The sequence below is a fragment of the Malania oleifera genome, chromosome 3 (assembly GCF_029873635.1).
Source record: "Malania oleifera isolate guangnan ecotype guangnan chromosome 3, ASM2987363v1, whole genome shotgun sequence".
In the NCBI taxonomy this organism is placed as follows: Eukaryota; Viridiplantae; Streptophyta; class Magnoliopsida; order Santalales; family Ximeniaceae; genus Malania; species Malania oleifera.
The window spans coordinates 16,895,013-16,967,101 of NC_080419.1; the positions used below are offsets into that span (position 1 = coordinate 16,895,013).

Sequence of the window (72,089 nt, forward strand, 5' to 3'; positions counted from 1 at the left end):
TTACAACCCATGGTGTACAAAACATCACTGTATACATATTTGTACTTACAGGCACTTACTTTTGACAAAACTAACTTGAACCCGCCCCAGAGTTCTTTAACCTTGGTTTCTTGTATTTCTTGAAATGTTAAGAATATTGGGGCGATACACCTCTCAGTAAGAAGGAATAGATTATCATCAGTGTGTGGCAACATGAATTCTAATGTATCATAAACATATCCTGTAAATAATTTACTTTAATTGGTAAATCATGTAAATATGTACTCATACATATGTAAGTCTGGTAAATACATACTTTTCAACATAAGCATACTTTATCATAATAAGTTTCTCTGTATATGTAAATCATCTGATATATCTGTATAATACTAAAATTTTCCCCTAGATAAATAGTTAGTTGATATCATGTATTGCTCTCACATGATTGGGTTGTGTAGCCCATAGGCGGGTTTTAGTTATGGCTGACCTACCACATTAAGTCAAACATAACGTGTCTGTAAGTACGATTGGCCACCCCAACCTAGTTTAGACTGCCAGAAGGGATATCCTACACTTCAATGGCCTAATCGACTACCATTCACCAACACTCTATCTAAGAAGTGTGGTGGCACTCATCTAACATAATAGCTACGGTACCATGCTCTGAATCTAAACTAATCCATCAGGGTTTTGCTACCATATAATACAATTCATATAATATAGCTGTAACATAAATCTCATTTTTATAATTATGCATAAAACTATCATATCATATTTCTGTATAAACTCATCATTTCACAACTGATTACGACATTAAACGCCCCGAACCCAAGAGTGGGGCCCGAGGTGTTATGTGTTCCATTCACAGATCTCTGATACCACAAATATCATTCAAGTAGCGAAAAAATAATTAAACATCTTCAAATAAAATACTAGAGTTATATACTATCACCAATATAAGCATACCATTACACTTAAAGGGATCATGGGTGACTCGCCATTATGCTAAGGTGCGGGGCGCCGAGGGGGGGGTGTTATGAGTGACTCTTCATTATGCTTAAGGGGGTTATGGATACTTGAAGGCAGAAATGCTATTGAATGTTGGTCTTACAACTATCCGCCCATATGGGTATACCTGTCAATTTTGGATGTACCAATTTTGGGTGTATCAAATTCAAATTTAATAGCAGTTGAAAATAATTTACAAATTTAAATAATGAAAAAATTATTTCATTTATTAGTGAATATAAAAAATATTAATTCAATTATTAATGGGAAGTGTTTATAAGCATATAAACTCATTGAAATATAATAAAAATATAATAATATTTTTAGAGTGCTTTTGTTTACCAAGTAAGAATGTAAATATATATTTCTCAGAAATCATAATTAGTTAAATAGTTGAAATTTCGATATGATTTCAAGATTAAGATTGATTTAATTATTTGATTTCTAAAGATCCAAAAAAAAAATTTTAGCTTAAGATTGTTTTTGTCCATTTTTTTAAAAAAAAAAAATTTAAGTTTAAATTGTAAATTCTAAAATTTCAAATTGGTGGATATAGTTTAAATAGAATTCCTTATGAAACTTAGGTTGATTTAAGAACTATCTAGTTTTAAAAGTTTTATAAAATTTTTTTTGAGACTTAGATAAAAAAGTTTTACTCAATAATTATAATTTATGATCCAAAATGACTTTAATACGCACAATTATTTTAATTGAAAATTGATTATATTCAATTTTGTTAATTTGAATTGAAATTTATTTAGTTATATGTAGATCTAGTTTAAATTCAAGTTTGAATTAAGTTTTTCAGTTGTAAATAACATAAATTTTAAAAATAAAAATAGTGAAAAAGTAAAATCAAGTTGCAGCTAGCAAGCAAGTTGCGGGCTTCCTCATTGCAGGCTAACAAATTCCCATCCATCGCAACAAAAAGTTGAATCGCACTACAAAATGACCACCCATCAATCATCATTACCACCTCTTTTCCTTACAGTGTCATCTAGAATTTGTTTTAAAATAAACCTCTAACTTGAAAAAAAAAAAAAAAAAAAGAGGAGGGGGTGTATTCTTTTGAAAAGCCATAGTTAATTCATGCACATGTAGAAACCCAAAAAATTGAATTAATAAGAAAATAAAAGAAAAGAAGGTTTTTGGTTTGACGTAGACCAAACTGTCAACAATTTAGTGGGAGACCAGAAAAATCGTCGACGGTTTTGTATTTACTGCGGGCCGGTTATAGGTAAAACGAAAAAAAAAGACGGGTTAAAAACCCTAACCATCGACGGTTTTTTTTGGCAGTGTTGAATTAAAGGGGCCTGCGAGCTTCATTTTATTAAATAAAACAAAATCTCTCTCTCTCTCTCTCTCTCTCTCTCTCTCTCTCTCACACACACACACACACACACACAGAACCCTATGAAGTTGTAATAACCCGGATAATTGTTGGAATTAAATAATAAAAGAAAAGAGAGGAACAGGAAAATTTTTAAAGGGAATTTACAAGGGCTCGTTGACGAACATAGGGCGCTCGTCGATGAGAATCCTTCTTGGGTTCGTCGACGGGGACATTCATCTTGTCGACGAGAAGTTACCGAGAGGGTGTTTTCAAGTTTTGAATTTCATCGACGAGGAGTAGGCATTCGTCAACGAGACTACAACTTGGACTCGTCGATGAAGTGACGTGGCTCGTCGACAAGGCCACGTGGACAACATTTTATATATAGCCCTAAAACGAATTTTTGACGGGAAATTCATTTTATAATTCTTCTCTCTCTCTCTCTCTCTCTCTAAAATGGTTTCTCTAACTTCTCTCTAAGATTTCGGTTCCGTCTCTCCTCGATTCAACGATCAGAAGCTACCACGATGATCCTGGAGAGATTCTCTACAACCTAAATGGAGCGGAGATACGATTTGAGCAATTTGGAAACCATCCTAAAATTTGAATAAGTGAATTTTTAGGTATTTTCAGTATTACCAGTATTATTTGGGGCTAGATTAAGTATACTATGAGAATATACTGGTGTTTTGTGGAATAAATTTGGGGTGTTATATTTTCAGGAATAGGGTGTTTTGGGCCCTTATAGTCATGGGTTAAAGACCCCAGCAAGTATCTGTTTGGGAGCCCAAGTAATTATAGTTCAAGAAATTATGAATAGGCAATCTTAGGAAATATGAGTGTATTGATTTACTGGAGAATTGTATATGTAAATGCAGGTTTTTGGGGTTGGTACACCGAGGGTGCAAGAGTTGAGTGGAGGCCAGCCTCCCAGTCAGATAGGTAAGGGAAATATGCTATGTTAGGAATTTTAGAATGTTACTAGAAAATTATGTATATATTAGTATTATTATTCAGTTTTCCACAATATTATTATTATATCAGGAGATGCAAATTTTAGAGCATGGGATTTAATTACTCAATTGTGTGGCATGAGTTTATTACAGTTTAGTATAGTATTTATACATTTTTACAAATATCATGTTTTACAGTTTATTAGCAGAAAATATTGATATGCAGTTTTCAGAAAATATGATTTATAGTATTATTCAGAATGTCGTGATTTTAGAACCATAACACTTAGCTATTCAGTTATTCAGTCAGAAATTCAGATTATGCAGATCAGTTTAAAGATGTTATGGTTATTTCAAAATCATGGTAAAAATAGTAAGATAATTATATATATCAGAACTAAATAGTATCAGACCCTAAGGAAATATTCAGTCAGATTCAGACAGCAGAGCACGATACCATTGCTATTTCAGATCAGAGTGCAACCACATATCTCAGATAGTGTGTGGATTCCGTCTACCGTGCCAGGAGAGATTGCAATCTCTCTAGAGAGCTGGGTTGAGGTGGCCAGTTTGACGAGGTAAAGTAGTATTGTACTCGGAGAGACTGCAGTGGGCCAGATTGTTGATTGGTAGAGTTTCAGATTGACTTACCTAGTAGGCCAACCATAGTTAAGTCCCGCCTACGAGCCGTACAACCCTGTCATGAGGGGTTAAATCATGACATTCAATTCCCAGGGTATTATCACAATTGTTTCTATATATACAAATTTACAGTGCAGCAGCAGTTTTATTATAATACTAGAATTATGTGCAACTAGAAAACTAAGATATACAGTTCTATTTTAAATTATAATAAATGTAATTTGTGCGGTATACTAGACTAACAGTTTCACAATTTCAGTATTGTATCAGTATATTAATTGCGTAACTCATGGGTCACACACTAGTGATAGCATATTTCCTCTTACCGAGCATTGTCTCATCCCAGTGACTTAACATTTTTCAGGTGATCCAATTAGGTGAGCAGATCAGGCTTGCGGGTAGAGAAGTTCTTGCGTTGCCCTTTTTTGAAGGGTGGGTGTTTCCTAGGTGTTGGTTGTTTGGGGTAGATCCCAAGGTTTTTAATTGATGCCACTGGGTATTTTGTGATGTATATTTTGGAACCTTTTAGATTTATGGTATTGTAAATACAGTCTACAATTTTATGTTTACTGCTGCTTAAAAATGTAATGTTAAATAGAGTTTCCTCAGTGCTCCCTTGGGGTCTGAGATGTTTTTTAGCAGATAATACAGGGAGATTTGTTATATATGTTTAAGTGGAAAAAAATGGCATGAAAAATTAGGTCGTTATAGAAGCTCTCTCCTTTCTCTCTACGATTTCACTCCGATTATAGCCCGAATTGACAATTAGAAGCTACCACGGGATCCTATGAGCGATCCTTAACGGTTTAATCGGAGCAGATTTTCAATTTGGGGTTTCGAGACACCACTCCAAAGTTGAGGTAAGGATGTTAAATGTCAGTATTTAATTGACTTAATGGAATGTTTGGGCCTGGAGATAATTAAATGATAATAATTCTAGGGTTGATGTTGTTTGAACTGGGGAAATAATTTTTAGGGTTTTGAGCTTCAAATGCTGCGGGCGTGGAATTAGGGATTGTAGAAAACACCCTCTCAATAGGCCAGGTAAGGGGAATAAATTATAACAGTAGTTTTTGGGAAATTAAAGGATTGATTAAAGTATGTGAAATGCGAATATGGTATATAGTTTTGGAAATTATGAGATGAATATTTTCTTGTGAATAATATTATATTATAAGTAATGGTTTAAAATGTTGTGGCATGAGAAATATGAAATGATTGTTTAATACTGGGAATGTGATTGAAATTGAAATATGTGAATTGTACTGAGAAATGAGACTACAATATGATTATATTGAAATATTTTATACAGATATGAAGAAATGGAAACCCAGTAATATTTGCATATATATAAGTATGATGTACGAGGTTTATATACATAATTGATGAAATGTAAAACAAAATATGTTTTTACTGGGAATGATGAAATATGATATACAAATATGCTTTTACAGTGATATGATAAAATATGAGATACATATGTGTTTTTATTGAAAGGATGAAATATGTGATATAGAGATATGTTGGTACAAAAATGTTTTATACAGAAATATTGGTTTGAATTTTATACTGATATGAGATGAAATGTGTACTCAAATGATGAAAATGATATAGAAAATGATGAGATTATTACTGATGTGATGAAATGTACCAACATACTGAAATGTGAATATTGAAATGTAAATACTGAAATGTGGAAATGAGAACCTTGATGGACTATAGTTGGATAGAGAGCACGGTACCGTTGCTAGCGAGGTGTTAGTGCAACCACACAGTCTCATGGAGAGTGTGGCATGGCAATCGATTGAGCCAGTGAGAAGGGTAATTTTGCCACCCAACGTCTGGACTAGGAGTGGGCAGGCCAATCGTACTACAAACAGATTCTTTGTTTTGATCTAATCGAGTAGGCCAATCGTGGTTAGGTCCAACCTTCGGGCTGGACAACTCGGTCATGGGGGTGAATATATGATGATGTGAATATCCTCAGGGCAGCCATGAGTTACAGACAAAATGTGTATTTGATACTGGTGGACACTTATGAGCTAAATTGTGAAATGAATATGAGAAATAAAAGAGTGTGAATTTAATTGCATAAATAATTAGGGTGAAGTAAAAGTCTCCGCCCGAGGGCTTACTGAGTAAGGTGAGTACCCTAATAAGTATTAGTTATAACCGCACCTGAATTAATCGGGCAAGGATACAAATGATATCAGAGTAGCGGGGCGTTACATGTATGGGCGTGTAATCTCCCTTATCCTCAGGAACTTTCGCTGATAAATATTGGTTGCATATGTATGAGTATGAGAAATGGTATCAAAGCATATGAAATTATGTTTTATATCTATATGATTATGAGTACATATCTGTATATTTTCTCAAATGATATAATCACTTAAATGAGTATATTATGATATAACTAAACTCACACTGCCACACACTATGAATAATTTATTCCATCTTTATGAGAGGTGTCTCACCCAAATATTTAAATATTTCAAGAAACCGTGATAGACCAGTAGATAAAGCTTCGAGATAAAAGGGATCTAGTACCCTGATAGTTAGGGTAAGTGTTTTGTATTATGGGTGTATGATTCCCTAGAGTATGTTGTAGATTTTTGGGGATGTGTATGGATGTATAGAACTCTGATTATTTGTATTCTAGATGGTTTGTAAATATTGTCTTCCGCTGTTAGGCATGTTTGTATGAGATTGACTGTTTACCCGGTACCCATTTCGGGTCGAGTTATGTTGGAATGGTATCAGAGTTTGTGACGTGGCAGATGTTTGATTATTAATGTTTATTTAAAAAAAAATGTTATGAAAATCAAAGCATCACAACACAAGTCCACTCTAGTAAAATTGTAACGCTAAACAAGTTAGACACAAATTAAACAAAAAATCACCAAATCATTAAAAATATAGAGAGAAATTCAAGAGGGGGAAATTTATGAAAGAGTAGTCACATATAGGGATGAGATATTGCAGAAAGCAAAAATCATCCACCACACACTCTCTAAAATCATATAAAAAAAAAGAGGTGCATAATTAGTGCAAAAAAATTAGATATACCTCCATTTGTTAGAATATTTTGATTAAGCAATTTAGGTGATTTTGAGCCAAACTGTTTTGTGTTGATTGACCTCAAATCCACACTAATGCGAACTCAAGAATTGATGAAAAATGGAAATATTGAAGCATCATAGTTGAATCTGAATCACTTCAATGGAGGAGAATTAGGAGGGAAAGTGATTTAAGAAACGCAAAATTATGCCTTTAAATTAGTTGGCAAATAAACTATTGTTAATTTAAATAAAATACATCAAATAATTAAATAAGTCAATAGTGTTATAGGAATAAATCAATCAATCAATCAAAATTTAAACTTAAAATTTAAAAATTTTAAAAAATTTTGAATATTAGATAAAACATTTGGAGGTTTGTGAGGATAGAGCGACATATGTTAACATATAGTATAGATAGATATAATTATTATTTCAAATATTATAATAATTTGTTATTATTAAAAATATCATAATAATTTGCATTGATCCTATACTATAGATGATAACGTGTACATCCATTTGAGCAAAATAATGAAGATAATTTAGAGAATGTTCACATACATAATTAAAAATAATAATAATCATGGTTAAGTATGTGCTGAATTCTATGTTTCACCAAATTATAGGATTAAAATAAAATAATTATGTCCATCTAGGCAAAACAAAATGGATAGATACACACACTAAGCATGGTTTATATTGTAACAACCCCAAAAATATTCCATAATATACATAAAATAATATCATCATATGATACTTATGATACCATCATGCAACATCCATAGACCCAGTGGGGTCCGTGATAATATCATCCCATAATTAATTTAAACAAACGAACAATAGAAGCAAAATGCTCTTTTAACATCATACACACCAGAGTACTAGTCCTCAACCTTTGTATCAATATCTTCCAAACTATACTACAACCCAGAATGACCAAAAGAAACTAAATATAACAAAATAGGGTCCTACCAACACTCACTCTCAACTAGCTTGTCTCGGTCCCGCCCCGGAGCTCCTAGACTCGATTTCCTATAGGCCCTAAAAATTTGATATATTTACTGGGGTGAGACACTTCTCATTAAGGCGGAATAAATTATTATCAATGTGTGGTTAACATGGGTTTTAGTAAAATAAGACACATTCTTTAATTTACTTTAGCTGACAAATATAACAGTTGTATGATATAACTCACACTTATACAGTTGGAAATATACATTTTCTTCACAATATAATAAGCTCAATAAATAAATTCATTTATATGAATTCACATATATGTGTAGAAGAAACCCCTTTCCGGACAAACAACATCATCATGTATAAACTCCCATGATCGGGTTGTGCGGTCCGAAGACTAGACTTAGCCATGCCTGGCTTACCACCAGGCTAAGTTAGAGAATCTCGTTTGTTAGTCTGATTTGCCTACCCAGTCTGGTCTGGACTCCAGAGGGGCACAACAACTCTTCGTAGCCAAATCGACTATCTGAAAGCCTACATGTCTCACTATCGCATGACTGCACTAACTCATTCACTAGCAATGGTACCGTACTCTCATCACATCTGATCCTAAGGGTTCTTAAACCATATAATGCAATTTAAGCTATAAAAATTGTAATATAATCTCATTTTTGTAATTCAGTATAAAACCTATCATATCAAAACCCGACATTCAACTATTATATCAAACCCGACATTCAATTGTCATATCAAATCCGATATTCAGCCTCATATCAAACCTGTCATTCAGCCGTCATATCACATTTCACAATTTCCACCATATTTTCAGTATTTCCATCAATCAGTACAAATCACATTTTCACTGTATAATACCATATATAAAAATACTCATATTCAATTGTACAGTAAAATATAAATAAATCTCATACCACGCGATTTTAATTGATAAATCATAATATACTAAAATTCCTGAAAAAATATATTTTCGTTGAAAACTAGGTCTGACCATCTCCATAATTTTTATTCAACTCAAAATACCAGTTTAATAAGAAAAAAGAGACAATCAACCCTACTCACTTTGGTTTTCCCCAAATATATATGTATGATAACCAAAACCCATTGTTTCCATATGCCCGAATAATTCAGAAAATCATAGATAGTATTTATGTATCCATATTCTCAATTCAATCGGTTCAATTTAGAAAACAAACTAACATAATTTATTCCCCTTACCCATTCTTGAAAATATGCCTAAAACGCTTGGAGGACGAAACCCCAACTTTCTTAAACTTGCCGCGGGAAGTGAGTCGGTAAGCCAAGCTCAGAGAAAGACAATCGGAGAGCAAGAGTGGATCCTGGCTTAGGAGAGAAAAAGACACACGCGAGGGAAGGAGGAAGAGAGAGAGAGAGAGAGATGAGAGCTATACAATTTTTTTTTTTTTTTTTGTGTTATCTCAGTACTTAAGGTTGCTTATTTCTAAATCCTCCTTGCTTTTACCATTTACTTGTAACTTTACTAGGTCTTGAGACATCTCATTTATTTTATTCATGAGTTCATTAATGTAAGAGTCCTTTTCTTTTTCAGCTGATTTTGAAGTTTCTAGTTGAGTTTTAAGTATTTTATTTTGTTCTTTCAAGGCTAGATTTCTTTTAGATACTCTTATGAACCTATTATGCAAAGAAAATAACGTAGCTTGCATTTCTCTATATGAGGGCATATTATCACACGAATCACTACATGACTCTTCACTAGTTTCTTTAGATGAGCTAGTATAGGAGTTTACCTTATCATCTTTTGCCATGAAGCAGATGTTCGCTATTTCTTGATCCCTTGATTCATCCTCTGATTCACTTGAGCTTGAGTCATCCCATGTAGCTTTCATAGCCTCCTTTTTCTTCTTCTTAGCGTCCTTTTTAAGCTATGGACAATCAAGTTTAATATGTCCAACTTTCTTATAATTATTATAAGTAGGGGGTTCATTCTTTGTTTCCTTTTTAGTTGTCTCCCCGTTGTTAGGTTTTGAACCTATAAAATTTCGAGTGAATTTCTTGTTCTTTTTGAAAAACTTTCCAAGTCTTCTTGTGATGAAAGCTATATCATCATCATCTAATTCGTTTTCTTCTTCTTCACTAGAGCTATCTTTAGCAGCTTTGAGGGCTATTGATTTCTTATATTTATTTCTCAGAATTTCTTTCATTTATTACCATCTCATAAGTGAGGAGCCATCTTATCAATTCATCTAGGGAAGTACTTTTCAAGTTTCTTTCTTCTATTATTGCAATTGCCTTAGTTTCCAAATTTGTGGAAGTCCTCTAAGGATTTTCTGAATCATTTCATAAGTTGACTAATTCTTTCCTAAAGCATTGAGGGAATTATTATATGGGTGAACCTAGTGCACATACAAGTAATGGTCTCATCAGGATTCATCCTAAAAGCTTCATACTCGCTAGTGAGCATATTGATTCTATTATCTCTTACATCAATAGTACCTTCATAGGTTACTTCAAGTTTCTCCCAGATTTCTTTAGCTGATTTACATGTCATTATCCTATTGAATTCATTTACGTCAAGAGCACAATATAATGCATTCATAGCACTTGAATTTTCTCGTAACATCTTCTAGTTATTGTCGGTCATCTCTTTTTTCTTCTTTAGGTATTTCTTTACCATCCACGATTTTAGTGGGGATAAGGTCACCATGTGTGACAACTTTCCATGCTTTCCAATCCATAATTTGTAAAAAAAATTTCGTTGTTTGTTTTCAAAAGGTGTAGTTTACACCGCAGAATATAGGTGGTCTAGATGAGGATTGACTCTCAGTAAATGGAGATAATCCTAGGTGTGCCATAGGGATCTTTATGTAGCTTCTAGTTTAAGATTTACTACAACCTAATGTTCTGATACTAATTGAGAAGTAAGGTGTACTCCCAAGAGGGAGGTGAATTGGGTTTCTAAAAATTTCTTTATAAATCCTTTTGTTAAGTCTTTCCCAACTCTTTTATATTCAGCAATCACACAAGTATAATTGATTTGCAAAGACCAACTCTCAATTCAATCAATAAGGTAAACTTGATTTCATAATATGAAACTAAATATAAATCTCAACAAGCTTCCAAAATTCAGACTTTGATATCAAACAAGTTACTTGAGTTTAAGTATGTTTAATGAACTTTTGATATTTATCAACGTATTTCCTTTAATTAAGATTTCCGCAATTAGCGTACTTTCTTTAATCAAGGGTTCCGCAAATCCCAATGATTATTTAATTTCCAGCAATTAAGTAAACATCCACGCAATTTATATATGTAGAAATTTAAAGAGATTTAGGGAAGAGGAAGACATCGAGATTTTACAAAGTTCGGCTATACCCACCTACGTCATTGTCTTAAGCAAACCACCCAAGGATTTCACTATACCACTCCCTTAATTGGGTGGAGCAAACCGTTTACACACTCCTTCAAGTAGGATAGGGCTCTCCTCTCTAAGTGATACCCCACACTCGGTAGTCCAACGATTCAACAATCCTAAACCATAAAAAACAACAAGAGAAACAAGAACAATTCTTGTGTGCAAAGAGACTCTCTGCAACAGTAGATTAGTACAAGTGAATATCACAATATACTTCAATCAAAATCAATATAGAAAGATGAAGCTCAAGAATTTATCATCGGGGTTCTTTCTTTTATTGGATTAAGAAACTCAGTAGAAAAGCAAAGAATCGTAGGCTTTGATCAGCAGATTTTCAGTAGAAAACTTTAGCAAAAGTGCTTTAGCAAGATGGCCTTTGAACGGTAGAAAGTATAATGCTTGAATGCTGATTGTAAGTATTGGTGTCTTTAATCCTTTGATATAACATGTATTTATAGATGGAAAAATTTTAATTTTTGTATTCCCCTAGTTACTTGGAGTGTTTCCCAAGTTTTCATAAAATTTGGAGTTCAAGCAATCTATTTTGGAAACTTTTCTTCGCTGTTTAAATTTGAATTTTACAAAGGTCAGTCGACTGGGCTATCGGGGTTAGTCGCCTAATCTTTCAAAAACCAGCGAACTTTCAAAGTCAGAATGGGGTCAGTCGCCTGGACTCATAGAGTTAGTCAACTGGGTCTATTCTGTTTCCAAATTTATTTCAGCATATAGAGGTTAGTCGCCTGATCGTGTAACAATATATGCTTTTGCAATTTTGTTTGCAAAAAACTTTTGTTTACTTTTATTCTTGTCATATTACTTTGAGACTTTTGAAAATATTTTTTTGGGGTTTCAAAATGTGGTCTCTAAGTCAATAATAAATCCTAAGAGCTTCATTCATTCATATTGAAATGTTTGAAGTACTTTTATGAGACTTCTTAAATACTATGACTCTTCTAATCAGTAAGTCTTCATGTATAACTTCTATTCTTAAGTCAATAATAAAACCTAAGAGCTTCATTCATTCATATTGAAATGTTTGAAGTACTTTTATAAGACTTCTTAAATATTATGACTCTTCTAATCAGTAAGTCTTCATGTATAACTTCCATTCTTCATATTGAGCTTGACTTTTAGCTTTGTCTTTAGCTTCATGAAATCTTGTCACATTAAGTTCGAGCTTTTCACAAACTTTGTCAAGCACTTTGATGTTGATCACTTGAGTCACTTGATCTTGCTACTTGAGTTACCTAAAACATCATCACTTAACCAAACATGTTAAGTTTTCTTGATTTGTTATCATCAAAATAAGATTCGTAAGCCTTGTTAGGCCAACAAAACCTGAGTCGTCTCAATTACTTGCCTAGTGTTGGGTCTCCTTGAATAGTTGCGGGTACCTTTGACGTATTTCCTCCTCTAGTTCCCATAAAGTTTCCTTCACTGTGTGATTACGCCAAAGAACTTTCACTAACGAAATCTTTTTAGTACGTAGTTCTTGTTCCTTCCGATCTAGTATCTCTACTGACATTTCATTATAGGATAAGGTATCTCTGACTTCCAAGAATTCATAACTTATAACGTGCGAAGGATCTGGAACGTATTTCCTCAACATAGACACATGAAAGATATCATGGATCCTATACAAAGCAAGCTAGGGGTAATGTTATCCTTTAAGCGACCGGATCAACCTTCTCTAGTATCTTGAATGACCCGATATACCTAGGTTTTAGCGTACCCTTCTTTCCAAATCTCATAAGTCCATTCATTGGACAAATCCTTAGAAATATCTTATCTCCTATTCCAAAATCTAGCTCTCATCGGCGAGTATCAGTATAACTCTTTTGCCGATTCTGAGCTATCTTAATTCTATCCCTGATGAGTTTGATCTTCTCGGAATTCTACTGTATGATTTCTGGCCCCAAAACCTGCCGTTCATCAACCTTGTCCCAATACAGCGAAGATCGACACCTTTGACCATACAATGCTTCATATGGTGCCATATCGATATTAGCCTGATAGTTGTTATTATAGGTGAACTCCACCAGTGACAAAAACTGAATCTAGTTACCTCCGAAATCCAGTACACACGCCCGCAGCATATCCTCTAACACCTGAATCGTTCTCTCTAATTGCCCATCAGTCTGCTAGTGAAATGCTATACTGAAAGTCAGTTGAGATCCCTAGGCTTTATGTAAGCTTTTCGAAAATTGGGAGGTGAACCATGGATCTCAATTTGAAACAATGGACACAAGCACGCCGTGAAGTCTAACTATCTCCTGCACATAAAGTTTTTCCAACCTATTCATGGAGTAACTGACTTTGATAAGAAGAATATGCGCAGTCTTTGTCAGACGATCCATAATTACCCAAATGACGTTTTGTCCATGCAATGCTGATGGTAACCTCGTTACAAAGTCCATGGAGATGTGCTCCCACTTCCACTCGGGAATGTGAAGTGGTTGCAATGGTCCGGCTGGTCTATAATGCTCTGTTTTCACTTGCTGACATATCAAACATTGTTCCATAACTCGAGCAATCTTCCTCTTCATGTTCTTCCACCAGAAGGATTCTCGCATATCCTTATACATCTTAGTACTCCCTGGATGTACGATATAAAGAGAGCAATGAGCCTCCTCCAGAATTTTCCTTTTAATCTCTGCATTGTTAGGTACACATAGTCTGAAGTGAATTCTTAGAATTCCTTCATTCGAAATATTAAAATCTGTTTGTAGCCCACTCCGTACTTTCTCCACAATTTTCACCAACTATGCATCTTTCATCTGAGCAGCCTTCATCCTTTCTTGGAAGGTCAGTTGGATTACCAGACTAGCAATGAACATCTAGTGATTTCCCTTCATTAATTCCACACCAAACCTTTCCAGATCCATCCTGATTTTCTATTGAGCTACCAGTGTTGAGACTGATGCATTCACTGCCTTCCGACTCAAAGCATCAGCTACCACGTTAACTTTCCCTAGGTGATAACTGATGGTGCAGTTATAGTCTTTTATGAGTTTTAACCATCTCCTCTGTCTCATATTCAGCTCATTCTGTTTGAAAATGTACTTACGGCTTTTATGATCTGTAAAAAACTCACATTTCACTATACAAATAGTGCCTTTAGATTTTCAATGCAAAAACCATCGCTACTAACTCCAAGTCGTGCGTAGGATAATTCTTCTCATACCCCTTGAGCTGCCGAGAGGCATATGCAATAACCTTTCCCCGTTGCATCAGCACACACCTGAGCCCTTTATGAGACGCATCACTATAGATTACAAAACTCCCTTCCCCTGAAGGGTTTGTCAGTACTAGTGCAGTGATAAGTTGCTGCATTAACTTTTGAAAGCTTTGTTCATATTTGTATATCCATTCACATCTTACATTCTTCCTGGTCAACCGTGTCAAAGGGTCTGATAACTTGGAGAAACTTTCTACAAATCGGCAGTAGTATCCTACCAATCCCAAGAAACTCCTGACCTCGTGGACATTTTTCGGTCTTGCCTAGTCCACTACATCCTCTATCTTACTCGGATCCACAAAAATACCACCCTTAGATATCACGTGCCCTAGGAATACAACCTATTCCAGCCAAAACTCACACTTCTTGGATTTGGCATACAACCTCCTTTCCTTCAACACCTGAAGCACTATCCTTAAATGATCCTCGTGCTATTCGAGACTCTTTGAATAAACCAATATGTCGTCAATAAACACCACCACGAATTGATCCAGATACTGATGGAAAATCCTATTCATCAGGTCCATGAATGCAGCAGATGCATTCATTAGTTTAAATGGCATAACCAAAAATTTTTAATGGCTATACCTGGTTTAGAAAGCGGTCTTCGGTATGTCGTCTGATTTAACTTTCACCTGATGATACCTGAATCGGAGATCGATTTTTGAGAAAATCTGCTTTCCTCGAAGCTGGTCAAATAGATCATCGATATGGGGTAGTGGGTACTTGTTCTTGATCGTCACTTTATTTATCTCCTAGTAGTCGATACATATCCTCATCGACCTATCTTTCTTTTTAACAAAAAATATGGGCGCTCCCCATGGAGATACATTGGGCCTAATGAACCCCTTGTCCAACAACTCTTGCAGCTATTCCTTTAATTCTTTCAACTCCACTGGAGCCATTTTGTATAGCCTTAGAGATTGTCACCGTCCTCGAAGATAGGTCAATAGCAAACTCCAACTCACGCTCAGGAAGTAACCCTAGCAAATCCTCTGGAAACATGTTAGGAAAATCCCTTACTATCGAGATATCTTCCAGCTTTAGATCTTTCATTGATGCATCTTTCTCACAAACCAGGTAACCCTGACATCCTTCCAAGAGTAATCTCTTAGCCTGCATGGCTGATAGAATCGGTGGCGAGGCGTGCATGCACAACCCCACAAATCTGTACTTTTGTTCCCCTGGAGGTTTGAACACCACCTCCTTCTTGTAGCAGTCAATGCTGGCATAACTGGAAGCTAGCCAATCCATTCCCAAAATCACCTCAAAACCATGTATGTCGAGAATTACCAAATTAGTAGGCAATGTCCTTCCTTGAAAACTAATCGAATAATTTTTATGTACCCTCCTACACACCACGACAGCTCCTATCGGTGTAGTCACTGATAAATCGATGTCCAGTGGCTGAGCTTCTATCCCACATAATTTAATGAACGCTCGAGCAACGAATGAATGCGTCGCCCCTGAATCAAACAACATAACAACTTTATGTGACAAAATTGAAATGAAACCTATCACCACATCATCAGTGTCCTCCGCATCTCCTGGCGTAAGTGACTACACTCGTGCCTGGGCGGTGTTCTTTTGGTAGTCACCTCAGGGTGCCTGATTGTATCCCTAGAACTAATTAGGTGTGGGCGCATCACTAGGAGGCACACGACAGTCTCGTGCCATGTGGCCAGGTCTACCACAACGGAAACAACCAACTGCTCTACCCCGGTTGTAATGCCCTGGACCCGCCACGTGGGGCCCGGAGTGTTATGAGACCAAACACGCGTCTCTGATACCATTCACGCAGCGAAATTAATTAAATAACCTCAAACAAAATACTAGAGTTCTATATTTACATCTACAAACCCATAAAATACAATCTCATTCTTCATATTACCAAACCAGAATAAAATATATTAAACGTAAAACTGAATACATATTCGTTCTATTATCCAACTCACAAAACTAACCCCGCTCTGGAGCTATCTAAGTTCGATCACCTGGAAGACTTGAAAAGATTGATAAATCGACGGGGTGAGATACCTCTCAATAAGGAAGAAATAATTTACAACAATGTGTGGCTGAAGTGTTTAATATATAATGAAGATATACACACAGTTGTATTCCACTATCCATAGCATCCAAGTAAACACATTCATAAACACACCATCGTCAACTTCTCTGTCACCTAATCACTTACGCACATACATAATTATTTTTACTAGTAATTCTCGAGAATAGGGAAGTCTATCCGCCCATACAAGTAGATTCCTTCTACTCTAGTGCTAACACCAGAGCACTCACCTTTCTCAGTAAGCCCTCGAGTTATGTATCTAGGTAAAGTCTCCGAAAATAGGGGAGGTCACCCGCCCATACAAGTTGTAACAACCCAAACCCTTAAACCCGGTTCGGTGACTTAATCCTGAAAATCCTAAAAATCCATAAATAAATATATACATATGCAGCGGAAAACATAACTATGATCCTCAATCATAAAAATAAATACCAGAGTTTACTAATTCTATCCATATTCCATAATAGCCGTTCATCACCTGTATTCGCATATATACACATATCTCCAAAAATATTTAGTATTCACAACACCAGTATATTCCACAACCATCCATAAAATCTAGAAAACGTAAAACATAAATATAACTTATATACATCCCAAATATCATCAAAATGTTTATACCCCTTTCTCTATCTAAAACCCAAAAATACTATCAACCTCGAGCTTCTCTAAGCTCGTTTACATGGCAGTCCTGAAAAGATAAATTTGTAATCGGGTGAGACACATATCAGTAAGGGAAAGAAACAATATATACTAAAATAACGTGTGATCAACATGAGAATCATAAATAATATTTTAATATCATTTACAAAACCATTAACATAATTCTGAAATCATTTTCTGAACCTAATCAAACACATGCAAAATATTTACCCACAAGACTACCTAAGGATAAAGGTGATTATCTGCCCATACAAGTAGCACTTCTCTGCTCTAATACATTAGGCAACCCAAAGGTCACAACTGAAGCATACCAGATCACTCACCTTACTCACTAAGCCATCAAGTGTTAGATTAATCTCGTACTCGCACCATTCATACAAAAGTTTACCAGTGAAGGCCCCCAAGAATAGGGAAATCTACCCGCCCATTCAAATAGTTTCCCTTTGCCTTAGTGCGTTATGCGGCCTACTGCTACATCTGATACTACTAGTGCACTCGCCTTTCTCAGCAAGCTCTCAGGTGAAGAGTTTGCCTTGCCCTAACATGACATGTTCTATTAGCATACATACTGATATTACTCTAATACATTATTCTGTCTGTCGTTATTCAACCATCCATAACTATTCATGTTTATAACTTTATCATTTCATGACATTTCACTTTACGTAACATTTCACATTTTACATCATTCACATTTCGTATTTCAAAAATCATTTCATTCACATTTCCATTTCATTTCATTCATTCGTACTACAACTCCTTTTATCTGTACATCAGTTAGTTCACATAGATATGCGGTAGAATCTGCTAACACAGCTCCTTTTAGCTGTCATCAATTAGTATACAGCTCCTTTTAGCTGTCATTACATACATGGTTGCATTATCAAATACAAGCAACATGGTCCTTATAACATTTCATTAACAGTGCATTACTTACATAACTTGTATCTCATACATATAACATATGTTCAAACAGCATTACTACCCACTCATGCCACACATTTTAACAGAAAAGTTCATACATTGCTTGTAAAATAAGCCAACCAACATTTAACGTTTATTTACTGAAAATATACCTTCATTTCTTACATAATTATCCAGAAATACTTCCCACTTTCATCAATTCATTTTCACATATACGTAGCTAAATAGACAATCTTAAGCTTGGAAAATATAATTTACATGGTTGACATTTTATACCCATATGAAAACATATATACATATATAACATAATCCATTTTCATTTCATATACAAAAACCTGATTTAACATATAAAATTTCCCTCTTACCTGAATCCTTGAACTACACCAACAAGTATCCTAAATTGACGCCTATAATGCTCACTCGGACCCTAGTTCAAAAACCCTAGTTTAATTAAATAAACCTCAAATAAGTTATTATTTCTGCATTTTTTCAACTTATAACCCTTAAATAAACTTTTAAAAACCCAAAACTGAGAATCCAGAACCTTATCTCAACTTAGGAGCGTTTCCCAAAAAGCCCAGTTTAGAAAATTGATCCGCTAGATGTGTAGAGAATCTTCCCTAGAACACTATAGCGACTTCTGTTTAGCGATTCGGGCTGAGTCCGGGCCGGATTCTTAGAGAGAAGGGAGAGGAGACAAATTTAGAGAGAGAAAATCGAAGGACAATAAATTCTTTCGCGTGGAAGCAACCCTTGTTCAATTTATAAACGTTGCTGCCACGTGGACTCGTCGATGAGAAGATAGGTCTCGTCGACGAGCCACTGAAGAACACTCATTGAAAAGGTTGTGAGCTCGTCGACGAGTTTCAAAACATCTCAATCCTCTTGGTTAATCCTTGTCGATGAGACATACTTACTCAGCTACGAGGCCCACAACATCACTCGTCGACAAGAAAATCCTGCTCGTCAACGAGCACCTGCTTATTATCCTTTTTAAAATTTATTTTTCCTTTTTCTTCTAAACTTTTCTTTTCCCCTCTTTTTCTTTATTCCTTATTTATCTTTTTCATCTATTATTTTTCCTAATTATTTAATCATTAAAATTTTCCAGGTCATTACATTCTTCCCCCCTTAAGAAATTTCGTCCTCGAAATTTTACTTACTAATCATCCTTTCACATCATTAGAATCCATTAAGTTATACAATTCAATATGTATATCATCCAAATCCCTACATTATTTACAATTAATCATATCATCATAAACATTTAGATTATCATGTATACTGCTTAATCATCTATAACTGAATTAATTTATAAATTCCTTAATCATAAGCCCATACATGCTTCCCTGATGGCATCCTCCTCAGCTTGAAGTGTATATAATCGGGGTGGAGCACCTCTTCCAAATGGTACCTACTATTTTTCCCGGTCCTAGTTCTGAATAGATACCATAGGCAACGATTCCCGACAATTTTTCTTGATATACCTTGGCTTATCGCACCTGAAACAATTCGAAGTCTCAAACCAGCATTCACCCCTATGCTTTTTATCACATTTCTAGCATACGGAGTCCATTGCCTCTTTTCCTTTCTTCCCTGATCCCTAACTAACTTCGGCTTGAAAACTAGATGGTACAGGCCTCTTCTTCTACTTTGAAGGCTCTGTGCTGCTCTGGATACTCTTCTCTAGCATTGAAGCTTTATCAACTTATTTTGAGAAAGTCTAAACCTGAAACCCCACCACCAACTCGTATATTTTGTGCCTCAGGCATTTTTCAAATTTCCTGGCCTTCCTTGCCTCTTTTGGGATCAGAAATGGTGCGAAGCGTGATAGCTCCACAAATTTCGATGCATATTCTACAAAAGTTATCTCCCCCTAGGTCAGATTAGTAAATTCCTCAATATTCTCCTCTCTAACGGACGAAGGAAAATACCTGTCAAAGAACAGCTCCTTGAATCTCTCCTAGGTAAGAGCTATCTTTTCCAGCCTTTGGTCCTCTAGTAGCTTTGCCAAATAGCCACCAGCGTTTCGCCTCCCTGGTCATCTTAAATGCAGTATAATGGACCTTTTGCTCGTTCATACAGTCGAGTACAGTCATGATCTTCTCTATTTCTTGTACCCAATTCTCTGCAGCCACTAGATCAGGTCCTTTTACAAAAGTCAGAGGGTTTATCCTCATAAACTCCTTAATGCTACAGCCCTGACCTGTAGGTGGACAATTATGTTCTTTACGATCCGTCTTTATCTCTACCCTAATGTGACAGGCTATTCCCCACAGCACCTTGGAGGTATTAATGTCCTCTTCACTGTAAGTATCTAAACCTTCCCTTCCTTCAGCCTCTACGTCCTCATCTTTAGGATCCATCCTAAAAATAGGATAGAAAGGGGATAAGAATTTCATATCATAACTCTAACAACATAATTATATAATTTAAATCCAATATACATCCAAGTTCTTCTTATAAGGACCAGCCTCACAATTTAGAAACGAAATCATCTAAGGTTTACTGTGGCTTTTCTGAGGTCGTCGACTGCTCCAGAAAAATCACAGGAAAACGTTGACGTACTTCCGCCTCCAAACTACAAAACAAAATCCTATACTTCCCTACACCATACCTACTTCTTAACACCTAACCTATTTATCTAGTATCCTTATCCTAACTAATTCATATACTCTGGTATAAATCATCCCTAAGTTTGCAGAACTCAAAATCTATTGCTCCGATACCAAATTGTAACGACCCGAACCCTTAAACCTGATTCGGTGTGTTATTCCTGAAAATCCATAAATAAATACATACATATGCAGTGAAAAACATAACTATGATCCTCAATCATAAAAATAAATACCAGAGTTTACTAATTCTATCCATATTCCATAATAGCCATTCATCACCTATATTCCCATATATACACATATCTCCAAAAATATTCAGTATTCACTACACCAGTATGTTTTAAAACCATCCATAAAATCTAGAAAACTTTAAAACATAAAATATAAAACATAACTTATATACATCCCAAATATCATCAAAATGTTTGTACCCTTTTCTCTATCTAGAACCCAACAACGCTATCAACCTCGAGCTTCTCTAAACTCATTTTCGTGGTGGTCCTGAAAAGATAAAATTGTAATCAGGTGAGACAAATCTCGTCGACGAATTTTAGTAATATGAAACCCCTCTTGGTAACTTCTCATTGACGAGACATATGCTCTCGTTGACGAGCCAAGGCAGAATGCTCGTCGACGAGACCAGTTGGTTCGTCGACAAATGCTTGTTGACACGCTTAAAATATTTATTTTTCTTCCCTTTTCTCTTATTTTATTATTTTTATTAATAATTTTTTTCCAAGTCGTTACACCGGCATTCACCCCAATGCCTCTGATGACACTTGGAACAGGGGGGAGTGATGGATTTCCTTGATGGACTCGGTGTCCCACCTCCTATCGCTGGCCCGTGTAGTTACCAGGCCTCCTCTATGTACCCTGATTGGTGTCGGTCTGAAACTTAGGAGGTAAGGTACTCTTCCTTTGATTTGCTATCCCTACTCTCCTCTGCAGACTGGTCTCCAACACCGTGGCTTTGTCAACCAGCTCTGAGAGACTCTGGACCTAAAACGCCACCACCTACTCATATTCTCCCTCTCTCAGACCTTTCTCAAATCTCCGTACCTTCTTCGGCTCGTCTGGGACCATGTATGGGGCGAAGCGAGATAGCTCTATGAACTTGGTAGCGTACTACTGTATGGTCAAGTGCCCCTAAGTCAGATTTAGGAATTCCTTTGCCTTAGCTTCCCTGGTGGAAGCGAAGAAATATCTATCGAAGAAGATGTCCCTAAAATAATTAGAGGTCAAAGCTGGAGGTCCTGGTCTCTGTTCCTCCATCAGTTTTACTGCTCTCCACCATCGCTTAGCTACCCTAATTAACTTGAAAGTGGTATACTGCACCCTCTGCTCATTGGTGCAATGCAGAACATCTAGAAGTTCTTCAATCTCCCGAACCCAATCCTCAGCCGCGATCGGGTCCACTCCTCCTGCAAATTTTGGTGGATTCATACAGGTGAACTGCTCGATGGTGTAGCCCCGATCTGTAGGTGGGTAATTCTGCCCTCTGGAGTCCCGCCGGATCTCCCCCATAACCTGCCTGGCTAAGTCCCGCAGCACTACAGAGGTATCTATATCCTCCTCGCTGGAAGCCTCCACATTATTATTTCCTCCGGTGTCTACCCCCTTATCTTTGGGATCCATCCTAAAAATAAGGTAACGAATAATTTCTTAAAATCCTATTGTTGAAACAAAACCAGTATAGCTAATTAGCTAAAAATATAGAGTTCCTCATGAACTTTTCCCACACAGATAAACCATTTGCCCTCTAGACTCCCAATCCAAAGTTTGGCCTCATCGCTCAGAAATAGAACAGTCAATGGTTTGCCATGATTTTTCTAAGACCGTCGTCTCAGGAAAACCACAGAAGACCTTCAAGGGACTTCAGCCTCCAAGCAACAAGACAAAACCCCAAAATCTTAAGTACCCAACTTTGCTATCCATCCTATACCTGACCTACTCACAACACTTAGACTGCCCATTCCTGCTCTTATCACCACTCATTCCTATACTTTGGTAGTATTATCCTCTAGAGTCTGTAGAACCTAACAACCTAGGCTTTGATACCACAATTGTAACGACCCCAAAAATATTCCATAATATACATAAAATAATATCATCATATGATACCTCTGATACCACAATGCAACATCCACGGACCCAATGGGGTTCGTGTTAATGCCATCCCATAATTTATTTAAACAAACGAACAACGAAAGCAAAATGCTCTTTTAACATCATACACACTAGAGTACTAGCCCTCAACCTTTGTATCAATATCTTCCAAAATATATTACAACCTAGAATGACCAAAAGCAACTAAATATAACCAAATAGGGTCCTACCAACACTCACTCTCAGCTAGCTCATCTAGGTCCCGCCCTGAAGCTCCTAAACTCGGTTTCCTGTATGCCTTGAAAAGTTGATATATTTATTGGGGTGAGACACTTCTCAATAAGGCGAATTAATTATTATTAGTGTGTAGTTAACACGAGTTTTAGTGAAATCAGACACATTCTTTAATTTACTTTAGCTGACAAATATAACATTTGTATAATATAACTCACACCTATATAGTTGGAAATATACATTTTCTTCATAATATAATCAGCTTAGTAAATAATATCATTTACATAAATTCACATATATGCGTAAAAGAAACCCCCTTTTGGACAAACAACATCATCATGTATAAACCCCCATGATCAGGTTGTGCGGTTTGAAGACTGGACTTAACCATGACTAGCCTATCACCAGGTTAAGTCAGAGAATCCCATCTGTTAGTCTGATTTGCCTACCTAGTCTAGTCCGGACTCATGAGGGGTACAACAACTCTTCGCGGCCAAATTGACTGTTTGAAGGCCTACACGTCTCACTACCGTGTGAATGCGCTAACTTATTCACTAGCAACAGTACCGTATTCTCATCACATCTGGTCTTCAGGGTTCTTAAACCATATAATGCAATTTAAGTAATAAAAACTGTAATATAATCTCATTTTCATAATTCAGTATAAAATTTGTCATATCAAAACTCAACATTAGCCCGTCATATCAAAACCCGGCATTCAGTCGTCATATCAAACCCGACTTTCAGCCGTTATATCAAACCCTACATTTAGCCATCATATCACATTTCACAATTTCCACCACATTTCCAGTATTTCCATCAATCAGTACAAATCACATTTTCACTGTATAATACCATATATAAAAATACTCAGATTCAATTGTGCAATAAAATATAAATAAATCTCATACCACACGATTTTTAACTGATAAATCATAATATACTAAACTGTCCAGAAAAAATATCAAAATACCGATTTAATAAGGAAAAAAAGACGATCAACCCTACTCACTTTGGTTTTCTCCAAATATATATGTATGATAACCAAAACCCATCGTTTCCATATGCTTGAATAATTCAGAAAATCATAGATAGTATTTCTGTATCCATATTCTCAATTCAATAGGTTCAATTTAGAAAACAAACTGACATAATTTATTCTCCTTACCTGTTCTTGAAAATATGCCTAAAACGCTCAGAGGACGAAACCCCAGCTTTCTTAAACTTACTGCGGGAAGTGAGTTGGCAAGCCGAGAGAGGAGAGAAAGACAATCGGAGAGTAAGTGCGGATCCCGAGAAGCCTTAGGAGAGAGAGAGAGAGAAGAGAGAGGAGAGAGAGAGACACGTGAGGGAGAGAGAGAGAGAGAGAGAGAGAGAGAGAGAGAGAGAGAGAGAGAGAGAGAGAGAGAGAGAGAGAGAGAGAGATAGATATGAGAGTTATAAATTTTTTTTGTGTTATCTCAGTACCTAAGGATGCTTAGCCCACTTGAAACCGTCAACGATTTTCCTGAGCTTTACGAAACCATCGACGGTTTTCCTGAGACTCCCTAAAACCGTCGACGGTTTGGCCCCCTACCAAACTGATTTCCTCCTTTACTTTTTCTTTTCTTTTCTTTTATTTATTTTCTTTTCTTTTATTTATTTTCTTTTCTTTCTGGGTTTGGTTCCAACATATATAATGTAACATGACATTTTTTTTGTTCCTAATAATCGTGTGTCATGTTAAAACATAATGTTCATCATATAATTGGACAACCTAGGTTTAGTCTAAGGACATAATTGACAGTCACATTTACACTCATAGATTGCTCCTATATATTTCCAGTTTCAAACATTCTTAAATAATAAAATGAAAGATAACTATTGTGCTTGCATAAGGGTGTGAGTTATGTACTTTAATAGATTAAGGTGATATTGAAATTGTAGAGAGAGATATTAAGTTATATTAAAATTCATTCATACAAAAGCTTAAATAAGAAAAGCTGATAAAAAATCAATGCAACGGCTGTATCAATTCCTGGTTAAATGATTTTACATAAAACTATGTTTTGGTAGTATTGTTTGGCAAGAACAATACACTACAGAGCATGATTTGCTAGTTGGTGGCATGCCTCTTCTCTTTCTATCCCCTCTTCCCCCCTTTCTCTAGCTGTCATCCATGAACTGCACAACCCAAATCTTCACAACGGTCCCATTTCCTTCCCTCTTTTCCAACCCCAACTTCAAATCCCCAATTTCTCCGCATTTCGCTCCTGGTTATGTCCATCAAAACCCTAGACCCCGCCTTACCCTGAAACAAGTCATCCAACCATCGAGGACCAGAAGACTTGTAGTCCATTCCACAGCAACCAGAGATGGCGATGGCGATGGCTTAACTGGGAACTGGGGAAACTGGTTGCCCGCTGGAGCTGTTGCAGCTGATAAGGTTCTGAGATTGATCTCCAATGCCACCTCCAGCCCCATCTGCCAGTTCATTTCGTTCCCCGCCACGTTTTTGCATTCAGTGGATCCGAGAATCAAATTGGTAATTATTTTTTGTTTATATGAGCAATTAATCGTTCTTTTCTAATAAATAAAAAAAAAATCGTAGTGTTTTGGCTTTGGTTGGCTCTGTTGGTTTGCTGGTGTTTTTTTTTTTTTTTATATTTAATAATTAAAATTGTTTTGGGGTGCTGGGAGAAGTCTGTGGGGTTGTTGGTGCCTTTTTGTTCATCTGTAGTTTATACCCATTTTAGTTGCTGAGAAATGTTAGGACGCAAAAGATTGTTTTAACTTTTGAAATATTCATTTTTTGGAACCTGAGAAAAGGTCAATCTCTCCCAATGTGCTGGATATGAGAGGTGAGTTTTTCCTTAATTGGAAGCCACGCCGTTAGCATAAAATTGATATTGATTTCCACCAACTCTCCACACTACTATTTAACTCCACTCACTAGCCCTACCTTTGGCATCCCCCTACTTGCGGTTAAGGTAATGACTTTAGGCATGGCCAGCCCAGCTCCCAAAGTGTGATGGAGGTTTGTGTACAGGGCAGGGAGTGAATTCATTTGACCAATGATTACTAGCGATCCCGACTTGATATAGGCGAGTTGCACTCCATGTAGGAATAATATAAGGAAATATGCTACAAAATTAAAATTCACTTCAAGGCATGTTATAATGTCATTTTCCTTAAAATGTTATTTGCCTCCACCAGATTGGTGTGTATTGAGTCAACAAATACATTTCCAAGATACAATGAAGCTTAGATTATGATCTGATATCAGTTTGCATTATACACAAACGAAAACTGATCACAAACACCCTTAGAGTAATCTGAACAAAATTTATGGAATTCTATTTCTGCAGATAATAGAATCTTGAATTGAAAAAGATATAATTTGAGGAAGCTTTTTGTAAGGAAGAGAAGGAGAGAATGATGAATTTTCTTGTATTTTCTGTGGAGTTAGCTCTGTCTTTATATAGACAAAATCATGCATTTTCCAAAAGGTTGCATATGTTCCAAAGGGTTGCATCCATTCCAAAAGGTTGCATCTGTTCCGAAAGGTTGTATCGCTTAACCAATTTTAAGAGATTATTCCACCTTGTCATTTGTTAATGACCTTTCATTTTCCATTTTTTCCAATGTGAGACAAATCCACATAACTTTAAATGCTTTAGAAAATTCATCAAAGGAAGACTTTAAAACCCACCTATAAAATCCTATATTTTAGAAAATATTTCAGCATTCCCCGACCATTTTCAAAATATAGATGAAAAAAAATTTATTCAGATAAGAGATAATTTATGCATAAATGAAGGTATTTTTAGAACTTGAACCTTCACTTAGTGAATACATATCAAAGTTAATCAAGATTACATAGTAGACGAACTTTGAACTAGAAATCCTCTTTTGATTAACCGGATACATATCACACACAAATTATCAGATCTTTAGGTGTTACCAAAAGCCAATGCTGGATTAGCCTTGCGTCTATATCCCAGTTTGATGAGTGCTCTAGAGATAAATCCATTTCTCATAGGAAGCGGCACCACTTCCGACACTCATATAGATAGGTTTATCAAAGGTACCCCTGTAATTAAAGTACCTCACAGAACCTGTTATAAACCTATTAAGAGTTTAAGCTCAACCTTCACCTTTTCACATTACAGGTACAAAGCACTATTTTTTTTGGGAGGGACTATATGATACACCTATACATTTTAGTGCTTTCAATCACTACATATGATGTACTTTGCTCATTGAACTCAAGAGCTTGAAAATTTCAAGTGTTGAGTCGAGTTTCCATCATTGGTGACTATGGGTTATGGATTTAAGTCCCATCCCCTTTGATGTTTTCTAGACCACGTCTCTTGCAAGTCCTTTTGTTAATGGGTCAGCCAAATTTTGGCTTGATCTCACAAAATCTATGGTAATTACTCCATCGGTAATTAACTGCCTTATGTCTTAGGCCAATATGTCTGGATTTTCCATTTATATATATTACTATATGCCCGTAACAAAATTGCCTCACTATCATAATGCAAAGATATAGGTGGCATAGGCTTTGGCCAAATTGGAATTTCTAATAGCAAATTCCTAAGCCATTTTGCCTCTTGGCTACAAGAAGCTAAAGCCACAAATTCTGATGCCATAATGGAATTTGTTATAAGGCTTTGCTTCTTTGAACCCCAGGAGATTGCTCCTCCACCAAGGGTGAATATCTACCCACTAGTTGATGTATGATCATTACGATCAGTGATCCAACTGACATTTGTGAATCCTTCTAAAACAGTAGGAATTCCTTCATAAAGTATGCCATAATCCATAGTATTTTTCAAATACTTTAACACTCTATATATAGCATGACAATGAAAATCACTAATTTAAAGCCAAACTTATTAAGTAGGCTTCTAGAAACTAGATTCTTCCTAATTTTTGGTACATGATATACATCAGTGAGAGTCAAACTTTTTCCAGAAGTAAATTCTAAAGTGACATCTCCTTTGCCTTTGACTACAACACTCCTTCTTCCATCATATGTACTTTGGAAGTATGCTCTTCTGCACCTTTTTGGTTATGCCTGAACACTTTCTTAACTTGGAAATGTTGGCCCAGTTGTTCTAGAGACATATCATCCTTCCTGTGCTTCAAAGATTTTCTAACATCTTTCCACGATGGAGGTAACTTATCAATAATAGATGAAACAGAAATGTATTCATCAATTTTCATATTATGTTGATTAAACTGGTTAAGGATATGCAAAATTTCATGAAACCATGGTTCGAAATCGCGGTCGCGGGTAACGTCGCGAAACGGTCGTGGGTGTCTCGGGTCGCGGGAGACGCGGGTGTTACGTTACGGGAAGCGGGCGTAACGGTCGTGAATTTTTTTCAAGCATGCACAACCATGCCAAAATTAAAAAATAAGCATGAAATCCATTAATACATGATTTTTAATGAATTTTGAAGGCTTTCATTCAACCTACAAATGCTTTTGAATAGGCATTATGATTTTTATATTAATTTTAGTGTGCTGTTTACAAAAAAAAGCATATTTTTTTATAGTTTACAATATTTTAATGAGCAAAAAGATGTAGAAATGTAAGAATCAATTAATTAAAGTCATAAAATTACTAAAAATGAATCAATACTCAATAGATTTAATACTCAATATACACATTACACATACATGAATTTAAAAAGTGATTAATATCAAATATCAATAAATAGTTGAAAATACATGAATACAATATTACAAATTTATAACATAACACATGTCACCGCCAAAAAGAATGACGTGGAGGGTCTTCATAATTTGCATCTGTATCTTGAGATTGGGATGGGAAATTATCTCCCCATCCTTGTGGAAATACATAGTTGAATGAACCCAAGTTTGCGTCATTTTGTTGTTGCTCTTGAAAATATACTGGTGATGAAAATTCTCCTGAATAATGTCTATAAGTTGGGACAGGGGCTGGCTCTAGGTAGTGTGTAGAAGAAGACTCACTAGATCCTGAGATTCCTAATCCACTGGGATGAAAATGTGAGTCACGAGATGCATAATGTGGATATGCTGGATGAGATTCATATGATTGTGATGATGAACCATCTAAACCAAAGTCGCCAAAACTACGAACCACACCATATGAATCTTCAGTAGAATCGCTAGGGTCACCACGAGCACTCCTTCTCCTGGGTTGTGAAGATTGGTTCCCTGGAGGAATACCCAAGTCATAATTTTCAGGTATGTCATGTAGTCCATAAGGATCAGAAGGATATATATCCTTTCCAAATGATGTCCCTGTATCATATCCAAAATTATATTCTACACCGCCGCCTCCACCACCACCACTGCCAACCCCCCAACCCCAGCTCCAGCACCACTATTACCATCATCATCACTTGGTGGGCTCAAACCAAGATTGTCATCACTTTGTGTGCGTTCAGGACTTGAACTTGAATCATCATGCGCGTTTATTGGTGGTTGATCACCTCCTTCTGTAGTACCACCAACCTCTTCATTTAACCAATTTGAATCGTCCTGACCGTTGAGTAGTGGTATCTCTCTCTCCTCTAACCATTGACTTAAAGGATCATCTTTTTCGAAAATGTAGTCCAAATTGATAGGATTGAAACCCTCTTCAATTTCTTGTTGGCTTCTTCTCATTGTACGTCTTAACTTTAACCTCATGTTGTAATGTACGAAAACAAGTTTTTGTAGTCTCATGTACTTTAATCTATTTCTTGTTTTCGTATGGATGAGGCTAAAGGTACTCCAATTACGCTCACAGTTCGAAGTTGATGTGGTCTGGCTAAGAACTCTAATTGCTATTCTTTGGAGCTCAGGAGCACACAAGCCATAATGAATCCACCATTCAGCTGCATGAATAATTAAAAAGAGTTTTATGTTAGTATAGCGTATTTCAAAAGTCAAATTTGAACACAAAGAGAGAAAATAGAGTAATTCTCCATTATTTAGCTATATAGCCATATTTACCAGGATTTGTTTGTTTCACTGCCCTTTGAGCCAACGGGATTCCAAAAGTTTCCTGCCTATCTCGATATAGCAACAACTAAAAAAGGATGATTGTGAAATATAATTAATTAATTAGATGTATTAATAATTATTCTTGAAAGTATTACAGAATACTAGAACAATTCATTATTCAATTTAATGGAACCAATACTTACTTGATTAATAGCCCGAATTTGAGTATCTGTATTGGGTACCAACTTGGTTATCACTTTTTTAACTCCATCCATGACTTCTCTAGCAACTTTAGGAGAGGGTGGGGCACCATAAAGAAATTGTGGGTTCAAAAAATACCCTACAATTAAATTTAGAAACATATTAATCAATAGTTTTCTAATGCAACTATGCATAATTTAAAAGTTAAAATAATAAAAAATTGTATTTGATTTACACTTACCAGCAGCGTGCAAATCTTGGTGCAACTGAACTCCACCGGTTGTATCTTCCAATAGTCTTTGTAAAACCGGCAATCTTTTTGAAAGGCCAACTTCGCCCTATCAATTGCCTCGTATATGAAGCTCATTGTTGGTTTTTCATCACCATCAACCAATTTAAGAACTTTCACCAAGGGTTCTTGCACTTTAATTATATCAGAGGCCTTTTGCCAAAACTCTTTGCCTAAGATAATTTTCTTTGAATCATATGCTGGGCCTGATTTTGCCATTCCAAACCTTGAGTTTTTCCAAGCATCAGATGTAAACATTTCCCTTAGTGCTTGTTTATGTCTGACAATAGTCTCCAAAGCAATGAAATTTGTGGCAAATCGAGTGATGGTAGGGCGAAGTAACTCTTTATTATTTGTGAATTTCTTCATGAAATTCACTGTCCATGTGTGGTTGTAAATAAATGAGGTTATTGTTCTTGCATCTTCTAAGACCTTCTTCACGTTACTTTTCTTACCAATATCTTCAAGAATAAGGTCTATGCAATGAGCTGCACATGCTGTCCAATAGAGATTGGGCCTCTTCTGCATTAATAATTTTCCTCCTGTCTTCATTGCAGCTTCATTATCAGTCACTACTTGGACAACATTCTCCTCTCCCAAGTCCATAATACTATTTGCATATACAATTAAAATTAGAAAATTACCTGAAATAATATTCAGCTGTTCTACTTGACACATCAGAGGCATCAACTGATTTATGAAACACGGTGCCTCTATCGCAATAAACTAAAAAGTTTATAATGTGTTTTCTAGTTGGTCTTGACCAACCATCACACATAAGTGTTACACCTCTCTCCTTCTAAATTCCAGCAAAAGAAGCTATATAATTTTTCATTTCTTGATACTCTTGTTCCAAATAAATTTCAGATATCTCATAGGGTGATGGACCCTTTACCCCCTTTCCAACCTCTGTAGCAATATCAAGCATAGGTTGCATAAATGGAGAGTCAGCTACATTCGCTGGAATCTGATTATAAATTAGGAATTTTCCAACTGCTTTTCCTAATTTACTTTTTAAACCTTTCAGTAACTTTGTGTTGATTTTTGGTTGTTTTGTACTCTTGCTTCTTTCTAAAATAGGATCCATTGCCTTTAGTCTAGCTTCAGGGGCATTAGGATTGATCCATTGTTGTCCACTACTTCCAGCTTCTCGACCACTATAAGATCGAGCTCCTGCTCTATTGAAACCACTGGTAGCACCACTGCCAGAGCCACCTCCCTCTTCATAAATATTACCCCTTCTAGTTGTTCTTGCTCGAAATCTTTGTCTCTCTTCCCATTGTTGTTGTGATCGCATGCTTTCTTGTCGAGCAAATCTCATACTTTCTTCTTCCAAATCTTCTTCATCGCTCAAATTCTCAAAATCTCCTCTAATTTGGGCTTCTGCTTCTTCTTGCCTTTTTTGTTTATCTTTTTTCTTCTCAGCATACTGTTGTAGATGTTTCATCATTTGTTCTCTTACTTGTGTGGTCACATTTGAGCATCCATCTACTTGACCCTTTTTATGTGCCAAGTGTTGTTTCAAGCGTGTAATGCCCCCTTTGATTATCTTCCCACATAACTCTTTATGTGCCAAGTGTTGTTTCAAGCGTGTAATGCCCCCTTTGATTATCTTCCCACATAACTTACACATAATAACATGTCTATTACCGTCCACCGCAGTACCAAAATGTCATCCAATATCCTCACTAGGTAAGTTTTCATTTCTTCTATCACGTGACATATTGATAGACTTAATTTGATGATCTCTACACAAAATATAAAGAAAATACAAAGTTACAACCTTCCTACAATGACAAGAATTATATAATTAGTAATTTAGTAAATATTAAATAATAAGTACTAAATAGTCCTAATTTTAAATACTTATTACATAAAAAAAAAGTATAATATTTGATTAAAAATAATAAGTAATGTTTATTATTTTTATATTTAAATAAACAAAATTATAAAATATTAGATATTTTATTACAAAAAAAATATATTCCTTTATCTTTAAAAAGATATTTTCATTATTTTTTATAGCTTGATTTTATTTTCATTTATAACTATAAGAAATTAACATTGTAATTTTAAAGGTGAAAAAGATTTTTGCTCTACTTTCATATACATCACAGCATCACAAATAGAGATCTATATATTACAAATTAACTATTTAATTTTTTAAGCATTTTCTCAGTATATGGATTAAAATTAAATTTTTCTACAAATTCCAGTAGTAATTAGTAAAAATCAGATTTATTAATGTATTAACTATTAGGTTAATTTTTTTTTTATTAAGTTATCAATTTTTACTTTATTTGATAACTAAAAACAAAAAATAGATGTAAACATTTATTTTACCTAATTTTAAATTTAATGTCAAAATGATGTTTTAAAACTTAAAAAATATTAATAAACAGGGTCACCCTACTCAAGAAATGGTAAGTAGATACACATGTAACATAAAATGGGTGACAGATGTTATTTAATTTTTTTTTCTTTTATAATATGAATATTATTTAATATTTTTTCAATAGATGGGAGTGAATATGATATCTTCTTTATCAAAATGACCACTTTGTCTTGCTGACATAAATAGTATGTTAGCCAATTGGTGCCATGAATTAATTTTATTTCTATAAGTTTGGCAAATCCTAAGACTAAATATTATAATAATTGTGCAGAGTATTCCTTGGAATTCTTTAAGAATGGTGAAAAATAGAGCTCAATTAAGCCTAGATAATATAAAATGCCATCACATGGATGTCTTGTGTACATACATTATTTTCATGCTTTGTTTAGATGGTGAATGCAGTAGTGGATAATAGGATATTCAAATATTATTATAAAAAAGGCTTCAATTATTATTGGTAAATATTAATTATTTACTAACCTTAAAAAATATTAATTATATACTATTAATAATTGCTTGCTATGTCATGGAATTAATTTTCATAATTATCTTTCAAAAAATATAATACAATTAAAATATTTATAAATTAAGAAAATTTTATTTTACATAATTATTAATGATTTCTAATTTTTTACTCTATTAAATTACTTTTTTTTTTAAATTCAATTTAACAAACCTATTTTACAACAAAATATAATTTAAAAAAATAAACAGAATGAAAAGTGCTGTGGGTACAAAAAATATAATTTAAAAAAAAAAAACATAATGAAAAGTGCTGTGGGTGTTGAGTGTTAGTGTTAGAGTGTCTCATACGCTGGGGCCTGGGAGTCGAGTCAGACCGAGAGAGGGGAGGGATTCGAGGGAACTCGGAGGGAGGGATTCGAGGGAACTCAAAGGAGCCTCGAAGGAGCGAAGGCTGCGAAGCACAAAGCAGCGATGACTCCAAGCTCCGAAGCTGAAATCGAGAGGCTGGCTGGTGGCGACTGCGACGACTGGTGGAGGAAGGTGCCGACTGTGACGACTGGGGGAGCTGCTGCAGACTTGTCGCCGTCGCCGGTGACTCGCCAAGTTGCTGGAACTGCAAGTCTGCAATTCTTGAGTCCTGGAAGGCTGCGAAGTGCGAAGATGAGTAGATCTGCTCGATAGCCTCGGTGTGCTCACTCTCAGGCTTCGAAGCCTTCTTATTTCTTCGACCAACAAATTTTCACGGTTAGTTTGTAACTTTCCATTTTACCCTTTGAATGGCAGATGGGTGTGGGGACTGGGGAGAGGGGAAAAGCAGCGCTGCTGCCTGCAGCAGAAACCTTCAGCAAATCTGTGACCTGTCGGCCATGTAACGGTCCGTAACGGATGTTACGACGTGTAACATTGGGGTATCAGCCGTTACGTGCCGTTACGTCTCCGTAACGGCCGTTACGGCCATGAATTTTTTTCGAACCACATTATCGGCCCGTATCAGTTTTGGGGCCTCCAATTTCCGTTACGTATCGGCCGTTACGCTACGTAACGGCCGTTATTTAAAACCATGCATGAAACTGCTCTACAACAGACCTATTATCAACCATGGTATAATTGAAAAATTTTCCAGTCAGAAATTTCTTATTGGTCGCATCATTTGTGAGATACATAGCTTCAAGTGCATCCCACAACTCCTTTGCAATAGCTATATTCTGATACAAATTGAATAGATTGTTTGAAATTGAATTGCAAATGTGGCCTTTGCATATATAATCATCTTGTTCCCATTTAAGTTTTGCACGTCCTTCAGCCAAAGTCTCATTCTCGTTCACAGCAGTCAACGCCTGAAATTACTTCCATCAAACCGTTCAAGTTTGACAAAATCCATAGCGAATTCCCTCAAGGGTTGAAGAACCAGCCATTTCGCAGAATAATGTTTTAAGATTGTAGGAATAATATAAGGAAATATGTTGCAAAAATGAAATTCGCTTCAAGGCACGTTACAATGTCGTTTTCCTTAAAACGTTATGTGCCCTCACCAGATTGAAGTGTATTGAGTCAGCAAATATGTTTTTAGGATACAATGAAGCCCAGATTATGATCTGATATCAGTTTGCATTATACACAAACGAAAATTGATCATAAACACCTTTAGAGTAATTTGAACAAATTTTCTGGAATTCTATTTCTGCAAATAATAGAATCCAGAATTGAAAAAGATATAATTTGAGGAAGCTTTTTGTAAGGCAGAGAAGGAGAGAATGATTAATTTTCTTGTATTTTTCGTGAAGTTAGCTCTGTCTTTATATAGACAAAATCATGCCTTTTTCGAAAGGTTGCATCTGTTCCAAAAGGTTGCATCCATTCCAAAAGGTTGCATCTGTTCCGAAAGGTTGCATCTGTTTCGAAAGGTTGCATCCGTTCCGAAAGGTATCAATTTTAAGAGATTATTCCACCTTGTCATTTATTAATGACTTTTCCTTTTCCACTTTTTCCAATGTAGGACAAATCCACATAACTTTAAATGCTTTAGAAAATTCATCAAAGGAAGACTTTAAAACCCACCCATAAAATCGTATATTTTAGAAAATATTTCAACACTCCGCTATCCAAATTGAGGACGGGCTTTTGGAGTTAGCTCACCCTTATGGGTAGCAACCCGAGGGTTTCTCATAAGCCAAATGGAGTGCTATTGAACATTTTACGAGGGAATTTTTTTCTTATTTATTGATTTATTTTTTACTTTATACAGCATGGGTATGCCATTGGAAATTGGTCATGGTTTCTGGTTTTTGTATATGCATTGGAGTCTGCAAAAAGAATGGTTATATCTTTTGGATGGAGGAAGAAATTTATTTGGAGTGAAGAATGTACAAGGAGGATGAGAAATCCTCAGAAAAATAAAAAAGGAATTTTTGGTTTTTGTATATGCATTGGAGTCTGCAAAAAGAATGGTTATATCTTTTGGATGGAGGAAGAAATTTATTTGGAGTGAAGAATGTACGAGGAGGATGAGAAATCCTCAGAAAAATAAAAAAGGAAAAAAATAAATGGAAAGCTAAGTCAATATGGAAACAAGATTTAGCTTATAAAGCCAACCAAATGCACTAGACATCTGAAAAGGCCAGGCTTCCAAAATGCACAATAGGCCTCATGGAAACCAAATGAACACTACTGCCCTATGTCAAATCAAGTGTATAAGCACAATCTCTAAAGATCTGAGAATTTCTCTCCCCCCACAATACCCATATAACAGCAAAAATTGCACTTTGCTGCAAAAATTTCTGTTCTTTTGCAAAAGCCCCAAAAGAATAAGGATGTGTCCAACACTTTCGCAACAATCTTAAAGGTTTGTTCCATAAGCAAAGCCACTGAGCAGTGAAGAAATAGTAAATGAACCTAATTTTCGTTACTGCCATAACTCACAATGCCTACATCAGGTGAGAGGGCCATAGGTCATCTAATCTGCAGCAGATCATTGATGTTAACTCTATTAAGGTGAATGGTTGTTGTTATGCTGTGAATTGTGGAGGTGATGCGTTTTTTGATTCTGTATTTTTGGACCAATATCTGTTCATGTGCTAACCAATTAAATGTAGGAGATCCCTTCCTAGTAATCAAATTACGTTGTAAGTATTTAGAAACCATTAAAGTTTGGATAATGGCCTGGGATTTAAAATATAAGCATTTGATCAGTGGGGGCATAAGTATTATTGTGGTTGGCTGGAGGATCTAACTGATTATGATATTATTGGGCATGATGGAAGGATAGCCTTTTCTTAAACTTTATTTTTGGAAAGGCAGCTCACAGTTGAAAGTTACCTGCATAACTTGGATATTTTGAGAATGTACATATCTGGTCCTCCTTTTTTTGTTTTATTTTGTTTTTTTTTTTATTCAAATGATGCTTTAATTGTCCCATCATATTTGTAATGCAGGTATGGGTTCTTGCCCTTGTTGTTTTACCAGCAAGGTCACATATCATGATGCGCTTTGGATTAGTAGCATTCTTGGCTCTCTTGTCTGTATTGATTCTACCAAAATCTGTATGGATGGTGAGTTTGGCTCTATATTTTATTATTATTATTAATTTGGGTTGGGTGGGGAGGGGGGTATTGCACTCACCGCCCCTAACTTTTTTAATAAATTGCAGAGACCTTCCTTAACATTTAAAAAAAAAAAACAGAAAGTTACCTTCCTTGAGTTGGCCTGGTTTGATCCATGGTTGGCAAAATTGAATATGATTTTTCATATGGATTGCATGATTAAATTCAATCCACTAGCCTATTGATTAGAATCTAGTCAATGAATCAAAATAAGCAAGAATTAACCATGACTCTGATGACTCTTGATTCAAATCTTACAATTTATGGTTTGAATCTTATGATTTTTGATCCAGTAAGCATGCACTCTTGACCCAGATACCACAGATCTAATCAAATATAGTTATTAAAAAAATCCAGAAATTCACTATTTTTTAATGTAAAGGCCTTCAAAACCTTTTCTAAGGGTACGTAGAATCAGAATGAATAAAATCTTTTTTCTCTTTTTTGAATTAATTTAAAAAATCTGGTTTCCTAAACTTTTTGTGAAGAGTTTGACACTTTGACAATCTCATGAAGAATTTTGATTTCTTTGATTCTCCTCAAGAGTAGTTTATTTTGAAGCTGAAAGTGTTTATAGATGGGACTTTTTTAACATTATGTAAATTATGGCACATAATCATTCAATTTTCATCTATATATTTCATTTTTAATGTATTTTGTTTGTTTTAGATATATACATGTAATGTGCAACTGTCCGAAATCTTATGATTTGTTTCAGTTTGATTCTTGATTCTAAAAATTAAGGGCCTGTTCGGTTGTGTAAACAGTTTGTTTTCCATTTCCAATTTTCCAAAATAATAAAAAAAAATGCCAGCTTGTTTTCCAACATTTGTACATAAAAGTTGGAAAACACCTTTGGATTTCAATTCACAATTCAAATCTGATTTGACAACTAAGATTTGATCACTTGGAATTAATGATGTGTATGTGTGCACATGTAACTGTTTGTATATATGTTAATAAGCAACTAAGCAAGTGTTCTTATATGAGCAAACAATCACAGCATTTTATCAGGTCTGTCGTCATTTAGGTACCATTTGTTTTACCAGCAGAAATCTATGCCTTGGCAACTGTATTAATCGAACTGGGCATGTGATTGACAGCTTCTGTTTCTTGTTGTTTCTTTTACAATTTTTTTGCAAACATCTTTTTTATTTCCAGTTGTTTTTAGAAAAAAAAATTTTAGACAGTTTGTCTCGTTTTATTATTTTTAATTTTTTCACCATTAGCGCACGTGTCGCTACTTCCATTGTTCTATGTAGTTTAGAATTTTATTGCTTTTGGGCTGGTGAACAATACAAAATAGAGCCCTATCTTTTATGTGCTAATGCATGGAGCCCTCTCTCTGGATTGTGAACACCTATTGTAGGATCAATTGGGAAGAGTTTCCTTGCTCTCTGGAATTTTATTTGTCATGCTAGGGCTGGGTTCAGATGGTGCGCCTCCTCTTGTCCAGTTAAGAACCCCGCCAGCAGCAATGATGGGTATGCCTAATCTTCCTGCATCTGTGAGGGGTTATTCATATTTAATTATGAAGCTAGGGCCACTGCAGTTGACGAGGAAAGGTCTGTCAGTTGCAAGCACATCTGCATGTTTAACATTCACTGTAAGTTGCTTTCTGTTTATTTTTATTCCTCATTTTGGAGGAATAGCCAGAGAAGATTTCATTAATAGGAAGAGAATTTACATGAGGGAGAATGAGACATGTCCTGAAATAGGTCTGGAACAATCCAGAAAAAAAACAACTAATAAATACCAAAAATGAAAAGATCAACATGCCAACAGGTTCCTCCAATCTCTTTGTTCCTCATTTTTTTTTTTTTTAAATTATATAAAGGTCTGTTTAGATGTCCAATGGAAATAAAGTAATTTTTCTTGTTACCTGTTATATTTGGAGGCATGAAGTCTTCCTCTAAGAATGAAAATTTTAAAGTAACCGGATAAGTTTTGGATCTAAAAATGGAAAACTTGTTTAGGAAGAAAAAGGAAAGAAGACAAATATGGGGGACAAGAAATCTACCCAAGTGAGAGCAAAAAGAAACAAACTGACAGCTAACGAACTCAAGCCTAGTGCACCATCTTAATGCTGTCAAAAAAAAAAAAAAAAAGAAAAAAAAAGAAAGAAAGTCTCATGCTGATGCTTGATGAAAGAAATTTACATGATTTCATGTAGATGGGGGCAACCATATTCTTCTTTATGTCTCTATCAAACATTATTAATTTAGGGAAGAACTGATCAATTTTTAAGTTATTGGAACTTATCTTTTCTGATACCTTCTGGTTACTTGAATTCTGAGAAATAGATCTATTTTTGTGAAAGATCTTCCAAAGTGCAAGCCTTTGCCTGACGACCACATCCCCAGAACAACTTGCATCTGCCTTGCGGTGGTTTATGATTCCCTTGACATATGTTGGCATTCCAGTGGCTGAAATTACTCTGACTCTCCTCCTTTCCCTGAGGTTCATCAATCTTGTGTTTGACGAGGTAGGGTAGCAAGTGGTTTATTAATTTTTTCTCTAAGTAGAAAAAGAGTTAAAGGGCAGCCTGGTGCACAAAGCTCCTGCATACGAATTATTAGAATAAATTTCTTTTGAGGATTTTTTCTCCTCTTCTTTGCATATTCTTTTTCTCTCTTTAATAATTTCTTTTTCTATAAAAAATTTATTAGAATAATTTTTCTATTATATTTTTATTTCTTTTGTAGATTGTTAATGGTTATTTAATTGTCAACCTTATTATTGTTCTTGTTATACTTTTCTTCTTTTTTTGTTGTATATTCTTTTCTCTTCTAATAAATTCTTTCTTTATAAAAAATAATAACAATAATTGTGGAATGTGGCTTATTTTAATTTTAATATTTTTGGGGAATCTGCATGATGTGAATAGGTGCGTAATGTTGCATTGGGTATCGTATCTCGGAGGATAAATTGGAGACAGTTGACTATACAGGAGACGCTTGATGGTAAGCTTACAGTCTAATCATTTAGAAGAGTTTTACCTTTTTCTTTGTCTTTTGTTTCATCATAGGTAGCACTAGGAGTGTATTCAAGTTGAGTTGAGTCAATACACTAAAATACTCAAATTCGACTCAACCTGAAAATGTTAAGCTTGAAACTTGGCTCAAACTCGATCAATTTCAAAATTGTTAAACCTGAACAGGACTTGGCTTCAAGTTCCTAAAACTCAAGCTTGACTCGATTATAAATTAATATTAAACACATGCATAAATATATATAATGTATATAAAATATTAAATATATTTATAAAATATATATTATATGACTTATATAATATAAAAATAGTAAAATTAAAAAAGCTTTATTAGGCTTGAAACTCGACTTGGGTATTATTAATAACCTTGAACTTGACTCATTGAAATACTTGAGCAACTCGAATTTGAGCAAAATTAGGTTGAGGCAACTAAGGGGATGAGTTGAGTCCGAGTAGCTTGTGAGTAGGCTTGACTCACTTACCCTCCTAAGTAGCACAGACACTGGCAACGGTTTAGAAGTAAGATATCACATGGACATAGGGACACTGCATATTTTCAAAAAGTAGGACCTGACACAGTTAGCAGGGAGGACACAACTGTAAATAAATATACAACTATAAATGACTGTTTATTTTCATATAGCCGAGTTTATTACAATTTGAAATAAATTAGTATTGCAATTTTTGTTATGAATAAAATAAAATGGAAGTCTAATTACAATGAACCATTTATTATGTCAGTGCCCATCTTGTGACATGTGTCCTGACATGAACATTGCCTTCTTTATAGAAGTGTCCATAGCACATAATTTTCCTATGGATCCTTAACTTCTAGGCTCTAGCGATATTAATTGAAAGATGGTTCTCAGGTTTCCAATAAAGAACCGTTGCTCTTGGGTTGGAACTTGGAAGATGCCACCGTCGAATGGCCAAGCATTATGAGTGATTCACATGGCATGCATGTTTTGCTTTTGTTCACTACAGCACTACCACTTGCTGGCTGAGAAAGTTTCAGTAGGTTAAATCTCATTCAGATTGAATTAATTTAGCAATTTAATCCGTAGAAAATTTTGTGGCTCTTTCAAAATTTTTTGTCTTAAACCTAGTATCTTTGAGGTTTCTATTTTGCTTCTCATCCTCCTTGAAACTTAGGCTTTTACGTGAAGAAGTGGTGCAGACCCCTATTTGTTTATTTATTTATCTACATATCCAAATTCCTGCCTCATGGGGAGGTGGTGTAAGGTTTTATTAAGATGAAGTTTTTTCTCTTCCTTAGAAATGAGGATTTCAAAATTTCAGTTTGGTTTACGCTTGGGAGATCAACTATAGAAATTATATCTATACTATATAGAAAAGTGCATAGTGCAAATCATTTTGTGGACAAAAATATCCTTATCTTTTGAAAGTAAGACCAAAAATTCCTAGAAGTTAATTTTTATACCATATATATATATATATATATATATATATATATACTAATCTCTTAAAAGATACAGTAACATTTCTAAAAGAAATTGTTGGCCCTAGAGTCGAGTCTAGAATCTTTTGCGTATTTTCGCTTTTCTCTACACAATATAAATTTTGGCAAGATGCAAATGATTATATCATGAAAAATAAAATATAAATCATGCACGAGAAATAAATTAAAGAGAAGGGAAGAAAAGCTCAACACCGATGTTAACGTGGTTCGGCCCCTTGCCTACGTCCACGCCTTGAGTCACACCCAAGGTTTTCACAATCCACTAACACAACTCCTTCACCGGCGGAGAAGCCTTTACACCACGGGAACAAATCCCTTTCGCTCACCAAGAGCCTTTACACACGGGAACAAATCTATCAAGAGCCTTTCCGCTAAGTTCACCAAGAACCCTTGCAATCCGGTTCACCAAGAACCCTTGCAATCCGGTTCACCAAGAACCCTAGGTTCACCAAGAACCCTTTTACAACAAATGGAAGAGAATAACAAATACAGATGCTCCTTGAATGAGCTGATATTTGATACATTCAAATCCTGACACAATATCTCTCAAAGTAATGTATCACACTAAGATTAAAGAGCAAGAGAGAAGTTGAGCACAAATATGATGAATTAATTGAAGTGTGCTTGCAAATGATATATAACTATTAAGATCAATCTTTAAACAAGCCTTTGGACTTGTATTTATAGGCAAAATGAGCAACTAGCCGTTTTATGGGCGTTGGGCTAATATATTATTTGTTCACTTTGAAAACTAGCCATTTTATGGCCGTTGGGGTTCAGAACCCAACACAAACTGTCAACGGTTTCCTTAGGCAAGAAAACCATTCATCTCTCTGCCTGAAACCGTTGATGCACCTGGCGAAACCGTCGACAGTTTGTCCTGTTTGTTCATTATCTGAACCTTCTCATCTATGAAAATCTTCAACACGAAAGTTGTGAGGTTTTTTCTTAGCTTCTCATAGATACCAAGATCGCCCTTTTTGGAGTTCTCTAGCAAAAGTTATGCTCCAAGTACTGAAGGGTATTTTAGGAAATTCGAGAGAGGAATTTGAGTGGTGCATAAATGAGGTTTTAAACCCAACCAAGACCAAGTCTTTAAAAGATTATAACTTTAATATGATTTAAAACTTGTCCCATATAAAAATACATTTGAGTAAAGGATATTTTTATAAAACTCTTGTTTTGACTTTGCAAACTCGTTAAGTTTTGTTCTAAGAGTTTAGTGGTATCCTATATACTTATAACCTAATATGAAATGCATTTGATCAACTTTTGCTCAATGATCTTGTGTGAAACAATACCGTAAGAGTTACAATAGTTCTTACCTCAAAACACTCCCTATTACACTAAGACTTTGTTGGATATGCTGGAGTTCTTCCGAGTGAGTGTCCACCTTGATCTTTCCTACTCGAATGTTCACTCGGTCCGACCTTTGCATTTGATCCAGTACTTTCATGTATTTGTTACTTGTACCTGTACTAATTTGATCTGCAAAGATAGGTTAAACTTGGAACTACAAATTAGGTTAATATCATAAAAAAAAAAAACACATTAAATATGATTATGTAGCCAGTAAGGCTAACAAAAATAAGTTTTCATATTATATATATAAGTGGAATTTGCGTGAATTATTTTGTAGACAAAAATATCTTTCTAAAAGTAAGACTAAATATTCTCAAGGGGCTGTTTTGTTTACAACATAAAAAATATTTCCATGAAATGACATTCTCAAGAATCTCATTCCCAAGAATGGGATGACTACCTCATGGGATATTTTTGTTTGGTTTGCATTGTAAGATTCTTAGAAATGTACACAAGGTTTCCATGTCAACGTTTGGGTCAACATGGGAATTTCAACAGGCATTTTAAGAAGATGCCCATCATACCTTTGACATGTGTATATCTTATACAAAAAAAAAAAATTAATAAAAATATTTAATTAAATTCAGGCCCCTGAAAGTTTCAATAACCATAATTTAAAAAAAAAATCCAACACTAATTAAAAGAAATAATTGTGTTAATATGGTGTGCAAATAATAATTAAATTATTTTATTACAAAAAAATTATACTACTTTCATTTTATTAATAATTTATTAATTTAAATATAATAATAGAGTGTAATAATATTATATTATAGGGGTATTGTTGTCCAACTTGCCAAAATAACAGGGGCAATGTGGTAAGGAAAGTAAGATTCCTATGGAAATGAGATTCCATAAAACTTACCAATGGAAGAGGATGGGAATGAGATGCCCATGTTTTGTGAGAATCTTTCATTCTTAGGAATGTGAATATGCCTACAATATAGGATCTCAGACCCAAACAAATGTGGAAATGGGGTGCCATGGGCGTCACATTGTCAAGAATGTTGAAAGATGTTGCGAACCGAATGCCTCCTAAAATATGTAAATTTTTGTGCTATAAAGTAATTCAACCAAAATTAGATAAAATTACTCTAGAAATTCTTATTTAAAAATAAAATAAAAAACTTTTATTTGGTTAAAAAATAAAATAAACTAACAGTATATATATATATATATATACACACAAAAAGCACAAATAGGATAATGCTTTTTAGGAGAAAAATATCCTTAATGTGTTAAAAATAAGATAATATTCCTAAAAGAAAGTGAATTTGACCAATATTAGATAAAATTATATTTATAAAAAATATATTTTGGATAAGTTAAATTTTAACCCGACCTCAAATGAAAAAAAAGAAAGAAAAATATTTTGGCTAAAAAAGAAACTAAGCTAGCCGTATATATACGAGTTGTGTAAATCATTTTGTAGGAAAAGTTATTATTATTTTTTAAAACTAAGACTATAAGACAATGTAGTTCTACAAAAATAAAATTCAAGAAAAACTAGGTAGATACACATTTAATATTTTTTGAATAGTATAAGTAAAATCCATTCAATTAAAAAATAAAACAAATATAATGGTATTGTAGATACTATATAAAAGATTTATCTCAAAATAAAGTAGGTAAATTCTTTTGATGTCATAAAAAAATATTTTGAAGTATCTAACATTATCTAGATAGATAATAGCATGACTTCTGAAATTAAATTTTAAAAATAAAATTATTGCCGTAGAAGTACTCCCAAATAAGTTATTTGATATTTAGGGAAAAAAAAAAAGGTTAATTAATCATTGAGTAAACAAAAAAAAAATAATTATAAATATTATAGGTAGCAAACCATAATGTAGAATTGCAATAAATTTATTAGTATTTTCATTGGAAAAATTCATATGTTAAGATTCTTATAAAATAAAAATAATAAAAATTCATTTATTAAATTTCTTATTTATAATGATGTATAAATATTAAATTTAATACTTCATATAATAGTAATTAGAACATTCTTATCATATCACATCTTATATTTTTTAAAATTTTCTTGTCCCACATCTATGTGTTGTCATAATAGTATGTCATGTCAATATTTGTATTTTATAGTTTCAACTAAAATATAAATTTGTATAAATTACTTTGGATATTCATACTTTAATATTTATAAACTAAATTATGAGAATATATTATAAATTTTTTTTTTAAAAAATATATCGAAACTTTATTAAGAACTACAAAAAATATTTTACGTAATATTATTAACATGCAATCATGTGGAATGCATTTGACATATTTACTAGTATCTATTAAGAAGATTAATGGAAAAGTTTAGAAAAAAGAAGAGACTTGCATATGGTTTTTATTGACTTAATAACCCATAGAGGACCTAGGGAAGTTCTATGTTGGATTCTAAACAAAAAGGAGTATGCAGTTGGTATATTGATGTTATTAAGGAAATGTACAATAGAGTAATGACCAGTGTTAAGATTGGAGGTGGAGAATTTAGGGAATTTCTAATCGAAATATGTGTATGTCAAGGTTTTGGTTTAAGCCTTTATCTTTTTGCATTACTATTAGATGAACTTACCAAGGTTATGTTTCATGGTATGTGTTGTTTATAGATGATATTGTCTTGATTGAAGAAATTAGGAGTGAAGTAGAATTTGTTAGAATTTGAAGATAAGTTTTAGAATCTAGATGTTTTAAGATAAGTAGAAATAAAACAAAATATATGATATGTAACTTCAGTGATGATAGGAGGAATATTGGAGAGAAGATTAAACTTGAGGGTCAAGAAATTAATAGCACTAGTAGAATCTAATCCTTGGATCTATTGTGCTAGTAGGAGAGAAGATTAAACTTGATGGTCAAGAAATTGATAGCACTAGTAGGATTGGATCCTTGGATCTATTATGCGAGCAAAAAGAGAAATTGAAAAAGATGTAATACATAAAGTTAAAGTAGGTTGGGTAAAAATGGAGAGGTGCATTGGGCATGTCGTGTTATTGTAGATAGCTATAAGTCCAACTATACTATATGAATCAGAATGTTGGACAACTAAGAAACAATACAAGTAAAAGTTGCCAAATGAGAATACGAAGGTGGTTGAGTCGTATAACATTAAAAGATAAATTAAGGAATGAACACATTCATGATAAGTTAGGCATAGCACCAATAGAAGATAAGATAAAGGAGGTTGGCTGAGATGATTTGGGCACTTGCAACATAGGCCAAACGGTGCACTTATGAGGAGGAGAGTTAGTTACTTTTTAGTGGTAGTAGAAAAGATAGGAGTGATCGAAAATAACTTGGAATGAGATGATGAGTTAGGATTTAACAGCCTGAAATTGTCACAGAAAATTGCCCAAGAGTGTCTAAATTGGCAGAAAAGGAAGTCGACCCACCTAGTGGGACTTAAGGCTTGGTTTGTAGTTTGGTTGCTAGTTTTATTGAAGTCTTTTCTCCATTATTGGGTTGTAAATCAGAAATCTTTGTGTTGCTGAGGACAGCTCCACTTTATTCGAAATCTTTGTGTTGCTGAGGACAGCTCCACTTTATTTAAATGGATGCTGTTCAAGCAATATTTTTCTGTTTCCTTGGATACCTTTTATATCCCCTTGTTTTACGTATTGGGCTGCATAGAAATCTACTGCAGCTGATCAGCATTCATTCTTTCATCTTGTTCTTCCTTTGACTGATTAAGCTTTGAATCATTACGATGGAACAAATGTCTAAACCATTGTGAACATCAGAAAGAACATTGTCCATTCCTCTGTTTTAGTGGGAAAGTTGCTTGAAGTTTCCAAGCACTCTGCCTTTGAAAATTAGTCACAAAAATCTAGTGTGTGCGTAATGAGTTTGATATTTTCTTCTAGAAAGAAAGAATGATATAAGATTGACCATATTTTGCCAATTTACTTATTGGGCAAAAACACTCACCTCCCTTGAGGTTTGACAAAAAGACAGAGACCTGCCCCGAGGTTTCAAAAATGCCATATACCTCCCTTGAGGTTTCAAAAATACCATACACCTCCCCCGAAGTTTACCAAAAAGACATAAACCTCCCCTAAAAGAATTTGTCGTTTTTGCAAAGTACAAGGGGAGGTTTGTGTTTTTTCGCCAAATCTCAAGGGAGGTTCCTGGAATTCTTGAAATCTCAAGGGAATTTTAAAAACCTTAGGGGAGGTCATTATCTTTTTCTAAACCTCAGGGGATGTCAATGTCTTTTGCCCTTGCTTATTTTGTGGTTACTAACATTAATTAGTTGTTTTAATTTCATAAGTTTTGCTTAAAATACATTTTTCATTAGGTGGTTATGTTCCCTCTCTTATTCTTGGCTTTGCAGTTCTATTTAATTATGTCCGCCGGATCTTCAAAAATATATTTAGCCATGCGGAGCAGATTTCTCAGGTTCACCTTTTTATTTATTTATTTATTTATTTTTTCTCGCTTTATATAAGTAGCACACAATTGGTTTTTTCTTATTCTAACAAGCGACGTATCTTCAGCTGCTAAAGTTTGTGATTCAAACTCCGCAAATTTGTTAATTTGCAGTTGGCCTGGTTGTTTAATTACTTGTGTAAAGTCATGGTATGATAGATTTCTTCTTCCCTCTTCCATTATGACAAATCATAACAGAAGATTATTTGACATTGGAATATTTTTAGAACTCATGTGTCAATTAATGATCTACGAAGTTTGGCTACAAATGAAATTGTTTCTTAAATTTCTGCATTAAACAAAAAAATTTAGAGAACTTTGCTACAACACCTATGCCAGTATTTATCCTTCCCCAGTACTATATGAAGAAGGATTTGACATTCATTTACAATCCCTATGTTCAGGAGATCAATCTCCATGTATACCAATACATGAGTGTCTGACAGTGAAATTGCTATAAATAGCTCAATTATTTTGCCTTTGTGGGTTACTGCTTAACCATGATCAGCTTTCCCACCATTTTTACAGGCAATGATTGTTCGAGGGTTTAGAGGGGATAGCAGCAGTCATCAAATTTATTTCTTACCAGATCTGGCATTTGGGATAGCAGACATGGTTTCTTTGTTGTGCCTTGCTGGTGTTATAGGTGCTGCTGTGCTGTCCGAATACGTCCTCGTTTAATTTTGTTGCCGTTTTTGCCTTGGTAATTCTTTTATGATGCTTACCCATTGGGATTTTTAAATGCCTCTTTTTTGGTGTTTTGATTTCGGCCCTGCTACCTCTCAATTAATCTGATTAGCAAATAAACAAGCTTATCCATGCTTTTGAGCAGTTTCGCAGCAGAGCTATATGGGTTTGCCCTTTTCTTCTTTGGTGGAACTGCGGGAGTGGTTTTATACACATTAAGCATCACAAAGCCAACACATCTTAGGTGTTTGATGTGCAGCTCCTCTTTATTGTGTATACGTACAAAATGCATTTGAACAAAAAGAAGTCTTCTTGGAACCCTTTGTGTGATGTCCATTGCTGTTTGTTGGCCTCTTTCAAGTTCATCAATACAATTTCTATCAGCTAATCATATACTTCCCGTCAAAAAGGAATCTCTTTATTAGAGCTTTTCACTCCCTGGAGTTATTGAAGGTAATTTTGAATACTTCTGCTGGCATTAAATATATTTTGTTAATTTCTACCATTATATTGGTGTATTTGTGATACATTGTCATTTATACATTCTTTATTGAATTTTCAAGGTATTGTTTAATTTCTTTTCAGTTGAATCCTTTTTTTTGCAAATATATATATATACAAAGTTAAACTTGATGATGAAGAAATAAATAGCACTTGTAGATTTCGATTCCTTGGATCTATTATGCAAGCTAAAGGAGAAATTGAAGATGATGTAATGCATAGAGTTAAAGCAGGTTGGTTAAAATGGAGAAGTGCTTCAAGTGTGCTATGTGATCATAGAATACCCTTAAAATTGAAAGGGAAGTTTTATAGGACAGCTATAAGACCAGCTATGCTATATGGATCGGAATGTTGGACGACGAAGAAACATAATATCCAAAAAGTAAAATTTGCCGAAATGAGAATGCTTAAATGGATGAGTGGTATAACATTGAAAGATAAATTAAGGAATGAACATATTCGTGGTAAGTTAGGTGTAACTCCTATAGAAGATAAGATAAGGGAGGGACGACTCAGATGGTATGGACACTTGCAACGTAGGCCTTATAGTGCACCTGTGAGGAAGAGTGATTTAGTTACTGTGGGGGGCAGTAGAAGGAGTAGGGGTAAATCTAAAATAACTTGGGAGGAGATAGTGAGTAAGGATTTAATATCCTTGAATCTATCAAAAGAAATGGTCCATGATCGCATAAATTGGCGGAAAAGGATTCATATAGTCGACCCCACTTAGTGGGACTAAGGCTTGGTTTTGTTGTTGTTGTTGCTGTGTAATCTGTTTTGCATGTAATATTTGTCTGAAATTTCTTAATGCATTTTGAGAGGCTTTTCCTCCAATTTGTACTTCAATTATGAATTTGGAATAGGGCTAATAGGCACTCCCAATTAAATATGGCTGAAAAGAGACATTTGATGGATTTTTTTTTTTTTGCCAAAATGAGTTTTTTTGTTTGGGCAACAAATGAAACTTTCAGCAAATAATTGAAAGATTATGTCTGAAATCAAATTATTTAAGATGAACTGGACAGATAAAATTTACTTTTTTTCTTACTAACAATGACATCGATAAATTGTAGCATGTTTGGCTGTGTATTTTGCTTGAATGAAAATAGAGATGGATTCTAAAGGTATTTTCTATTGAGAGAACAACTGAATATTCAGCTCAAGTACTATACCAATTTGCTTGCCAACAAAAAAAATAAGAAATAATAAATGAAAGGGGCGGGGGGAGGGTATAGGATTGGCATATTCCTGCATTAATGCATCCATGTAATTCTTCCTTTTGCATGCCTATTTGTATTTAAACAGAACATGTAAGATTTAAATACTATAAAAATGCTAAATGGCGGCTTGATACATTTTTTTTTTTTTGGATTGAAAAAGAAATTCATTAGATAGGGACAGAATGTACAATTGGGAGAGAATACAGATCCTTATAAAATCTGAGAATCCCCAGAAAAAATAAAAAAAGTAAAAACACATAAATGTAAAAGACAGCCAAAGAAAATCTGAAATATGCTTCCCCTTAAAATTTCTTGCCCATACACCATAAAGAAGCCATAAACTGAACCTTTTCCTACACCAGCAAATATGATAACTTCTTCCCTGAAAATATATGAAAGTTGTATTCCTTTCACAAACCCCAAAACACTGCACATACAGCACAATTCGATTATGCAATTTATTCCTTCTTTCTACCATTCACCACAAAATAAATTGCCAAGAACTCCTCCACTGTCCTTGGGCAAAGCCAGGTTTCTCCAAAATAATTGAATAGCTTGTTCCAAACCTTCCATGCAAAACCCCAGTGCATGAAAAGATGTGAAACAGACTCTGAACAATCAAAAACAAGCATACATATATCAAGAGAGAAAGCCTTTAAGGGTCTCCGGATCTGCAGCAAGTCATTAATATTTATCCTATTAAGCACAACCAACCAAAGAAATGCTTTGATTTGGGAGGGGGGGGGGGATTTTGACCTTCCAGATAACTTTGTAGAGTGGAGGGGAGAAATTGGTACCAACTAAGTAATCAAAGAAAGATTTACAAGAATAAACACCCAAAGAATCTAACAACCAAGATCGATTATCATCTTTGGAGGATACCCTACAATTATTCAACATAACCAGCAAAGAAGACGCTCAATAGTTTCCCCATCATTCAAGGATCTTATAAAGTGAAAATCCCAACAAGGTCTGGGTCTACACTAAAAGAAAAAATGGGATCATTTTGCCCTGAGCTGAAGCAAAGTAGGCAAGGAAAAGAGGTGGACAAAACAACGTTCCCCAACCAAAGATCTTTCCAAAAACATTTATTACAGCCCTTATCCGAAGCAAATTTAGTATGGGAATAAAGAGAGGGTAAATCTGGGAAATAGCTTTCCATGGGCTTTCTGAAGAACATCTAAAACCCAAATTAGTATCCCACCGATTCCCATCAAGTCCAAACTTGCTTTTGATAACTTTTGCCACAAGGAAGTAGCCTCTAGCAAGAACACCAATGCCATTTAGCCAAAAAGAGTTGTATTCTTAGACCAAACTTCCCAGACCCACATCTCTTAGTTCTACAAACCATCTCCCATCTCACCAAATGGTCATAAAAATCCCTTTCTATTGACCAAACAAAAAATATCTCATAATCCTCTCAATCTTGCTAGTGACTCTTGTTGGAATTTTGAAAATAGAAAGAAATATAATGGAACACTAGAAAGAGAAGCCTGAATTAGAGGAATCCTCCCTCCCAAAGAAAAGGGCTCCCTTCCACCCATCTAAATGCTTGGGTGGAGGATCCCAAAAACTAATTGATCTAGGATTAACCCCGCAAAGGAACCCCTAGATAAGACAACGGCCACCCCAACTCAGCACGCCCAACTTCCAAAGCTAATTCCCTAACACGCTCGACAGGCATGTTAATAGCCACAATACCACTCTTTCCCATATTAATCTTGGGCTCAATTCCACCCTATCCTCTTGAAGCACTCTGCTTTCTTTACGCACAACTAAGGTTTTTATTTTTCACTCAAAATACTTTTCTTACATATTTATCAATAAATCAATCTAAAGCCAAATCCTCATCCTGAAAATGATGTCAAAGAACTTCGAATCTGACTTTGAGAACAGTAGCAAGGACTAGAGAGAATGTTTTATGAGTAAGCAAGAATGAGGCATGAATTGAGGCCTTCCCAGCTGGCCTATCTAGTCTTTTGCTGAATCACTGATGACTACTGACGCTGCAGCAGGATCGCGGTTTGTCTTTGGTGTGCTCTTCTTGAGACTGAGATGATGGTATGAATCAGGCCGTTCTTGTATCATCTTCCTTTCCAAAGAGAGTATGACCTTCCTTTTCATCCGTTCCTCCAATGAATTTCACTTTGTCTCGGTTCTCATCTAGAAAGATCGCATAGAAGATAGATTTTCTAGTACCTGTTTTTACTGGCATGTTTAGACATACGGTTCCCACTGAAAATCAAGTTGGTGAGCCGTGTGATGGGAAAACTTCGTGCACGGTTACAATTGATTCCTTTATTTAAGTGGTTCTTTCTTCTCCTTGTTCCTATTCCTAACTCCTCCCTAGGAGGCTGTTAGAAAAGTTCCTTTTTGACTCAACCAACGGGAACTTGAACTAAGGTCCATCTTAAAACAAGAACTAGAGTGGGCTAATGAATTGTTTTTCTAGAAAGAGTTTGATTTTAGTTTTCCTGAGTGAAAAGTTGTAAAAGGAGTGTGAACAGTTACCGAAAAGGAGTGGTATTAGGTAGTGATTGTGGCTCAGTGAGTCCTTTCTTCCACGATGAACTGTTGACACCAGTCCTACATTTTGTCTGTGGACCGAGAATCTTTTGCAAAGCTGCTCAAGAAGACCTTGTGCAGTGAACCCCCTACTGGTGGTTGTCCGTCGCCGTAAAGTAGTCCGCATGAAGCTTTTGGAAGAGGGTTAGTCTTGTGTGTAAGCATAGCATTTTTGCCAAGAAGAGCATTAATCAGTGCATTGTTCGCCTTCAATATCTTCATCTTTGCCCATTTTGTACATCTCTTTCGCATACAACTTTATACTAGTTTCATTCCGGATGGCTTCTCTGAATGAAGGAAGAAGTTAGTGAGAGAGGGACTGAGTCAATCAATCATAGGTCAATTCATTCAGGAAGACCTCAACCTTGACAACCTTCCAAAAATTTGGAGAAGCCTCAATATATTTAAGAAAGGAGGCTTATGATCCTCCAGGAAAAATATAGTATCATCCGAAAACTAAAGGTGTGACACCATGATCTCCTCCCTACCCACTCCTAGACCTTTCACTAAACCTCTATCCACCGCCCTATCAGCCATCCTACTCAAAACATTAGCCACTAACACAAACAAAAATGGAGAAAGAGGATCCCCTTGTCAAATCCCCTTCGTGGTCCTAAACCAAGATTTAGGCTCACCAATTACTAGCACCACAAAATTCACTTCAGACATGCAACCTTTCATCCATCTCTATTCTCGACCATCTCTCTCCAAACTCCTTCCTCACAAAAATCTGTCCACAAGTTTCAGCTCACTTTATCATACCCTTTTTCAAAAATCCAACTTAAAAACAAACCCATTCTTCCTCCTCCTAATATCCCAAACAGTTTCATTCGCAATCAGGATTGCATCCACAATCTCTCATCCCCCCACTTTTCCCCCACAAATGCACTCTGGGCCTTAGGAAATAGTCTTATCAAGCACCACTCTAAACCTATTAGCTAGAACTTTAGTGATTATTTTTTAGACACCTTTAGTTTTCGGAGATCTAGAGCCTTGATACATCTTAAAGAGCTTAGAGTGAACTATCTAATGGGATTGATATTTTTCTCGAAGTTTTGTTCCTTTTCTTTTGTATCTATAATGCTATCATCAATATAAGTTAGAGAATCTTATTACAATGCCATTTAAATTTTATTTCTTAAAAAAATATAATATAGTAATATCAATAAGTAAAAATAGAAATATTATGTTTGGAACAACGTGTGATGTGAATGTACTCCATTTTTGTGTGCAGGTTTTTAAATTTCACCAGAAGTACCAAAATTTCAGATTTCAGGTCAGGTTGAAGGAAAAATGCATTTGAATTTTTTCTTGCAATATTTAGCCAAAATTCATCAAGTTCCGAAAATTTTGACCAAAATTTAGGGAATTGTGGCCAAAATTTTAGAAAATTTTAATCAAAAGTTTAACGGGCACATTTTAGGGTTTCTTTTTCCAAACTGAGCAACTTGAGCTACTTTTTGTATTTTTTTTCATTCTTTTTACAAAATTGCAACTTGAGTGAACCCACACAAGTTTCCATCAACTTTGAGCTTATAAAGCCTTCTTGGACTTTGCCTTAGGCCTTTCAAGTTGGCTCATTTATTTGCTGCATATGAAGATACTGCCTTTTTTAGAAGAAAGCCCTTTGTTTGAGCACGTGAAACATATTTAAAAAATTGGCTAAAGTGTTTTAAATTAATTGTATGATTAGGATGATATCATAATACCTGATTAGATATTAAATAAGGAATAAATTGTTTAGAAAATTTTTTTATCAGCAAAAGAAAGATCCATTAAAGGGCACCAGGATGCTGCCCAAGTACAAAAAAAGAGACAACAGAAACAAAAAAGTATGGTATCACTTGTGTGACAGAGTATCCAAAAAAATCAAGAATTGTGTATCTAATTTATACTATGCATTAATACAGCTAGGAGTGGTCATTTGGAAGTAGTCATTTTTTATAAGTGTCCACCTGGGATCATTTCGATTAGTCCAATGAGGACACTATTGTAAAAGCTGCCAAAGGATTGACAAAGATGCCGAGCTCCCAGTCATTGGCATTTCTCACGAAGGGATTGTGACCCGTTCCATTTTCACTGTTCAAAATGCACTCTCAGAAGTCCCTCTTTACTATAGCCTAAACTGAAGATGTTAGGAAACTGAGTCTTGAGTGGAGTAAGCCCACACCATGCCAAAATAAAATATGGACACTAGGCCATTTTTGAATAGGTTGCCTGAAAACCCCTCTTGAATCAAATGGTATTTGAATTCTGCTCCTGTATTTCCCAAGAGGAGTTTTTTTTTTTGGAAAATATATGACCCTTTTGGGCACCATGCATGGAGTGGAGAAGAGGGAGATGTGGTACACTGTGACTTTCAAATTTTCTTCCACCTTTTGAGAGAGAATTGCACTCAACCAGCTAGTTTTTTTTGAACCTCTCAATTTTAGGCTTCCAATTCCTCATTTATCCTTGAACTTGGCTCAAGAGGAAGGCTGCAGTAGTTCAAAGGAAAATTTCCAACTTGCAGCTTACAAATACCAGCCAAGAAAGTGCCATCAACCTCATCCTCAATATTCAATAGGGATGCGCTCACTCTTTCCCAATTTGACTTTCAAACCAACAACTGCCTTGAAGCAAAGAAGGATGCACCTCAGGTTGAGGTTTTGGTGAGCCTCTGCCTCATATTAAATTGTTTAGATCATAAATAAATGTTATGTTAACTAGTAAGTTAAGCAAATGTTAGAAGAGCAAAAATGTTTTGTTAACTAGTAAGTTAATTAAATGTCAGAAAAACACTGTAATGATTTGAAAATTGTTATTATTTTTTACTTTGCATGATTGTATGCTATAAATTGAGATATATGCGCTTCCTTTAGTTTATTTTGGTTCTATATCATGCACGATCATCTCTTTAAATATTTCCCATTGTTTCACTCATAATATTCATAATTCACTATAAGTCTTCATTGTTTCTTTAAATTGAAATCAAAATTCTTACCAAAAGTGAAATTCCTGCTGAAATTTCTATTGATTGAGATCCTAAAAATGTTCATTGAAATCAAAATTTGAGTCTCTGGTTGTTTTCCTGTTGCTGTAGCCTGCTTGACTGATGAGTATTTGATGTTAAAAGTTTGAGAATTATGATGTATGAACATGCGGACAGGCCTTAACCCAGTTGTAGTGATGTTACAATCAAACCCGAAAGTCATAGGTAATTCTGGTTTAAGTTATGCAAAAAACCTCTCCCAATGTGGAGGTTAAGGCTATGTACATCATATACCACTGATATTACATGGGAGCATTGTGCGTTAGGTGTTGCATTTATTAATAATGGATGTGAGCATTTTAATTCTTCTAGGATAGATGTTTATGTATTTTTTAGCATGACATGAGCTTATATTTGCCTTGTATTGTTGCGATTTCATGTTAAAATGCCATTAACGTTATATTTTAGAAAATTTTTGTTCATTAAAACATTTGAGAATTTAGCTTTCAACAAATATCACTTTTGTATATTTGAAACATTTGTGGATTTATTTTTCCCCAATACAATAGCTTCCATGATTTATCTAATTTAGTTTTATTTTTTAATTACTATTTTAACTTTTAAGGTGAGAAAATAGTTCATCATATGTTTACTTTATATTAACATTTTATCCCTGCTGTTTTAATGATGTTATATGTTATTATTAAACTTTTGTTCAATGTTTTTTAGTGATCTTATATTTGAGGGCATAGTTGTCAAATCGAGACTTCACTTGTGAGTCAAAATCCCAAGTGTGGGAATCGAGAATTGAGAATCAATCAAATTGTAAGATTCGGTACAAATTTCAAAATGGGTTCCAAATTATATGCATATATTGACATAAGTACAACAAAAAAAAATATCAAAATACTTCAAATATCTTACAATAAAAAAATCAATTTTTCATGTATGCTTTCTCTAAACAAAGAAAAGTAAGGGAAGGAGGCAAAAAAATTAATAAAAAATTGAAACTTATGTTTTTTAAGGGAAGGAATCAAGAAAAAATTATAAAAAACTGAATTTTTGGTGTTTATCGACAATATAAAAAATAATCTTTCATGCATATTATTTCTCTCAATAGCAAAATACTATACTCCTCTAAAAGTGAAGAATGGTTTCGTGAAGACAACAAATGACCTGAAGTTCTCTCTCTTCCCCCCACCCCCCTTCTTTTTCAGTTCAAAACAGACTTAGAGAAGGAATGAAAGGGAATTGTGTTTTTAAAAAAAACAGAATGTTTTTGAGGTTTTAAATCTGTCAGTTCTGACTAGATCCGATAGGTTTAGAATCATATCAGTTCATTGGATTCTGGGGGTGACTCAATAGATTCGACAATGATTTGATTGTTTTTTGATTCTGTAGCAAGTTTCAAATGGATTTGGAGTGGTATTGAAATGAATTGTATGATTCGAATCACATCTTAAGATTCTAACAACTGCGCTCGAGGGTTAGGGTGCTCAGTCTCAATTTGATTACAAAAGAAGTTGTTGTAGATGAGATGGTTGAAGAGCTTGATGCAAGTTTGAGCGCCTAAATTAATCTCAAATAAAACTTAAATGAACCACATTTGAATGATTCTTTTGTTGAAGAGCTTGCTAGAAATCTATTCTAATGTTCGTTTGTCTTTGAAATTCAGCACTACTCTCATTCCTCTGCATTCCTAGAGCGTTAGCTAGCCTTTTTTGTGAAATGGGTATTCCTTTTGATGGGTTTTGATTTCTTAGGACTTTGCGTATATATGTGTGTTTGTTGGATTTATTCTTTCTAAACAATGTATATCAATTTTGAGATTCACATTTGATATTGATATTGTACAAGATTGCCCAAGTAATCTCATTTCAACTATTGGCTTTAGTTTTTGAGAGCTCATTTCTTTTTTATTTTTCAAAATTTTTGGCTAGGTGTCAAGGGCTTAACTTTGTGGCATTAGTTAATTAATGGAAAAATTAAGAAGAATAGCTTTTGTCCTCTAGGATTATAGAATCGGAGATGGACTATCTCACGTTGTGCAGTTGAGGCGGGCCTCCAATGAAAGAAGAACTTCCATGAATGAGAATAATTTATAATGGGTCAACTTTGCAGTGAAGTGTTTTAAGCTGTTTTGGTGCTATCCCGTGATGACTGGTTATTTCTTGTAGGGTTTATGTTTTGGTGGAAGTTGGCCATTTTGTAGGACACTGAAAAATATCAAGGCGAATGGTGAAAATTATGACCAATAACTCTGAATTCTTTGCTCGAATCCAATAGTCAGCTATGTCAGTTTTCTTACGAACCACAAATACTTCATCACTGGTGTTTTGAACCCAATTGGATGATTTCAGGCTGATGTTCTTGCTTGTAAGATTTGTTAGTCTTTATGGGCTTATGAGTTAATGAGGTTGCCTTTGTAGGTCAATATGATTTTGATTTGTTTGCAGTAACCAAATTCAATATGGCTATCTATTTATTCTTATCTTGCTGTTTTCTGGTTCAATTATCTTCTTTTACCTTCTACACCTATGTATGATTCTTGAATATGCCCGCAGACGAATTTCATGTTTAAGGCATATGGGCTATGGTGTGTGTACATTTGGTTTTTGGGACACTTGTATCTCTCAAAAGATTTTTCTTTTTAACCAAATATAAAAAGAAGTTTGTATTTTTTTTTAAAAATGAGAGAGAAAGAGAGAGAGAGATATTGAAATATCAAGGTGAAATTTTTGAAATTTCAAAAAAGATTTTTATTTTTATTTAATTTTAAGAAAGTTAATATCTTTTAATCTTACTTTAATTTGGGTGGTAGAAAGTTCGGGCATACGACCACAACTCCATGAAACAATTTAATTCCGGATGCCCCAATTCCTTTGTGAGGAAATGGAAAATGATAATTGATTAAAATACTTAAATGGAGAGAGCAAAGCCAACAAATCAGCACATATAAAAGAGTAATGCTCTTTGGTATGGGCTGTGATAGCGATAATTTTACTTTATATAATCAAGGAAAAAAAAAAAAAACTTATGAGTTGATAATTTTTTCCTTCATTTTAAAGATAATCTAAATCTTATCACTTTATTTATTTATTTTTTAAAAATTATTATAGTTGCAAGCCACAAATGCTTATAAAATAATCTTAATTTTAAAATTTCATTAATGAATTAGATAACAAGTTAATTCTTATTTAGTTTCAAGTTGGCATGTCTATAAGTATAAATAATATGTTGTTCACAAATTTAGTTTATAATTCATTTAGATTGACATTATTTTATACATATGTTTAGAAAGTATTTCCTCTCAAATGATCACTAAACTTTATTTGTATTTTTAAAATTTTTTTCCCTATATTTCTTAGGAATAACTTGGGCAGATGTAGGGTTTGGCATGGGCCTCAGTGTGCCCTATGTTGGTTGGTTTAGTTGACAACACAAGAAGGGGGATGAATCAAGCCTGATGAAATCAATTTAGCATATTTTTTATTAAAGAAAGCAAATCACACAAATAATAAAGTAACTAAAGAAAATAAGGGAAGAGAGATACAAAACCGGCTATCTCAAGCTTATGTCCACTCTCACGAACTAACCGCCTTGAGGTTCCATTGAGAAATTTCCTTTCTTTAATGGAGGCAAGGTAACCAAAATACACCCTTGCTTTGATGGAGGTACGACAAGATTTGAATCCGAAGAGAATGATTCCTTCAAAAGGAAAGATGTACAACTTAGTGATCAAATTTGATTACAAAAACTTCTTTAAGACTATCAAAGGGGTAAGAATTTTTTAGTTTTTATCTCTTTGAATAAGATGAACAAATTTGAGAGATTGCAGAGACTTTAGGATTAGGAGACTGACCAAATGTATAGTTGTATCCTCTTGTTGCTTTCTTTGGGCTTATAGGGCATATATATATATATACAAAATTTGGAGTCAAAAGCTAGTCATTTTTTACCTAATGAAACTCAGTCTGGGCAATCGTCCTGCCGAGGCCTTTCAACCTAACCCAAGGGCTGGTCATCCTATCCCTTAGCACTATGCACAAGACAACCCACTCTTACTTCATTTCAAATTCCTTTTAAATAAAAATAATTCATTAAATTTGAGGTTTAAAACAAGGTTTTCTTGTGCTATAAGGTGATAAAAACATGACGTTTAAGCATACCAAATTACAATTGAGAGAGATAAATAAATATAAAAAGATAAATAAAGAATCTTCAAACTCTTCTAATTTTCAAGCTCTAATGACTTAAAATCTATTGATTCACAACTTAAAAGTAAATATATTAACAAAATAGTTTGTTATAATAAAAAATAAATTAATGAAAAATTAGAGTTAATGTTGTGTATTTGAAATTCTCCTGTGAGACATTATTTTAAAAAGCTTATCATCTTGAAAAAATATAAGCATAAATATTTATTAATAACTAAAATGAAAGGTATATGGTAACAAAAACAAGAAATTTTTTTACTTATAATAATTTTAGGTGTCAAAGGTACTTTAAAGGAAGACTTGTAGTAATGTCATTGGACAAAGTTAGCATACAAGTCAAGAAAAAAGAATCTTCAAAACTAAGTCTCATTATGTTTGAATGTAATGTTAATTTGCTATGCTATTGTTTAAAGAATAAACATGCGAAGTACCTTTTGATGAAGTGGAGGTTAGTGATTGGTTATGTACGTGATGAATTGGATGACAATGGACTTGTTATGCTAGCACTTGTTAGAGGTATAAAGATAGTGCCCTATTTCACAAGGGATACTATATGGAATAAAGATGGCGGAAAAGGAATTGTAGGATTTGTAGAAGTTCGTAGAAAGAAGGAATAAAAATAGGGAGAAGAATAGAGTTGGATCAAAAAGGGGAAGGAGGAGATGGAAAAAATAGGATAAAGATAGAGAAAAATAAGATATACACACACACACACACACACACACACACACATACAGGCGTTGTATTAAGCATTGGATTGGTTTGGATGTTCGATTTAAGGTTCTTTTACAATGGAAATTACACATATTTATACCCCTTTTAGCTCAAACTTACATGAATTCTATGGTTACAAATTATAAATTCAAGACATTAATTCTACTGATAAATTTGAAATGTTTCTAAACATTAATGTTAATAATAATTTAATACATTTCAAATATTAAAAATCATAATTATTACACTTGACAAAACTTTCAACCATTAATGACTATGTCTAATGCTTATTTCCTGTTTGTGTGATGTTTGGGCAACCTCTATCTCCCAATGATTAGGTGAGCTTTATTGTTGATGATTGATCTATCGCTTGGATGGCTACTTATAACTCCTTGAATAGTTGGTCAATGAATGACTTGCCTCGATAGGTGGCCTTCCTTTTTAGTCCCTACGCAACTAGGCAATAAGTGATTTGCCTTGCTTAGGTGATTGCCCCTTGCGTTGGGTAAGATTTGACTCACCTTACTTGGCCAACTACATTTATGTAGGACACAATTGATTTTTGGGTTAATGACTTCTAAAAATCACGTGATCTTCTCTTCTCATGCTTTACAGATGTGCACAAAAATTGCACAAACAATGCCCACCATGACTTGCTCCATTTAGTTGCATTTAATGCCTATAAATGAGCAACCATAGTAATTATTGTTTTATAATTATAATATTATTATTTTTACTTTTTGGTTTGAAGTGTGTATTTACTCTCACCATCTTCTTAGGTCAAACAATTTCCTGATTGGTCAAATATATTGTAAGCGATGGCCCCTAAGCATATAGGACTTAGAGCACATTTCGACTGATCAAAGGTGAAGAATAAAATTTGGTCACCAAATACAATCGACCTATTTAAGATCCTTTTGATATAATCTTTGTGCTCAAGAACACTCAAACCATCATCATTGGCAAGCTTTGAGTCCTTGACTTAAAAAAAAAGTTCTTGAATTCTCCATACTTGACTTAGATAGAATTTTCTTCCTCCTTAGTATGGTTGACCACTAAAGAATCCTCATAATTTTTGTCAATGGTGGGCTTGGGTTCTTTTTCCTTTTCTATGTAATCAACCAGTCAATGATTTTGATGATCCTCATAGTCGGTGACATTTGTAAAAGATTTTGATGGTCCTCATGTTGTTAAGTATGGTCGAAATCATTATAGGTGATGGTTCAGACAAGAGGAAATCATGGAATAATGGATGGTCCCCTCTAATGTCTACTTGATAAAGAGCGAGTGCCCAAACCCATCACAATAGGCGATGGTTCGACCATACTAATAGAAGGATTGTTGGGGAGTTATAGCAAGAGTTTCTATTGTGAATCCAAAATCATTGAACGTAGTTTTACACATATTCGCCATATATCTTAGATCTTATTTCACCCTTTAAATCATTTGTACGAAATTTTTTTTTGGAAATTTGTTGCTGAATTGTAGCCAAATGAACTTTGTGAGTCCAATTAGCATTGGAAACATAGTGTTTTGTGTCTCGTCATTGCATAAGCATGCCAAAGAAATGTTTATGAAATATATGCATAAATTTTTTTTTTTTGTAAAGATGGTGTGAAGGTTTTTGGTTGTGCCTGTCCCTGTAAAAGGTTTTGGGATTGTTCCTTACACAAGGAGTACACTATGGCAAAAGGATTTTATGATAAGAATCTTAGAATAATATAAAGGGAGGGAGAACAAAAGGAGGCGAACAAACTGAGATTAGAAGAAGTAATAATGGATAGAAAGAATTAGATTAATGATGAAGGAATAAGAGAGAGAGAGAGAGAGAGAGAGAGCGAGAGAGAGAGAGAGAGAGAGAGAGAGAGAGAGAGAGAGAGAGAGAGAGAGAGAGAGAGATAGATGGCATTGGGTCATTTAGGAATGGGCTAGTTGCACTAATACCTTATGTTGATTTAAGATCTTTTTTAAAACATAAATTAGACTTATTTATACTCTTTTCAAGGCAAACCTACACCAGTTCTATAGTTATAAATTATAAATTCAAAACACTAATTGGGTTGTTTCTAACATTAATCATAATAAAAAATTCTGGTGATTTCTAAACAATAAAAGACTTAAATATTACACTTGATAAAAACTTTCATGCCATAATGGCAATGTCCAATATCTTTTTGTTCCTCACATGATGACTGGCGAGCTCAATTGCCTGGTGATCATCCTCTGTTGTTCAGGTGACCACTTGTAATTTCTTAGATGGTTGGGTGATTAGTGATTTGTCTCGCCTTGAAAACCTTCCCTTTTAGTCCATAGGGTAACTAGACAATAAGTGATTTGCCTTGCCTAGATGACTATCTTTTGCCTTGGACGAGTTCTAACCCACCTTATTTGGATGATTGTATTTACCCAATATGTGAATGAGTCTTTGCTTAGTGACTTTCAAAATGCCATACAACCTTCTCACATAGAACTTTATAGATGTGCAAAAGATTGCACAAACAGTTATGGTCATATGACAAACTAGGAAACAACCTATTCATAATAGTTAAACTATCTTTAATAAAATATTAGGGGTGTATAGTCAAGTCAACACAGTAAAATACTCGAACTCGACTCAACTCAAAAATATTAAGTTCAAAATTCAACACGATCTTGATCGATTCCATAATTGTTAAACTCGAATTCAACTCAACTCAACTACAAGTTTATAAAACTTGAACTCGACTCAATTAAGCTCGACTCGATTATAAATTAATATTGAATACATATGTAAACATATATAATGTACACATAATATTAAATATATTTATAAAATATATATTATATGAAATGTATAATATAAAAAATAATAAAATAAAAAAGATCGATTAGGTTCGAACAAGAGTACTATTATTGAGCTCAAACTCAACTCTTTAAAATACTCTTTAAAAAAAGTTAAGTAATAATTTGTAATCTCAATTAAATTACATTTATTAAATGATATACTAGATACAAATATCAAATGAAGAAAATGAATATTTGGTCAAAGAACGTTTGGAAATGGAGCTGAAAATAGCTCTAAATGCTATCCCAAAAGATTGTAGTTTAGGACCTAATGGTTTTGATTCAGGATTTTACAAATCTTGTTGGGACTTTATTAAAGAGGATATGTTGGAAGCTGCCAAGGGATCATTTAGGGGTGTGCCTCTCCCTAGTAGATATTTCACTTCTTCTTACATTGTTCTTATCCCTAAAGTAAAGGATCCAAGAATCTTTGAAAAGTTTAGACCAATTAACCTGTGTTCTATTGCCTACAAAATTTTTTCAAAGATTATTGTAGGTAGATTGACACGATGCTTGAATAGAATTATCTCTCCGGAGCAAGGGGTTTTTCTCCCCGGTAGAAGCATTTTTGAAAATATTACTCTGGTGCAGGAAATGATTCACTCAATCAACAGAAAAAGTAAAGGGGAAAATGTAGTTTTAAAAGTGGATATGTCAAAGGCTTATGATCAGGTTTACTGAAAATTTTTTATTTGGGTCTTTGAGGGTTTTGGCTTTTCTAGTCAAGTTTGTAACTTAATAACAGAATGTGTTAAGATCCCATGGTTTTCAATCATGATGAATTGTATGTATAGCAATTTTTTCAAGTCTCAACGAGGCCTTCGGCAAGGTGATCCGCTATCTCCATATTTATTTATTTTGATCAAAGAGATTCTTTCTAGATTATTAAAAAAAAATTGAGGAAGGCGGGATTGGAAATTTTTATCTTCCGAGGGGAGCTCCTTTAATCTCTCATTTATTATATGTGGATGACTTGCTTGTTTTTGCTAACGGAGAAAGAAGATCTTTGAAGATGTTGAAGATGTTGGATTTGTATGAAAGTTGGCCTGGCCAATTAATCAACAAGGAAAAATTTAGTTAGAATTTAAATTCAATTGCAAAAACCTCAAAAATCCTAAGAAACTGAATCTGAACTATGTTCAGTAAATTTTTCTTTTCTTAATTTTTTTTTTTTTTGGAATTACACAAGTTTGAAATTAAAATGCATTCCCTAAGAAGACAATCTGGCCTTTGGGTTAAGTATTACATGACTGAACTCCTATACTTGGGATAGCTTCCGAGCTAATCATTTTTAGAGTGAGTTAATTACCATTCGTGCATTATAAATCATGATCCTATTCACAAACTCAATCGCACAGGTCAAATATCAAGTGATTTGTCATTATCAAAACAGAATTAGACTCATAGAGTCAGCACATGTTATTCCATAAAACCCATGAGAAGGGACAATGTAAAAACAAGTGCGAGAAGTTTTCCTCACTCCTAAAACAAATGACACAAACACTGGGAGTTATTCCATCCCCAAGTCAATATTGATCCCCTCAAAAGTGGATTCTCTCCCCACCACTGACTTAATAACAAACATTAGGAATACACAAGTAACATTAGGAAAGAAAGAACGAAAATAACAAATCACGCAAGTAACATTACATCCTTAGTAAATCAAGATAAGACAATCAAATTAAAACAACTCTAGGCACATGTCCCCACACAAAAAAAAAAAAAACAACACACACACACACACACAATCACACAGACCCCCACACGCACATTGTCACACACACACACACACACACACACAAACACAATCATTTGCAGCCACACACACACACACACAGTCATTTGCAAAGGAAGAAGAAGAAGAAGAAGAAGAAGAAGAAGAAGAACCTAGGAGTGGCAGCGGTGGCAATGAGAAGAGGGAGCAGTGGCGGCGGGGGTGAGAGGAGGGAACATTGCACGGGGAGGAGGAGTTAGGGAAAATGTGGGGAAAAACCGTGGGGGAATAGGGTTTTGGGTTTTATAGTATTAGTGACGGTTTCAAAACTGTCACTAATACTCTAAAAACTATCACTAATAGTTAAATAATTTATTTATATATATTTAATTAAAATAAAAATAAAATGATCATATTAATCTAAATGCAATTTACATAAAAAAAAATTTATAATTTTTTTTTTTAAATTTACAAAATGATGATGTCAATTAGAAAATATTTTTATTATTTTTCAATTGTCATTTACAATAAGATTGTTATTGTAAAGTTTATTTTAAAATATAAAAATTAAGTAAAATAATTATAATAATTTTTACTATAATATTTTTAATTGATATTGTTATGCATTTTGTTATTTTATTCATATTTTTTACATTTTAGTTGATTTAAAGACAAAAATGAGTATTTTTTTACTTAAGCTTTTTTTTTTTTTTTTCAATTTTCATATTTAATTTTTTTTAATAATTTTTTATAGTGATAGCAGACGTCCCTAAATTTCCCCTATATTTCAATTTCCTAAATCAAATTGGACACTTTTTTTGTTGTATTTCAAAGTTAGAAGTTTAAATGTCTAAAAATAATGTGCACAATTAAATTCCTAAAACCAAACTGTCAGACTCGCCCAAGGGTATTATTCAACTTGATCATTGTGCAGCCAAGACATTATACTCTCCTGTAGATTGATTTGGAAAGAACAAAGTCGATTAAATAATTGAGATATTAATGGCTTTAAGTTGTGGGCCTTAAAGGGGTAAATTTGGCATTTCACAAAGAAAAAGCAAGTATTTCTAGTTGTATTTTTATTTTATTTATTTATTATTTAATAATAATAATAATTATAATTATTATTATTATTATTATTATTTTTACAATAGAGGTCAAAGTCTAGTCCTAAAATTGCAAACGAGCCAAACCAAGTTGAGTTGTGGCGAGCTCGAGTTTGACTCAACCTTAAAGTTTTTTATTTGGGCTTGGCTCTTTAGTTTGGGCTTGGCTCTTTAGCATATATATAACTCGAATTCAACTCAACTAAAGCTTATATAAGCCGAGCTGAAGCTCAAACTTGACTTGAATGAAGGAAGTTCATTTCAAACTAATAAATGAACCAAATCACTAAGCTAATTAAATTGATTGATAATTAACAAATATAATTTCAAAAATATATATTTTAAAGTAAAAAATTTAAAATAAAATATTTAATGATATTAATATCGAGTTTGTTCACGAGCCTAATACGAAACTAGTTAGTTCGAGTTAGTTCACAAGTTACTAACAAACTAATAACTTGGAGAGCGTAGAACAACGGAGAGTTGTATATGCTGTGTGCGGGAAGGATGAATCGCTTTCGAAAAGGAATCTATTGATTCTCTCCCAATTGGTTGGACTATAGGTGTGATGATTTACTTCATAGGCGAGGTTTCTGGTTCAAGTCCAGGATGGCCCATCTGCGCCAAGGAAAAGAATAGAAGAAGCACCTTACTCCTTCATGCAAGCTCCACTTGGCTCGGGGGGTTATAGCTTAGTTGGTAGAGCTCCATTCTTGCAATTAGGTCATTGCGATTATGGGTTGGATGTATAATTTCCCAATTAGTAATGATAGTATCTTGTTCTTGAACCACTGGCTCACTTTTTCTTAGTAATAGGAAAACGAGTGTAACGCTCCGAACCCTTAAACCCGGATCTGGTGCATTATACCTGATAAAACCTGATAATCCATAAATCAAAACATATGCAGTGGAAAACATAAACATAGTCTCCATAAATATAATACCAGTGTCTGCTATTTACTATCTACAATCCATGTTATCCATTCATTACCAGCATTTCCATATATACACTTATCTCCAAAACATTTCAGTATTCACAATCATTCCTTTCTCAGCAAACTTAAAATATAAAAACATAACTTAAAATATTTACATCCCCAATATGTTATAAAAAATATACCCTTTATCTTTATAATCCTCAAAATGCTAAAAACCCTCGAGCTCTCTAAGCTCGACCTTGAGGATGTCTTGAAAAAGAAATATTCGTATTCGGGTGAGACATATCTCAGTAAGGGAAGAAACAATATATTAAAAATAACGTATGGCTAACATGAGATTTATAGATATCATTTTAATAACATTTGTAAAATGTTATCATAACACTGAAACCATTCTTTGAACCTAATCAATCACATGCAAAGATTTAACCCACGAGATTACCTAAGGATAGAGGTGATTACCAGCCCATACAAGTAACACCCCTCTGCTCTGATACTTAAGCAACTCTAGGATCGCTGACGAAGCATACCAGGACACTCACCTTATTCAGTAAGCCCTTAAGTATAAAATTGATCTCGTACTCACAAAGTTCAACAAAGGTTTACTAGTGAAGGCTCCAAAGATAGGGAAATCTACCCGCTCATACAAGTAGGTTCCCTCCACCCTAGTACGTTATGCAGCTACTGCCACATCTGAAGTTTCTAGCACTCTCGCCTTTCTCAGCAAGCCCTCAGGCGAAGAGTCTGCCTCGCCCAATCATAACATGTTCTACGTGCATAATTACTTCTAATATCATAATACATTATTCTTTCTGTCATTATTCAATCATTCACATCTATTCGTGTTCATAGCTTAAACATTGCATTACATTTCACATTAAGTGACTCTTTCCCATTTTCATCGTTCACATTTTACATTTCATTCCATTGTCATTTCATTGCCATTTCATTTCGTTTTCATTTCATTCATTCGTACTACAGCTAATCTTTAGCCGTCATCAGTTAGTCCACATAAAAATGCGCTAGAATTTGCTAACATAGCTCCTTTTAGCCATCATTAGTTAGTCCACATAGAAATGCATTAGAATATGCTAACATGGCTCCCTTTAGCTGTCATCAATTAGTCCACATAGAAATGCGCTAGAATCTTCTAACACAGCTCCTTTTAGCTTTCATCAATTAGTTCACAAAGAAATGTACTAGAATCTGCTAACACGACTTTTTTTAGTTTTCTTACGTTTACATGGTTGCACTAACATGCACAAGCAGTGTGGTTCATATCATATTTTATTCTCAATGCATTACTTACTTAACCTACATCTCATACATATAACGTATATTTGCACAGAACTTACATTTACTCATACCACACAATTTAATAGTAGAATTCGTACATATTCCTGTAAAAGAGGCCAACCCACATTTAGCATTTAAATACTGAAAATATAATTTCCATTTCTTACTTAATTTCCCAGAAAATACCTTTCACTTTCATAAGTTCATTTCCACATATACATAACTAAATAAATGGTCCCAGGCTCAGAAAACATAATTTACATGGTTGGCATTTTAATAATCCACACCAAAACATATACATAAATATAACATAATTTATTACCTTTAATTTCATAAAATTTTATTTAATATACAATTTCCCTTTACCTGACTTCTAAACTACACCGGTAGGATCCCCGAACTGATACCTACGACGTTTACTTGGACCCTTAATAAAAAATCCTAGTTTAGCTAATTATTCCTAAATAAACTACTATTTTCACATTTTCTCAACTGACTCAAATTTTAGGAAAAATACTTATTTAACACTCCCAAGGTTTCAAATAACAATATTCGTTAATAAAATTCCCAAAATAACTCACTTATCCTGATTTTGGGACGTGTTCCAAACCTCTTAAATCTACGATCGGCACCTATAGCCTTGTAGAGAACAATCCTACGACCTCGTGGTAGTTCGGGATCGTCAAACCAGATCAAATTTGGCTTGAAATTGAAGAGAGAAGGTTGGGAAAACCGTTTTTGAGAGAGAGAAAGAGTGAATCCTCGAGTTTTCTCGTTGAAAATAAGAAAAATTCTATTCATAGGCAGGACTTCGTCGATGAGACACGTGGGTTCGTCGACGAACCACTGAAGAGACTTCGTTGACGAGAAGATACATTCATCGATGAAATTCAGAGTTTAAAATTTACTCTCTCGGGATTCCTTCGTCGACAAGAAACATATTTTGTCGACAATTTCTAGGACACTCGTCGACGAAGGCAAAACATTCATCGACGAGGCCTACTATTCCTCCTCTAATTTCTTTTCTTTTTCCTTACTATCCTTTAATCCATTTCATTTATGATATTTCCTAATTATTTAATTAGTTTTAAATTTCTGGGTCATTACATTCTCCCTTCCTTAAGAAATTTCGTCCTCGAAATTTTGCTAACTAATCATCCTTTCACATTACTTGAATTCATTTGCTAACTATAACTATAAGAACTCAACATATATATTATCATATAAATCATTCAATCATTCTTCATTAAATTAAATCATCATTATCTTAAATATAATCTCATACCTGCTTCTATGATGGCATCCTCCTAAGCTTGAAGTGTGTACAGTGGGGGTGGAGCACCTCTCCAAAGTGGTACTTGCTGTTTTCCTCGGTCCTAATTCTGAACAGATACCATAGGTAATGGTTCCTGCCAATTTTTCTTGATATGCCCAGGCTTGCCGCACTTGTAACAATTCGGAGTCCCATACCAGCATTTGCCCCTATGCCTCTTATTACACTTTGGGCATACAGAGTCCACTGTCTCTTTTCCTTTCTTCGTTGATCCCTGACTGGCCTCAGACTAAAAACTAGATGGTGCAGGTCTCTTCTTCTGCTCTAAAGACTCAGTACTGCTCTGGATACTCTTCTCCAACATCGAGGCCTTATCAACTAGTTCTGAAAAACTCTGGACCTGAAACTCGACCACCAGCTTGTAGATTCTGTGCCTCTGGTCTTTCTCAAATTTCCTGTCTTTCCTTACCTCATTTGGAATCAGAAATGGAGAGAAACGCAATAATTCCACAAATTTAGCCTTATACTCTGCAACCGTCAAATCCTTGGGTCAGATTAGTAAACTCCTCAATCTTCTCCTCTCTGATAGATGAAGGAAAATACCTATCAAAGAACAACTCCTTGAATCTTTCCCAGGTAAAAGCTATCTTTACCACCCTCTAATCCTTTAGCAGCTTTGTAGAAAGCCACCAGTGCTTTGCCTCTCCAGTCATCTTAAAAGTAGCGTAACCGACCTTCTGTTTGTCAGTGCAGTCGAGTACAACCATGATCTCTTCTATTTCCTGTACCCAGTTCTCTGTAGCCACTGGATTAGGTCCTCCTATAAAGGCTAGAGGGTTCATCCTCATAAATTCCGTAATGCTGCAGTACTGTCCTGCAGGTGGACAATTATGTTTTTTTGGATCCTTCTTCATCTATGCCTTAACTTGATAGACGATACCCCGTAGCACCTTAGAGGTATCTATTTCTTCTTCACTAGAAGTCATTGAATCCTCTCTTCCTTCAACCTCTACATTCTCATCTCCAGAATCCATCCTGAAAATAGGCTAAAGAAGAGATAAGAATTCATTATCATAACCTCAAACAACATAATCATTAAATTAAATCCAATAAAAATCCAAAATCTCCATATAAGGATCAATCTCACGGCTAGGAAACATCACCGTTAATGGATTTACCTTGGTTTTCTGAGACCGTCGACTAAATCAGAAAATCACAGAAGTCCGCCAAGGGATTTCTACCTTCAAGCTATAAGACAAAATCCTATACTTCCTTAAAACTAATCTAACCTTTCCATATAATATCCGTATTCTAACTAATTCCTATACTCTAGTATAAATCATTTCCTAAGTTCTCAAAATATAATCCCCAAAATCATTGCTCTGATACCAATAATGTAATGCCCCGAACCCTTAAACCCGGTTCGGTTCGCTATACCTAATAAAACCTTGATAATCCATAAATCAAAATATACACAGTGGAAAATATAAACATAATCTCCATAAATATAATACCAGAGTCTACTATTTACTATCTACAATCCATATTATCCATTCATCACCTGCATTTCCATATATTCACATATCTCCAAAATATTTCCGTATTCACAATCATTCCTTTCTTAGCAGACTTAAAACTTAAAAACACAACTTAAAATATTTACATCCCCGATATGTTATAAAAAACCCTTGAGCTCTCTAAGCCCAACCTCGAGGATGTCCTGAAAAAGAAATATTCATATTCGGGTGAGACACATCTCAGTAAGGGAAGAAAAAATATATTAAAAACAGTGTGTGACTAACATGAGATTTATTGATATCATTTTAATAATATTTTCAAAACGTTATCATAACACTGAAACCATTTTATGAACCTAATCAACCACATGTAAAGATTTAATCCACGAGATTACCCAAGGATAGGGGTGATTACCTGCCCATACAAGTAGCATCCCTCTACTTTGATACTTAGGCAACCCTAGGGTCGCTGTTGAAGCATACCAAAGCACTCACTTTACTTAGTAAGCCCTCAAGTATTAAATTTATCTCGTACTCATATAGTTCAAAAATGGTTTACCAGGGAAGGTCCCAAAGATAGGAAAATCTACTTGCCCATACAAGTAGGTTTATCTGCCCTATTATGCTATGCAGCTACTGCCACATCTGAAATTACTAGCGCACTCGCCTTTCTGAGCAAGCCCTCAGGCGAAGAGTACACCCCGCCCAATCATAACATGTTCTACGTGCATAGTTACTTTTAATATCATATTACATTATTCTTTTTGTCATTATTCAATCATTCACATCTCTTCGTGTTCATAGCTTAAACATTGCATTACATTTCACTTTAAGTGACTCTTTCCAATTTTCATCTTTCACATTTTACATTTCATTCCATTGTCATTTCATTCCATTTTCATTTGATTCATTCGTACTACAGTTGGTCTTAGCCGTTATCAGTTAGCCCACATAAAAATGCACTAGAATCTGCTAACACAGCTCCTTTTAGCTGTCATTAATTAGTTCACATAGAAATGCGCTAGAATCTGCTAACACAACTCCTTTTAACTGTCATCAATTAGTCTACATAGAAATGCGCTAGAATCTACTAACCAACTCTTTTCAATTGTCTTACATTTACATGGTTGCTTTAACATACACAAGCAGCATGGTTCATATCAT

The 72,089-nt window shown here is 34.6% G+C and overlaps 1 protein-coding gene across 4 annotated transcripts; it reads left to right on the top strand.

Moving 5' to 3' along the window:
- The first annotated feature begins 25,188 nt into the window (after nt 1-25,188).
- Nucleotides 25,189-57,839, top strand: LOC131150164 (protein ABCI12, chloroplastic). Of its 4 annotated transcripts, XR_009135486.1 has the most exons (11): nt 25,195-25,718; nt 36,945-37,061; nt 38,482-38,718; nt 39,433-39,597; nt 40,000-40,075; nt 47,289-47,353; nt 47,912-48,086; nt 48,216-48,523; nt 53,591-53,632; nt 54,789-55,007; nt 57,505-57,839. XR_009135486.1 is itself a non-coding variant. In XM_058100749.1 (8 exons), the coding sequence occupies exons 1-7, from the start codon at nt 25,353-25,355 to the stop codon at nt 48,062-48,064; spliced, it is 1,179 nt and encodes a 392-aa protein (XP_057956732.1). In that variant the 5' UTR covers nt 25,195-25,352; the 3' UTR covers nt 48,065-48,086; nt 48,216-48,632. The 4 variants fall into 4 exon arrangements, 1 of the variants encoding a protein (XP_057956732.1); XR_009135484.1 differs by lacking the exons at nt 53,591-53,632; nt 54,789-55,007 and having other exon boundaries at nt 25,189-25,718; XR_009135485.1 differs by lacking the exons at nt 53,591-53,632; nt 54,789-55,007 and having other exon boundaries at nt 57,268-57,839.
- Nucleotides 57,840-72,089: the final 14,250 nt, after the last annotated feature.

Excerpts from the sequence above, each read along its gene's own strand:
- LOC131150164 (XM_058100749.1), top strand. The coding sequence starts at position 25,353 with ATGAACTGCACAACCCAAATCTTCACAACGGTCCCATTTCCTTCCCTC. Across the intron at positions 25,719-36,944 it reads TGGATCCGAGAATCAAATTG|GTATGGGTTCTTGCCCTTGT; the intron begins GTAATTATTTTT and ends TTTGTAATGCAG. Across the intron at positions 39,598-39,999 it reads TCAATCTTGTGTTTGACGAG|GTGCGTAATGTTGCATTGGG; the intron begins GTAGGGTAGCAA and ends TGATGTGAATAG.